Source organism: Salvelinus sp. IW2-2015, linkage group LG4p (genome assembly GCF_002910315.2).
Source record: "Salvelinus sp. IW2-2015 linkage group LG4p, ASM291031v2, whole genome shotgun sequence".
NCBI lineage: Eukaryota > Metazoa > Chordata > Actinopteri > Salmoniformes > Salmonidae > Salvelinus > Salvelinus sp. IW2-2015.
The window spans coordinates 21,034,759-21,106,847 of NC_036841.1; the positions used below are offsets into that span (position 1 = coordinate 21,034,759).

The following is a 72,089-nucleotide window of genomic DNA, read 5'->3' on the forward strand; positions in this document are numbered from 1 at the left end:
CCTCCATGTGCTTCACAGGTTGGGATGGTGTTCTTGGGAGTTGTACTCATCGCTTCTATTCCTCCAAACACGGCGAGTTGGAGTTCTAGAGCAAAAAAGCTCTATTTTTGTCTCATCAGACCACATGACCTTCTCCCATTCCTCCTCTGGATCATCCAGATGGTCATTGGCAAACTTCAGACGGGCCTGGACATGCGCTGGCTTGGAGCAAGGGGACCTTGGGCGTGCGCCTGCAGGATTTTAATCCATGACGGCGTTAGTTAGTGTTACTAATGGTTTTCTTGAGACTGTGGTCCCAGCTCTCTTCAGGTCATTGACCAGGTCCTGCGTGTAGTTCTGGGCTGATCCCTCACATTCCTCATGCATCATTGATGCCCACGAGGTGAGATCTGCATGGAGCCCCAGGACCGAGGTGAATTGACCGTCATCTTGAACTTCTTCCTTTTCTAATAATTGTGCCAACAGTTGTTTGCCTTCTCACCAAGCTGCTGGCTATTGTCCTGTTAGCCCATCCCAGCCTTGTACAGGTCTACAATTTATTCCCTAATGTCCTTACACAGCTCTCTGGTCTTGGCATTGTGGAGAGGTTGGAGTCTGTTTGATTGAGTGTGTGACAGGTTCGTTTTATACAGGTAACGAGCTCAAACAGGTGCAGTTAATACAGGTAATGAGTGGAGGAAACAGGAAGCTTCTTAAAGAAAAACTAACAGGTCTGTGAGAGCCGGAATTCTTACTGGTTGGTAGGTGATCAAAAACTATATGTCATGCAATAAAATGCAAATTAATTACTTAAAAATCATACAATGTGATTTCTGGATTTTTGTTTTAGATTCCGTCTCTCACAGTTGAAGTGTCTATGATAAAAAGACAGACCTCTACATGCTTTGTAAGTAGGAAAACCTGCAAAATCGGCAGTGTATCAAATACTTGTTCTCCCCACTGTACTACATTTCTAATCAATGTTCTACAGTGAAAGTAATCTGCTGAGAGGGGTAACAAGTACACTGTAACACCAATGCAATGTAGAAACAGAAAATATTTATTAGGCCAAACATTACTGTTGTATACAGTAGCATACAACAAAACCATAAACATATGTAAACCAAAAGTATATTCTTTAGAATACAGAAGAACACAATTGTGTGTGTGGGGTCCCGGGGGGGGGCGAGTCCAGGAATTGGTAGGGGGGGCAGTCACCAGTGCTAAGCTATGCTTCATCTCTCTCCGGCCTGGGTCTGGCCACAATACTTCGTCCACATCACAGATGCCGTTTTCTCTTGCCAAAACATCGAGGAAGTATCTCCTAGCATGGCATATCCAACTTTGGACAGAGGCAACCTTCTATGTCCCCAAATGCGTCCTCCATTGCCTGGAGAAGCGGCATGCGGGCATAGGGTTGGCAATCATACACTTTCCAGCGCCAGGCTGAGAAGAATTCCTCTATGGGATTTAGAAAAGGTGAATATGGGGGTAGGTACAAAACTACAAATTGTGGATGGGTGGCAAACCAGTTTTGGACCAGAACAGCCCAGTGAAACTAACATTGTCCCATAAAACCACAAATCTAGCAGGCTCCTGATCTGAATCAGGGACAAGCATTGTGTAATTGCATCCAGAAAAGTGAGCATATGGCCGGTGTTGTACGGACCCAGTGTGGCATTGTGATGGAGGACCCCGTTTTGAGTGATGGCAGCACACATAGTTATATTACCCCCACGCTGTCCAGGGACATTGGTAATTGCCCTCTGTCCTATTACATTTCTGGCTTACAAATGTTTATGCAATACTATGCAGTCATACGTATTTTACAGTACATTACTGTAATGCTAAAATAGTCATTAGATAGTTGCATACCTGTTCTCATTTCTGAAGGTTCGAATTATGGACGCCACTGTAAATCGACTCAAGTTGGGCTGGACTCTCAGTCCAGCCTCTCTCATGGTCAAACCGTGGTTGATCACATGTGATCAACAAGTGTTGCCCTAATCTCATCAGAGATGGCTCCCCTTCCTTCTCTTCTTTGTCCTCTTCTTCCTCTTCCTCCTACTCCTTGGATTAGCTAACACAACGTGCCATTTGAACACAGGAGTGATGGTTGCTGATAATGGGCCTCTGTATGTCTATGTAGATATTCCATTAAAAATCAGCCGTTTCCAGCTACAACAGTCATTTACAACATTAACAATGTCTACACTGTATTTCTGATCAATTTGATGTTATTTTAATGGACAAAAAATGTGCTTTTCTTTCAAAAACAAGGACATTTCTAAGTGACCCCAAACTTTTGAATGGTAGTGTAGATTGTAGAGGCTGTTAACTCATGTAACAAATGTATGGGTCTTGTATGGGTCTCTGTATGGGATCCATTCAGAACAATGTATGTTCATGTCTGATGATTTTTACTTAAGCGTCTCTGCATACTTCTAAATAGTGTCAGCATACACACATGGTCTGATAATGACAATGGCTGTCAAGATTTGACATTGGCATCTCAGCCCATAGCCTAGTGGGAGTAGCTACGTGAGGAAACGTACAAGACTAAGCAGTGTTTGACGAGAGCAGAGGGACCAGTGGTTAGACACTCAATCAGAAGGGGACAGAAGGGGAACAAAACCTCTGGGGGTCACACACAGCAGCTGTTGTCTGTCGTTTTGATGTCCCACCAACCACATATACAGTACCAGTCAAAAGTTGTGACACATCTACTCATTCAAGGGTTTTTATATATTTTTACTATTTTCTACATTGTAGAATAATATTGAAGACATCAAAACTATGAAATAACACACATGGAATCATGCAGTAACCAAACAAGTGTAAAACAAATCAAAATATATTTTCAATTTGAGATTCTTCAAAATAGCCACCCTTTACCTTGATGACAGCTTTGCACACGCTTGGCATTCTCTCAACCAGCTTCACCTAGAATGTTTTTTCAACAGTTTAAAAGGAGTTCCAACATATGCTGAGCATTTGTTGGTTGCTTTTCCTTCACTCTGCGGTCCAGCTCATCCCGAACCATCTCAATTGGGTTGAGTTCGGGTGATTGTGGAGGCCAAGTCACCTGATGCAGCACTCCATCACTCTCTTTCTTGGTCGAATAGCCCTTACACAGCCTGGAGGTGTGTTGGGTCATTGTGCTGTTGAAAAACAAATGATAGTCCCACTAAGTGCAAACCAGAATGGATGGCGTATTAGTGCAGAATGCTGTGGTAGCCATGCTGGTTAAGTGTGCCTTGAATTCGAAATAAATCACTGACAGTGTCACCAGCTAAACACACCCACACCATCACACCTCCTCCTCCCCCATGATTCACGGGGGGAACCACACATGCGGAGATCATCCGTTCACCTACTCTGTGTCCCCCGGCGGTTGGAACCAAAAATCTGAAATTTGGACTCATCAGACCAAAGGACAGCTTTTCACTGGTCACATGTCCATTGCTCGTGTTTCTTGGCCAAAGCAAGTCTGTTCTTATTATTGGTGTCCTTTAGTAGTGGTTTCTTTGCAGCAATTCAACCATGAAGGCCCGATTCACACAGTCTCCTCTGAAAAGTTGATGTTGAGATGTGGCTGTTTCTTGAACTCTGTGAAGCATTAATTTGGGCTGGTAAACGTATAAACGTATCCTCTGCAGCAGAGGTAACTCTGGGTCTTCCTTTCCTGTGGCGGTCTTCATGAGAGTCAGTTTCATCATAGCTCTTTATGTTTTTTGCGACTGCACTTGAAGAAACTTTAAAAGTTCCGTATTTACTCACCTTCATGTCTTAAAGTAATGATGCACTGTCGTTTCTCTTTGCTTATTTGAGCTGTTCTTGCCATAATATGGACTTTTACCAAATAGGGCTATCTTCTGTATACCACCCCTACCTTTCAACACAACTGATTGGCTCAAAAGCAATAAGAAGGAAAGAAAATTTCACAAATTAACATTCAACAAGGACACCTGTTAATTGAAATGCATTCCAGGTGACTACCTTGAAGTTGTTTGAGAGAATGCCAAGAGTTGCTTAGCTGTCATCAAGGCAAAGGGTGGCTACTTTCAAGAATCTCAAATATAAAATTATTTTGATTTGTTTAACACTTTTTTGGTTACTACATGATTCCATATGTGTTATTCATAGTCTTGATGTCTCACTATTATTCTTCAATTTAGAAAATAGTAAAAATAAAAATCACTCACTCACTCACTCACTCACTCACTCACTCACTCACTCACTCACTCACTCACTCACTCACTCACACACACACACAAACACACACAGAGAGAAGAGAGTAGCTGGTAATGAGAAATGTTCAACCATTGACTAGGATTTTGGCCAGTGAATTAGTAGACACAATCAAATGAGAGAAGAAATTAGCAGCTTGCCCCAAGTGGTTGTCAAGTTGAGGATGGGGTTAGCTGAGGGGTAGTTATTGTCTGTCTGTGCTGCTCTACAAACCCATTGGATTTCTTCAAAACAAAATCAAACCTTCATTTGATACCCAAATGACCAAACCTCTCTTTGTTGTAGTACAAATACATCTGAAACAGACAGCTGCACATCCAAACACATTGAGCTACTCCTCTCTTCCCATCTTTTCCTATCTCTCTCATTGTAAACATAAATTTACCCGTCAGGAGAGAACGCTCTTTGATGTGGTGAAGTCTTTTGATGAGGTTAAATATATTTCCCAATCCAATCATAGACAAATGGAGCGAAGTATTTTCTTCCCTCGGAAAGTAAAGTGTACATAATTTACTACGCTACAACTAAGCAAACTTATGAAATAATGATATGGCTTCTGTTTAATGCAAGGCTGGGTTTTATTATTCTACCACAAATAAGAGAGACGAGAGCAGCGCGTGTCTTTAAGTGGTACATTTAAACAATTTTGTTTGCTTGTCTCTTGTCACTCAAATGGGGTCTTTAACACTCAAGGCTTTCAGGAAATTCCCCTGTGCCAAGCAAGCGACTACTCATGAGGAATATGATCAACCCTCACACTGTACTGTTTACTCTGGACTGAGAGAAAGTATATTAGCATGGATTTGCATACGTTGAATGTGTTTTTTTCTCTCCATTAATATTTATCTAAGACAAATTTGGCATCCATCCATATCTGGACATAAGAGACAGTTTCCATATTGTCCCTGTATTCTCAACTTAATGACTTTTACCAGGTCAGTAGTGAAGTGTGGGAAGTATGTGTGTGAGGGTGAGGTGGTAGATTCAATCCCTCATGCTGAGCATTGTCAAGTAAATGTAGGGTTTGTGAGTGTCCATGTGTGATAGCTGTGTAGGTGGTGGTTGCGTTTTTTGTCAAAGCCAAAATGTGTATATATGATATGTGTTTAAATGAGTGAATGGGTGGGTTTCCGACCAGTGCAGTCTAGTCTACGTAGCTACCATGAGGCCTCAGAATGACAGTAAAAGGGGGGAGCTGAGCCTGGCTGTGCTGCCACAGAGCCGCGGCGGGGCTAATCTCTTTGTGAAAATGCTGATATGCCTTGAGACTCCACATTAGGAGGCCATCCTCCCCTGTCATCAGGGCTTTAATTGCCACAGCCAGGTGCAAACAGCATGTAATCTTGTTTGTCAGCTCTGGCATTTTATTTCTAATTCCGTCCTTTTGACAAGCAATTTGGGAATAGAGACGGATTTGGAAGAGCAGGCTGCTGTACACTGGAGGGGTGGAGTCTGATTTGGGGGAGAGAGAGAGAGAGCGAGAGAGGGGGGAGACATAGAGAGAGAGAGAGTGTGTGTATGTGTGTGTGAGCATGCATGTGTGTGTGCATGTACGCTCCCTTCATCACTCCTGCTCTGCCTTGTGATCTATGTATCTGCCCAGCCCCAGTCTTGCCCTGAGGAATCCCTGGCTCAGTGAGTGCAGAAAATGACCCTCTTGTTCCTAGGCCTCATGAATAGAAAGCCCTTGCTTTGGCTCATCTGACTAGAACACTATAGGATGTGAAATTGGATCATTCCTTCGCCTGCTTTTCATGGACGTTCCCTCCAGGCTTCGTCTAAAGCTCACACAGACAACAACAAAAAACATCACAACAGCCAGCCAATAATAATACACAATACATATGCAGCGACAACAACATTGCATTGACGGAGGATTGACAGGCAGTGGTGTCACATCTCCAGCATCGAGATGTGAAGCAGATGACCGTAGCTGAGAGTTTAAATGAGGTCCCAGGTTGGAGAAGAATACCTTTGCTCCCACAATCCAACAGAGCTGGCCCACAGAGTCATGGGAGCTTGGTCCTGGTCGGGCTTGAGCTGCCCTCAATCCCCCTCCTATTGTCCCATTGTTGTAGCTGATAGAGTGTTTGGATACTCAGGTGCGCCTCCTCTTGTGGCTCACCACGCTCCTATGCCCTTCGGGTGCCCCCGACTCCCCGTCTCCATTTTTGCTATTGTCACATTGTTTAGCATAGGGAAAAGGTCCTTTGTGCAGAGGACCAGGAGGTATCTTTTGCTGTGCCTGTACAGAATGATGAGGGTGTTTTAGTAGCTGGAGTGCTTCCTCTGCCTTAGTATTCAAATGGAGGACACAGCCTTGGAGAGAGCAGCCTCAGAGATAGAGGGCACGTTTAACAAATGGATCTTTCAGAGGAAACCTGAGCTGATGTAGTTTACTCCATATGAGATGAGGAACATCCATGGAGACGAGAGTGGGAGCATGTGACAAAGAGAAGAAGAAAAGAACACCAAGCCACTGTGGCACACTGCTCCTGCATGTCTTATGACAACAGCACGGCTTTCTCCATACAACCAGCGACTGCACTGGAGGTGAACGGAAATTCATTTCTCAGTCTACGAAAACAAGAGGGGGGATTCAAATTGAATTGTGACAAAGAGCGCAAAAGCTCATGCTCCTGCTCACTTCACATACAGAACATTAGCTGTGACAATGGTGTGTGTGTGTGTGTGTGTGTGTGTGGTTGTGTGTGTGTGTGTGTGTGTGTGTGTGTGTGTGTGTGTGTGTGTGTGTGTGTGTGTGTGTGTGTGTGATCTCTCAGGGTGAAGGCAGGGTGCTTCATTTAATTTGAAAATACATTCTTCCATCTCAAAACTGTGGAGTATAATAAGATTTTTAATTAAGTCCCCTGCTTTATCATGTTTTACAAAGGAGACTGGGGGTGCCATCATGAATGCCCCACATTAATTAATTGTTTTGGAAACTTTTCAGTGCGCTTGATGATAGTGCTTTAATCTGCAATATGGGAAGAAATAGGGTATTTTTAATTCTAATGAGTTTTTCATTGGCTCACATGCACCACATCCCTGACCATACCCACAATTCCTCAATTATTGATGTTGTGGTGTTGGTTAATGTTGATTGTAGCCGTGTGGCTTTTTTCTCTGGGAGTGCAGAGTAGCAGTCTGCTGTCCCATGTGCAGTGAAGCAGTCAGCACAGCTCCTTATGGAGCAGAAGCAGCATAGAGCAGAGTGCTGTTTCCCCTCAGGGTAGGTAGAACTTATCACATGACTGACTGGAGCACCAGGGACATTCTGTACCAGAGGAGGAAGAGAGATAAGGAGAAACCGGCTGAGAAGGAAGACACTCTTCCCATGAGACTGACTGGTTTGGCTTGCCTGGACTACTGGGAATACGGTGAGTACTGGGGGCATGATGCTGTGACACATGTCTAAGGTGAACTTCTACTTCTTGGCTCTGCTACCCAGAGAGGTGATGCAATCAATGTCATCTTCCATTCAACATATTGTTTGTCATCTGAAAGTGTCAATCAGGCCTAATGTTATGTTCTTGAAGACTTGGATATTGGTTCACATATGGAAGGAGGGGGAGAACTAGGGAGTAAGTATTCTGAAACAGTGTCTGGGAGGAGGGGATATATGTACTTTTAAACCTCTGCTTGCCAATCTCTCAGCTAAGTGTATTTACTAATTCTGGTCCAACATTCAACTCCCACGCTCTCATAGATTGCCCAGCTATTACTTTCTACTATCTGGACCCCTCTTCTTCTCTGTCGACCACCACCTACAACTTCAGAGCAATGGACGTCCTTTCCTATTCCAGCTGTCCAACTTCACCCTTTATAGCCTCCATCTTGGGTCAATTCAAAATGCATGTCTTCCCACTGAGGTCCTCCACCCAGGAATCAAAACTTCTGAAGCTGGTTATTGATTGGTTTCTATTGAAGTCTATCGCATCTGGCTAGAGGCAGGTATTCTATGGTGTTTTGGTTATTGTAATAATTCTTCTTCACATTTGATCAAGGTTTTCTTTTGGATTCTGTCTGTCTTGCAAATGCCTTACATTTTTCAACAATGTTGTGTGTTATACGGTACATGGCTGGCAGTCAGTCAGTTTGATTAATGAGTACTATACATGGTCATTAAGTTACTGTCATTATTAATGTCACCTACTTTTATCATCTGGCCCTCAGTGAGCTATGTTCCCCTTTATATTTTGATCAGTGTCTCAGCTCTAGTGTCCTGGGGTCCCGGCATATTAGAAAACTCAACCAGACCAATGCTTTGGTTGGCTCGCCCTTTCATTTCTGAAGCGTACTAAGCGCATGCAGAGCAACTTTTCCTCCTTCTCCAGACGAGTCTCGAGGATGGTCTGAGCCCCCCTGCTACGCCACACTTATTCGTGCCAGAAAAAGGCAAACGCGATGGGTGCATTGTCCCTGTGACATCGAAGGCCAACACATAAAACGCTTTGGTGTCCGAGTCTGGTCTGCCTTCTCCTTCAGCCTGATTCTTGATCAGGCCCTTCCTTCCTTCAGCCAGAGGATGTGGGAGGCTGGCTGCAGTCCCACGGTGGCCAGCCTTGTCTTCATCCTGTATCCCCTTTAAGCCTGGCGTGCCGCTGAGACTACTGTTTTACTTTGTGCTGCCTATTTTAGCCATCCATCCATCCATGGATCCGTCCCTCCACCCGTCTGCCTGTGTGCCTGGCAGCTATGATACCCACAACTTCTGTTTGGTCTGGTTCAAAGCTCCAGCCTGGAAGTCCCATAGAGGGAGGGATAGGGTCGGAGGCTTGATGTCTGTGGAGACAAACTGATGGAGGGATTCTAATGAGACCAGTGGGGATGAAGGGGGATGCTAGCATGGCCTGCTATAGAGGAGAGGACAAGGTGTAGAAGAGAATGAGAAGTCGTCACGTCATAGAAAATGAAAGTGGAGGGAAGGAAGGACCGGGAAGATAGCTAGGTAGATGTATGGAGGGATCCATGCAGAGCCTCAGGAGGATTCAGGCAAGAACAGACAGGATTTGGGAAAACAAAACCCCACTGTGATTGAGATGAGTGGTGAAAAAACAATCAATCAAAGACTGAGGCTGTAAGTACATGGCATCATAGGCATCAGCACTCCTTTGTTCTCCCCCTACCTGGGCCCAAACAGGATGCATCCCTGGAAGAAGAAGGGCTAACGTCTACTACCTCATGGCAAGCAGCAGGTGATATCTGCACTCACAAAAACATGGGTGCATCCTGGTTCCATTAGAACACATGATTCAGTTATCTGAGGTTTCTGGACATGCAAACTTCTCTAAGGTAAGCTCTATTTCCCAATCAGAAATACTAAATGTAATTTTTGAACCCCTACTGATGTGATCATTACAAAGACAAAGATAATGTGTTGTAGTGTTGTAGGTGAGAATATAGCAGTTGATTACTAGGTGACATGACAGTACTGTACACTGAGTATACCAAACATTAGGAACACCTTCCTAATATTGCGTTGCACCCCCCACCCTTTTTTATTTGGCCTTAGCATTGAAAACGTTCCACAGGGATGCTTCCCACAGTTGTGTCAAGTTGGCTGGATGTCGTTTGGGCGGTGGACCACTCTTGAAACACAGGAAACTCTGGAGCGTGAAAAAACTATTAGCGTTGCAGTTGTTGACACAAACCGGTGCTCCTGGCACCTACTCCTATACCCCCTTCAAAGGCACTTAAATATTTTGTCTTGCTCATTCTTGCACACATACACAATCCATGTCTCAATTGTCTCAAGGTTTAAAAATCCTTCCTTAACCTGTCTCCTCCCCTACATCTACACTGGTTGAAGTGGATTTAACAAGTGACATCAATAAGAGATCATAGCTTTCACCTCGATTCGCCTGGTCAGGCTATGTCATGGAAATATACTCAGTGTATGTACAGTTGAAGTCGGAAGTTTACATACACTTAGGTTGGAGTCATTAAAACTCTTTTTTCAACCACTCCACAAATGTCTTGTTAACAAACTATAGTTTTGGCAAGTCGGTTAGGAAATCTACCTTGTGAATGATACAAGTAATTTCTCCAACAATTGTTTACAGACAGATTATTTCACTTATAATTCAATGTATCACAATTCCAGTGGGTCATAAGTTTACATACACTAAGTTGACTGTGCCTTTAAACAGCTTGGAAAATTATGTCATGGCTTTAGAAGCTTCTGATAGGCTAATTGACATAATTTGAGTCAAATGGATGTGTATCTGTGGATGTATTTCAAGGCCTACCTTCAAAGTCAGTGCCTCTTTGCTTGACATCATGGGAAAATCAAAATAAATCAGCTAAGACCTCAGAAGAAAATTGTAGACATCCACAAGTCTGGTTCATCATTGGGAGCAATTTCCAAACGCCTGAAGGTACCGCGTTTATCTGTACAAACAATAGTATGCAAGTATAAACACCATGGGACCACGCAGCCGTCCTACCGCTCAGGAAGGAGACGCGTTCTGTCTCCTAGAGATGAACATACTTTGGTGCGAAAAGTGCAAATCAATCCCAGAACAACAGCAAACGACCTTGTGATGTTGCAAGTGGAAACAGGTACAAAAGTAACCTGAAAGGCCGCTCAGCAAGGAAGAGGCCACTGCTCCAAAACCGCCATAAAAAAAGCCAGACTACGATTTGCAACTGCACATGGGGACAAAGATCGTACTTTTTGGAGAAATGTCCTCTTGTCTGATGAAACAAAAATAGAACTGTTTGGCCGTAATGACCATCGTTATGTTTGGAGGAAAAAGGGGGATGCTTGCAAGCCGAAGAACACCATACCAACTGTGAAGCGCGGGGGTGGCAGCATCATGTTGTGGGGGTGCTTTGCTGCAGGAGGGACTGGTGCACTTCACAAAATAGATGGCCATCATGAGGCAGGATAATTATGTGGATATATTGAAGCAACATCTCAAGACATCAGTCAGAAAGTTAAAGCTTGGTCGCAAATTAGTCTTCCAAATGGACAATGACCCCAAGCATACTTCCAAAGTTGTGACAAAATGTCTTAAGGACAACAAAGTCAAGGTATTGGAGTGGCCATCACAAAGCCCTGACCTCAACCCTATAGAAATGTGTGGGCAGAACTGAAAAAGCATGTGCGAGCAAGGAGGCCTACAAACCTGACTCAGTTACACCAGCTCTGTCAGGAGGAATGGGCCAAAATTCACCCAACTTATTGTGGGAAGCTTGTGGAAGGCTACCCAAAACATTTGACCAATGTTAAACAATTAAAAGCAATGCTACCAAATACTAATTGAGTGTATGTAAACCTCTGACCCACTGGGAATGTGATGAAAGAAATAAAAGCTGAAATAAATCATTCTCTCTACTATTATTCTGACATTTCACATTCTTAAAATAAAGTGGTGATTCTAACTGACCTAAAACATTTTTTTTTTACTGGGATTTAAAGTCAGGGATTGTGAAAAACTGAGACTAAAAGTATTTGGCCAAGGTGTATGTGTAGTATGTATGTATGTATGTATACTCATTACACAGTATGTGTGGGTTTATTTGTTAATACTTTGACTGAATTATGTTGTTTTGTTGTGCTGTGTCTTCCACTATTTCTGTGCATTTTACCTGCAGAGTGCATCCTACTCCCAAGGCCAAGAGATTATGGTGTTGATTTGAGAGTGTGAATTAATTAAGCTCCTACTGTCACGCCCTGGCCTTAGTATTCTTTGTTTTCTTTATTATTTTAGTTAGGTCAGGGTGTGACTTGGGGAATGTTTGTGTTTTGTCGTTTTGGGTGGTTATATGGTAAAGGGGGTGTTTGGGTTTAAGTGTATGAGTTTGTGTTGAGTGAATGTTTCTAGGTATGTCTATGGTTGAGTGAATGTTTCTAGGTTGTCTATGGTTGCCTGAGTGGTTCTCAATCAGAGAGATGTCTTTCATTTGTCTCTGATTGGGAGCCATATTTAAGGCAGCCATGGGCATCATGCATTTGTGGGTAATTTGTCTATGTTCTATGTTGCATGTGTGCACTAGTTCTTGCATAGCTTCACGTTCGTCTGTTTGTTGTTTTTGTTTCGTTTGTTCATCTTCAAAATAAAGAGAAGATGTATTTTTCACACACTGCGCCTTGGTCCTCTCTCTCTTATCAAGACGATCGTGACAGAATTACCCACCAGAATCGGACCAAGCGGCGTGTCAAGCGGCAACAGGACCCACCTACACAGGATTTCTGGACATGGGAGGACGAATTGGATGGTAAGGGACCTTGGGCTCAACCAGGAGAATATCGCCGCCCCAAAGCTGAGCTGGAGGCAGCGAAAGCAGAGAGGCGGCGATATGAAGAGGCAGCACGGAAGCAAGGCTGGAAGCCCGCGAGTACAACCCAAAATTTTCTTGGGGGGAGGCTAAGAGGTAGTGGGCCGAGGGCAGGTAGGAGACCTGCGCCCACTTCCCAGGCTAACCGTAGAGAGCGGGAGTACGGGCAGACACCTTGTTACGCAGTAGAGCGCACGGTGTCTCCTGTACGTGTTCATAGCCCGGTGCGGGTTATTCCACCTCCCCGCACTGGTAGGGCTAGATTGGGCATTGAGCCAGGTGYCATGAAGCCGGCTCAACGCRTCTGGYCWCCAGTGTGTCTCCTCGGGCCGGCWTACATGGCACCAGCCTTACGCATGGTGTCCCCGGTTCGCCTACATAGCCCGGTGCGGGTTATTCCACCTCCCCGCACTGGTCGGGCGACGGGGAGCATTCAACCAGGTAAGGTTGGGCAGGCTCGGTGCTCAAGGGAGCCAGTACGCCTGCACGGTCCGGTATTTCCGGCGCCACCTCCCCGCCCCAGTCCAGTTCCGCCAGTGCCTACACCACGCACCAGGCTTCCAGTGTGTCTCCAGAGCCCTGTTCCTCCTCCACGCACTCGCCCTATGGTGCGTGTCTCCAGCCCGGTACCACCAATTCCGGCACCACGCACCAATCCTCCTGTGCGTCTCCAGAGTCCTGTGCATCCTGTTGCTGCTCCCCGCACTAGCCCTGAGATGTGTGTCCCCAGCCCGGTACCACCAGTGCCGGCACCACGCACTAGGCCTAATGTGCGCCTCCAGGGTCCAGTATGCCCTGTTCCTTCTCCCCGCACTAGCCTGAAGGTGCGTGTCCTTAGCCCGGTACCTCCAGTTCCGGCACCACGCACCAGGCAAACAGTGCGCCTCAGCCGGCCAGAGTCTGCCGTCTGCCCAACGCCATCTGAGCTATCCATCTGCCTAGCGCCATCTGAGCCATCCGTCTGCATAGCGCCATCTGAGCCATCCGTCTGCCCAGCGCCATCTGATTCATCCGTCTGCCCAGCGCCATCTGAGCCATCCGTCTGCCCAGCGCCATCTGAGCCATCCGTCTGTCCCGAGCCGCCCGTCTGTCCCGAGCCGTCAGAGCCGTTCGTCAGTCAGAAGCCGCCAGCCAGCCAGGATCTTCCAGAGCCGCCAGTCAGCCAGGATCTACCAGAGACACCGAAGCGGATATTGACAATGGTGGAGTGGGGGCCACGTCCCGCACCCGAGCCGCCGCCATATTAAGGCCCACCCCGGACCCTCCCTTTATGTGTCAGGTTTTGCGGCCGGAGTCCGCACCTTTTGGGGGGGGGTACTGTCACGCCCTGGCCTTAGTATTCTTTGTTTTCTTTATTATTTTAGTTAGGTCAGGGTGTGACATGGGGAATGTTTGTGTTTTGTCGTTTTGGGTGGTTATATGGTAAAGGGGGTGTTGGGTTTAGTGTATGAGTTTTGTGTTGAGTGAATGTTTCTACGTATGTCTATGGTTGAGTGAATGTTTCTAGGTATGTCTATGGTTGCCTGAGTGGTTCTCAATCAGAGACAGATGTCTTTCATTTGTCTCTGATTGGGAGCCATATTTAAGGCAGCCATGGGCATCATGCATTTGTGGGTAATTGTCTATGTTCTATGTTGCATGTGTGCACTAGTTCTTGCATAGCTTCACGTTCGTCTGTTTGTTTTTGTTTCGTTTGTTCATCTTCAAAATAAAGAGAAGATGTATTTTTCACACGCTGAGCCTTGGTCCTCTCTCTCACCACAAGACGATCGTGACACCTACCACATTTGCAATCAATAAACAGCAAAGCCATCGACAGGATTTTACATCCATCCACCTCCTACTATCAAAACGTCCTCCCAAGCTCTGAGCTCAAGCTAACTTTTGGCAGTCAGAAGAAAATGACAATTTTTGGCATGTTTATCTCAACTTATTCTAAGCAGGACTGGAGGGACCAGGAGCAGGGTTCTTCAGAATCAGAGATGGATTTATGTCATGATTGTCAATGATCTGTTCCCCTTCTCCCTCAGTCTGCAGTTAGTGAAGCTCAATTTGAAATCCTGGTTTTGGAACTGTCCGATAGACAGAGGTGTGTCCATATCTGCTGCAGGCCAGTCAATGAGGCATTGATTTAGAGAACCGGGCCTTTGTCTGAGATGCCCAAGTGATGTATGGGCCTCATCTTAAACAGGAACAGAATATTAAATAAAATACAAAGCAATTAAAATATGAAGGTATGGTTGCATGATCTGAAACTTTGGTTTTAGCACCATCTACCATATGGAATGAACTCTTGATAAGTGTGTGTATTTCCTGTTTACTTTTGATGTGTTTCATAATTTAGTACCATGATTGATTACGTTTATTCTCTAATAAGCAGAAACGAAAAAGTCCATATGCAGTTCGCATTTTTGATGCAAATAATTATCCTCAAAGACCTTAGTTGGTTATTAATGAATGCAACGTGACATAGACACTGGCTGTGTGTAGCAGAGACACACACCACGAACGATCCACCATTATTCTATTTTATTATCAGCCAGGTATTGAAATGCTGCCAATTAACTACAGATTTAATTTTCACTAATTCATGGCCAATACTTTATAGGATTTACCTGGACTGAGATGTGAACTGAATGTCAAATTAAATTCATAAAATACAAATATGATGAACAGCGCTCAAAATTGCCTTCCAAAGGCCGTCCCTGGCTGTCAAAGTGAGACGGTTTACTAAGCCATGTTTATTCAGGTTTGTTTAGGATGTATTTTTGTGTGTACGCTTAGATGTGGAGTTTATCAAGTCACAGCGAAATCAAAATTAAGCCAATTGGTGCGGCACCAGCTCAAAGCATTGGCTTGTTATTTCAACACTGGGTTAGCAGGAAACACTCCAACTCTCATTATTTCGGTCCTTTGTTTATTCTGGGTCAAAAATAGACACTGTTACGTGTTTCTGAAAAATGGGTAAATAATCTGTTGGGGATCTGCTATCTCCAGCACTATTGTATCAGTTGTGTTTGTGTTCCCGGTAGTGTTGGCTGGACTCGTAGAGATTAATCAGGCCAACACACAGTCCTCAGTGTGGCCTCAGGTTCTCTACTGGGACTTACTGCATTTTACAGATATCCTGCTTTCTCCTGACAAACCGTTACAGACAGGCTTCATTTAGTCCTTAGATTGATGAACAGGAGTGATGCTCATTGTCTAGTATTGTGTCATTATCATAGATCAATATTATTAGTTGTTGGCCACAGTCTGTGTTGTGCTCATTTGTTGACTCATTAGAAACAGAGATGCAATTTGTTGATCTTATTTCAATGGACCAGCAATAGTAACTCAGCCTTGTGTCTTCCATTATTTTCTCCCATGGGCATAGTGGTAAATGTGTCACCCCCATCCCCTCCTTTCTGTTCGCAGTGAGGGGCTGAATGTAGATTAAAGCTACTGTACAATGAGCAGCAGTTGATTGGGAAGAACCCTGGCTTCCATGTGATGGAATGGGCTTTAAATGATATAACCTGATGGATTAAGTCCCTCTATTCCTCTTATCGCCCTCAGCCGTGCACATTAGAGTAAGTGCCTTGATCATCCATGTGCGAACCCACAGGGGAAGGTGCAATACGCCGAGCATATTCCTAGCATCACATGAAACTCCATTTCACGGCCGGCTAACCTGATTGAAAGTAATAGGGGGGCCAGGACGTGATGAAGTGACATACCCAATAACTTTCATTACGTGTCTGTAACCTTGTCCCATCCAGCTAATTCATTTTCCTGTGGCAGTCATATGCCGTCAGTGTGGTGTGCTGCCTTGGCCAGAGAGAGAAACCTCCATTTCACCTCCCACTGTGGTGCCTGGGAATGAAAATATAACATTGGTCATAGCTGTCTTGGTGGAGTTTTCTTCGTGTGGACGATTTAGAACCAATATCGGTTTGCTTTGGAGACAGGGATTTGTCTATGGTCGCTGCCTCCTCACCCTTACATAAAACCTCTCCCTCTTCCTGATGAGTAGGGTTGCTCTGTCCCATTTCACTGTGATAGTCTAGCCATAAAACCAGCTCCTCTTCAAGGTCTTGATTTAGTTTCCCCCAAGGATGTAAACACTATACATTAGAACTTGTTCATCAATGGGCTTGTTTTCTTTAAGATTTTGTGGGTTTGAAAGAATTGGATGAATGAATAATACATCACAAGACCAGGTCCTAAGATGCCTTAAAAGAAAGTAACATGTTTTCTACCAGCACTAGACTTTATGGCCATGTTAACATTTCCACTGGTATCTCCAGTACCACAGAGTGGGAAGGTTGTGTGCCTGTCCTCTGTTGAGTCTTACCTCGAATGCTTGGAATATATTATAGCTTTATTGTATTTCTCATGTTATTGCAGCTATATTTTACTTTATTTTTCTTCCAAACCACAATTAAATCGGAGACTGTTACTTTTTCCACAGCATAACTCTCTCCAGTCTGGTGATCCATGCAGCCACAGACATGGAGGACAGCATATGAGCACCACCTAGTGTTGGCTTCCCAGAGAGGACAAACTCACTGCTCAAACAGGATTAGTGTTGGTAAATACAATTCTGGCAAACAAATTTCTTCACGATAGACGATAAAAAAACAGCAATTCCCCTGGCAGCTCACCAGAAACCACACAGAGGTCAGAGAGCTGTATGTGTCTGACGCAGTGACAGTATTTCAAAGGTCACCGGGGGGGTCTGTGATGAAAATCCGACAGACAACCTTGATTGCAGCAGAAAGACAAATGTGTGTCTGCATGTTAGTTGGCTCTTTCATAGCCATTTACATAGCTTGGGTTGCTTCATCCATTTTGGACTTGCCTCATGAGCTACGTTCAACTGTCGTACCCCATCAGAACCCAAAATATAAGCTTGTTTTACTGCAATGTTTGTAAACAAAGTAAATGTAACAAAGACTATAATTTTGATATCATGAATGGTCAGTTCTTGCATCTCTGTTTATGAATTTGTTAGTGGTTACATTTCTTCAGCCCCATGCCTCAGCATTTTGATAAAACGGGCAGGGATTACACTTTGTTATTGTTTAACCTCTTGACGCTAGGGGTCAGACTTTTATTTATTTTTATAAATAACGTTCCCAAGGTAAACTGACTATTTCTCAGGTGCAGATTGTAGAATATGCATATAATTTACAGATTAGGATAGAAAACCCTCCAAAGTTTCCAAAACTGTCAAAATATTGTCTGTGAGTATAACAAAACTGATTCTGCAGGCGAAAACCTGAGAAAATCTAACCCGGAGGTGATTTTTTTTTTGTTGGTGTGTTTCGTGTGTTGGTGTGTTTTTTTTGTTGGTGTGTTTTTTGTTGGTGTATTTTGAAAAATCTCGCTAATTTTTCAAAATAAAAGCCTGAAACTATGTCTAAAGCCTGGTCACAGCCTGAGGAAGCCATTGGAAAAGGAATCTGGTTGATACCCCTCTAAATGGAAGAAAGACGGGTGTCCTCTGATTAGTTCCTGCGTGCGAGAGGGTAGCTCTCCATTTTCTTTTTCTCTCTTATTGAATAGGTTATGGTCCGGTTGAAATATTATCGATTATGTTTGTTAAAAACAACCTGAGGATTGATTATAAAAAACATTTGACATGTTTCTACGACCATTACGGATACTTTTGGGAATTTTCGTCGAACAGAACGAGGCTTTGGTTTTCTGAACATAACGCTCAACCCAAATGGCGTTTTTTTGTTATAAAGGTCATATTTATCGAACAAAAATAAAATTTGTTGTGTAACTGGGAGTCTCGTGAGTGCAAACATCCGAAGATTATCAAAGGTAAGCGATTAATTTTATTGCTTTTCTGACTTTCGTGACCATGCTAATTTGGGGCTAGCTGTTCTAGTATTGATTGATACACTCATAAAAGCTTGGATTTCTTTCGCTGTAAAGCATATTTTCAAAATCTGACACGATAGGTGGATTAACAACAAGCTAAGCTGTGTTTTGGTATATTTCACTTGTGATTGCATGATTATAAATATTTTTAGTAATATTTTGCGCCCTGCAATTCAGCGGTTGTTTAGGAAAATGATCCCGTAAAAGGGATCCGTAGCGCAGAGAAGATAAACTGCTGATTGCCTCTTTAAAACAAGTGGTATTAGCACAAAACCTTTACCTGAGATGGCAATGAAAGTAGTATTCCATTAAATGCCATCGTTGTTGATTTTGGTTCTTTTATAACATTACCCCAGGGAATATTACCAGATCAGAAATGGTGCATTATAATGTTGTCATTATACTTATTACAGGTCTAATGTATTGTTTTGTCCTTATTGCAAAGAAAACTGCATCATTAACAAAGGTTTATGTTTCCTATAATGTACTGTATGTCTGTCATCGTTGACAAAAGCCAGAGTGAGGAAGGACTGTTTTCTCCACCTTCCTAGCTCACACTTCATTCCTCTTCCTTTTATCTATTGTGTTTTCATGTTAACGCTCAAAAATGTCTACATTTGTCACGTACAGAGTATTTCCTTAATGACAGCATTGCCTTTATGGAGCTGTTGCTCCTCTGTTTCCTCTCCTCCACTGATATCAGATTATATTGTGAATGAGTTCATTGCATCTCTCTGCCAGTGCCCTCGCTACCTCTTCCCGAACAGTGTCTAAACTACAGACAGCAGAGGAAAGTACAGACACCTCCACTATGGGGCTTTGTTTGGTTTCTGTGTACCTCTGAGACAGTAGCTAAAACCCACTGGTAATGAAAAAGAAATGTCCTAGATTTGGAGGGAAGGGGGCCGGGAAAGACTTAGACAGAATAAAGGGTATGTTTGACAATGGCATTCTGCTTCAGTTGGAGTAGCTCCACTTCTTTCTCCCCATCTCTTCTCTCCACATCTCCCAGCAGATGGAGATCCAGCCATGACATAGACTCATAAATCCCCTCTCTCCTCTACCCTGGTCCCAGACTAAGCGCCCAGCCTCCCCAATGGTAGTGGGCCTCTGTCTGTCACTGAGCTATGCCCCCCTCTCCCTTTAATAATAAGGCTTTAATAAGGTAGGGAAGTCATCGTGCCTCTTCATCACGCTCAGCCCCATGGTCCCGGCCAGATCACTGGGCTGTCTGCTAAGCGGCCCCTTGCAATGAGGGAGCGATGGAAGGGGGGCAGAGGGGCTGGGCTGGGAACGAGGCCTCAGCTATTTCAAGGCTTCCATGCGTCATGCTGTCCGGGGCCCGTCAACACATGGTCGTCTTTGCATTTGCCTGTCCTGAATAGGAATGGCTATTGTAACGCTCGTCTGATGAAGAATGAGGAGTGGACCAAAGCGCAGCGTGGTACGTGTTCATGATTTATATTTAACTCAGAACACTACGAACAAAAATAACAAGGAGACAAACGAACAGTTCTGTAAGGTAACCAAACTAAACAGAAAACAACTACCCACAAAACACAGGTGGGAAAAGGCTACCTAAGTATGGTTCTCAATCAGAGACAACAATAGACAGCTGCCTCTGATTGAGAACCACACCTGGCCAAACACACAGAAATAGAAAACATAGAAAGCCGGGATCCATGATAGCTGTCACGACAATAGGTAATTTTAGAAATTACTGATATCTATTGGTTACACTCAAACATGATGTCATTGGCAGTAGCAGATGATTGAAATGGGGTTTTATAGTCTTTACTTTACTTAAGAGTTCAGTGTGGTAGGCAAGAGCAACATGGATATGCTACTTATGCAGCTATTGTCTACTTTGGTGGTTGATTAGTGATCATAAATTCAGGCCAGATTCTTTCTCTCTCTTTCTTATTATTTCTATCCTTCCTCCTCTCCATCCCCCTGGCTGGTGTTTTGTCTCAGAGGAGGAAGGAATGTAAACACGCTCCAGGCCAGAGAGAAGGCCAACAGTTGCATGTCCAGAACATTGTGAATGGGGTGGCCAAAGTGGGACACAGACCGGGTTTAGGGGGAATATAACATTTTGATGATTTTTGTTACAAAGTTGATTTTTTTCAAAGTAATTATGATGGTTCAACGCATTAAATGCCTCAGCTTAGGTTTGGTACATTTCCCTGTTCAAATAAATCATACATACATTCCAAAAGTCTTCTTACAGTTTACATTCAATATTAGAATTGAGCATACATCAGTAAATTCACTTGAAAGTGAATTGTACTGTGACATTTTAGGGGGGAGTCTTTATTTTTTACGGAACCTTTTATGTTCCGCGCATGACTGGGAATGTTTTATGGGCTTCATAGTAAAGACATGTATTATTACATTTCAATGTGTCAGGAACACAACCAGTCATGATGTTTTAATCTGACTGTCAAACAAATCACTTCAAAAAGTACGTTAAGTCTATTCCAAAATAAGTCCAGCATCCGAACACAATTTTGGTGCACTGAAAAGGGAAATCTATTACAAACACCATAGGTGTAATGACCTTCAGCCTACAAAGTGGCGTGTATTCATGGATGCCAAGGAAAGCCAGGCTTCCCCAAATGTTTTGATAACTTTTCATTCGTGTATTTCTGTGTTTGTTCGCTCTGAGGCTTTCTTGGTGAGATTGATGAGTCTTGCTGCTGGTGCGCGTTTTGGTCAAAATTTCCATGGGGGAGCGAAGGTCAGAGAGAGCAAGCAGCGGATCATGTACCATTGTACTGCTGCTTTGTTCACATTTCCCATTCAGCTTTCATTTCTACGACTCAAAGGTCAAATCCTTTCAGAGGGAAAGCCGCATAATGACACATAAGAATCCATAATTGCCTCACATTCGAAGAAAAGAACACGGATCCTATTGGAGTTTTATTATAACTGGGAAGGAGAATAGTCTATTAAACAACGGAGGGGAAACTGATGAGATGAGATCATGTGACGAACGGTTAGTGGTAAGATGCTAGCGATACAAAGACACCCCATGTCAATAGCAAGCTCATTATTCTGCCTTGTCTGTGAACATTGTAGGAAAGGCAGAGGACTGGAGACTGAAGTCAAAAGCTCCCAGAGTAAATGACTGTAAATCAACTGCTTATTCCACTCATCTACTGGGGAGAGGAGAGTGGTGGGGGAGTGTGGGTGGTAGATGTTTGTCGCTTCAAAGGGTACGCGAAGGTTTTACATTTCACATCCCAAGTGACCTTTGGATGGTTGGTGTCAGAGGCTTTTGTCTCCTCTTTATTAATGTGGTGTGGGTTGGCTGAGTCTTGGTGGTAGGCTGGGGGTGGACTGGGTGTCAGCGGGCTGCCTGCTGGATGCCTGCCTCTCTGAACACTGTGCTAATTGAATTCACTAGACCTACTATCAGCGTGCCTAATGAGACAAAGTGGAAGTGAGGTCTGGGGCCTATCGACAACCCCCACCCCTACCAGCTCCCCTCCCCCATCCCTCACACACCAGGCAGTGCCTGGGGCAAACGCTTCACTCAGATCTGTCAGCATGGGGCTTGTGAAGAGGGCCACAGTCAAAGGCCTGGCACACAACAGCCACCCTGGAGCTCACCTGGGAGATCACAGCCGACGTGGTCTCTGGACAGGCCACTGCATGCTGCTGGAGAGGCTGAGGTGTGGAATCACTGTAGAATCAGAACAGAGCAGTCTTGTTATTAGTATTAATATCAAGCATTCGTTTTAATATTGTAACGGTCCTGACCTGTTTTATGGTGTTTTTGTATGTGTTTAGGTCAGGGCATGTGTTTTGGGTGGGCAGTCTATGTTATCTGTTTCTGTGTTGGTTTTTGGGTTGCCTGGTATGGCTCTTAATTAGAGGCAGGTGTTTGGCGTTCCTCTAATTAAGAGTCATATTTAGGTAGGCGTTGTCACAGTGTTCGTTGTGGGTGATTGTCTTCCGTGTTTGTGTTATGTTTGCACCATACGGAACTGTATACGGTTTGTTTCGGTTTATGTAGTCTGTTTCCTATTCGTGCGTTCTTCGTGTCTATGTAAGTTCTCATGTTTAGGTCAGTCTACGTCGTTTGTTATTTTGTATCATTTCAAGTGTAGTTCGTGTTCGTTTTTCGTCTTGTTAATAAATATGTATTCAAACTTCGCTGCGCCTTGGTTCCCTCAATACTCCTCCTTTTCCGAAGATTGGAGAGGAGGAGGATCGCCGTTACAGAATCACCCACCATTCCAGAGCCAAGCAGCGGAGTAAACGGAGTAAGGACAGGAAAGAAGGACAAGGACATGGGACGATATATTGGACGGAAAGGGTTGCTACACATGGGAGGAATCCTGGCTGGTAGGATCGCCTCCCATGGAACAGCGGAGGCACTGAGAGAAGCAGAGGCTACCGGAATTATGAGGGGACGCGTCTTGCACGGAAGCCCGAAAAGCCCGTGAGTAACACCCAAAAATTTCTTGGGGGCTAAGAGTAGTGGGCCAAGGGCAGGTAGGAACCTGCGCCCACTTCCCAGGCTTACCGTGGAGAGCGGAGTACGGGCAGGCGCCGTGTTACGCAGTAGAGCGCACGTGTCGCCTGTACGAGTGCATAGCCCAGTGCGGGTTATTCCACCTCCCCGCACTGTAGGGCTAGATTGGGTATTGAGCCAGTGTCATGAGGCCGGCTCAACGCGTCTGGTCTCCAGTGCGTCTCCTCGGGCCGCTTACATGCACCTGCCCTACGCATGGTTTCCCCGGTCCCTACATAGCCCGGTGCGGTTATTCCACCTCCCCGCACTGGTCGGGCAACCGGAGCATTCAACCAGGTAAGTTGGGCAGGCTCAATGCTCAAGAGAGCCAGTACGCCTGCACGGTCCGGTATTTCCGCGCCACCTCCCCGCCCCAGCCAGTACGAGTACCTACAGTGCCTACATTACGCACTAGGCTACCAGTGCGTCTCCTGAGCCCTGTTCCTCCTCCACGCACTCTCCCTTAGTGCGTGTATCTAGCCCGGTGCCTCCAGTTCCGGCACCACCACTAACCACCTGTGCGTCTCCAGAGCCCTGAACACACTGTATCTTCTCCCCTACTAATCCTGATGTGCTTGTCCTCAGGCCGGTGTCACCAGTGCCGGTACTCGCATCAGGTATAGAGTGGGCTTTGAGAATGCAGTGTGCCCTGTCCCTGCTCCCCGCACTAGTAGAAGGTGCTTATCCTTAGCCAGGTGCCTCCAGTTCCGGCACCACGCACCAGGTCTACAGTGCGCAGTATCGGCCAGAGCCATCCGTCTCACCAGCCCATCTTGAGCCATCCGTCTCCCCCCCATCTGAGCCATCCGTCTCCCCAGCGCCGTCTGAGCATCCGTCTGCAATGAGCCTGCAAAGCCGCCCGTCTGCCGTGAGCCTGCAAACCCCCCTCTGCCATGAGCCTACAGAGCCGTCCGCCAGACAGGAGCCGCTAGAGCCGCCCGCCAGACAGAGCCGCTAGAGCCGTCCGTCAGACAGGATCTGCCAGAGCCGCCAACCAGAACAGGACTCCAGAGCCGCCAACCAGACAGATCTGCCAGACCCCAACCAACAGATCTGCCAGACCCCAACCAGACAGATCTGCCAGAGCCGCCAACCAGACAGGATCTGCCAGAGCCCCAGCCAGACAGGATCTGCCAGAGCGTCAGCACCATGAGCTCCAGACCGTCACACCATGAGCGACAGAGCCGTCAGAGAGCCATGAGCGTCGAGAGCCGTCAGCCTGCCATGAGCGTCGAGAGCCGTCAGCCACCATGAGCGTCGAGAGCGCAGCCACCAGTCGAGACGTCGCCAGCCATGAGCGCAGAGCGTCAGCCACCATGAGCGCGAGAGCCGTCAGCCTGCCATGAGCTGCAGAGCCGTCAGCCAGCCATGAGCCAGAAGCCGTCAGTCAGCCATGAGCTGCCCTTCAGCCAGAAACGGCTATTTACCCAGAACTGCCCCTCAGTCCAGAGCTGTCTCTCTGTCCGGAGCTGCCTTTCAGTCCGGAGTTGCCCCTCTATCATTATCTCCCTCTCTATCTTGATCTACCTCTATATTCTTATCTATCCCTCTGTCTTGATCTATCTCTCTGTCTCGCTGTGTCTCTATTAGTGATGATACTAAGAAGATTTTGTGGGGGTAAAAGGAGGTGGACATTCTTAGAGGGAGATGGAAGCTAGGATGGACTATTGTGGTGTGGGGACAGCGTCCAGAGCCGGACCACCACCGTGGTCAACTGCCCACCCAGACCCTCCCCTGGACTTTGTGCTGGGCGCCCGGCGTTCGCACCTTGAGGGGGGTTCTGTAACGGTCCTGACCTGTTTTATGTGTTTTTGTTGTGTTTAGGTCAGGGCATGTTTTTGGGTGGCAGTCTATGTTATCTGTTTCTGTGTTGGTTTTGGGTTGCCTGGTATGGCTCTTAATAGAGCAGTGTTTGGCGTTCCTCTAATTAAGAGTCATATTTAGGTAGCGTTGTCACATGTTCTTGTGGGTGATTGTCTTCCGTGTTTGTGTTATGTTTGCACCATACGGAACTGTATACGTTTGTTTCGGTTTATGTAGTCTGTTTCCTATTCGTGCGTTCTTCGTGTCTATGTAATTCTCATGTTTAGTCAGTCTACGTCGTTTATTTTGTATCATTTCAAGTGTAGTTCTGTTCGTTTTCTCTTGTTAATAAATATGTATTCAAACTTCGCTGCGCCTTGGTTCCCTCAATACTCCTCCTTTTCCGAAGATGGAGAGGAGGAGGATCGCCGTTACAAATATAAGCATCTACAGCAGAAGCAGCCACAACAGTCATCCCCATAATCAACATCAGAATCATTGTCAGTATCACTAGCAGCAACTACTGAAGGGGTGGAACATTTACATTTTTCACAACAAAAGTCAAAACTGATTATAAGAAAAATCTATGTCAGTTGATATATAGTATTTGCATGTATGTAAGTAGCACAAACATAATTTTTGGAGCTTTGTGTGATTGCCTAGTGAGCCCACACAGCATGAAAAGCAGCAGACCAAGCCTGATGAAAGCGATCCAGCAGCCCACACAAAGGAAGTGTCACGTAAAGTGTTCCTAAAATAAGAGAAACTGAACTAATTACGCTCTGTTGTTGTTTATATGTCATTTGTGCCTCCATGTTTTATTCATCAGGACGCCAGGCGGCTATGCCATTTCTTTTTTTCCTCTGTTAAATCTTATTTCAAACGGGACCGTTGAGCCATGGAAACTCGTTCCGAATCCCAATGAATGTGTTTCTCCATGGTGAAGGAATAAAATATATATCTTTGTGAGAGTGAAGCTTCGGCATGGCAAATAGATCGAGAGGGCTTTCTAAGTGTTACCTGACAATCACTGCCACACAGCAAGCCAGGCCATCTGAAGCCGCGGGTTAAAAAACTGGAAAGAGATGACTTGTTTTGGTACTAAGACACCTGGTTCAGAGTGCCTCCAGAGCACTAATTGCTCAAAACACTTTGATGTTTGATGTTATTCTGAGCAGGATGCTCCACCATCTTGACAGGCCAAACTTTAAAACATGTTGAGTCCCCAATTACAGAGAAATACAGGAAAGACAGAGTATTAATTGGCTAAGTCAATCTTCTATAGACACTATGGCTCTGGATGGCTTCCCTTGGTCCTCACATTATCTGGTAAGCTGTGCTTATTTATCAAGTGAGGCAAACAATGCTCAATAACTACCTGTAGGATCTCTCCCAGTTAATATGCCTGTCATATTCCCTGCAGACTGTGATATGTGTATGGTATGCACCAGCTTCCCTCCGGGAGTGATCAGAGTCGCTAGGGAATGTCTACCTGTTCGAGCAGCACCACATCAACACCCACCATAAGCTATAGTAAAGGTTACACGTGAATACTGGTAGTGTACATTTTGAAAATAAAAAGTAAGGAAAATTGCAATGTAAGGCATCTCTCCTACAGGTCTACAGAGGATAAGGTCAAACACATGGTATACATGCTCACAATAAACCAAACACACACTCTCCAGGTCTCAGAGCTCATATGAAACCTTTCTACTTTCCTCCACTGGGCTTTCATTAAGCATTTCTGAGCAGCCATCTGGCTGACTCTCAGTTGAAGGCTCTGCTCTGAGCCCAACACCTGATACTGGGATCACAAGGCCTGTCTCAGAGCATGTCTCAGTCCAAGAGAGAGAAGCATAAGAGAAAGATAGAGAGAACGAGACAGAGAACATGAGAGAGAGAGAGAGAGGATGAAAGAGAGAACTAGACAGAGAACAAGAGAGAGAATTAGAGAGAGAGAGAAAGGGATGTGGAGACTGGAGAGGGAAAGAGAGAGAGAGAACGAGAGAGAGAGAGAATGCATTAGAGAGAAAGAGAGAGCGAGAGAGCGCGAGAGCGAGATGTGAGACTGGAGAGGGAAAGAAATAGTGAGAGGACGAGAACGAGAAAGAGAATGAGAGAGCGAATGAGAGAGAGAGAGAACGAAAGAGAGAATGAGAGAGAGAACGAAAGAGAGATTGAGAGGGAACGAGAGAGAAAGAGAGAGAAAGAGAGATGGAGAAAGAGTGAGAAGTGAGGAACGAGAGAGAAAATGAGAGAGAGAGAAAGAGAGAGACTGAGAGCTACAGACCGAGAGAATGAGAGAGCGAATGAGAGAGAGCGACACAGAGCAAGAGAAAGAGAGACGAATGAGAGAGAGAAAGATGTACTCAGTAGGAGAGGATGTACTTAGAATAAGAAGTAAAGGAGAGAGGAGTGGGGCTTTAGAGTACATGTGCCCCAGGGAGGATAGTGTAAATTGCCCATTGTCTTCTTTCCATCAGGACATTCTTCTGGGGTAAACCTAGCCAAGCATTTTCTACCTGCAAAACCCACTTTGAAGGTGGGCAAAGCAAAGCCTCTATTGTGGGCGTTGAGTGGAGCTGCACCTCAGCACAATAAATCCCCTACTCAATGCTGTGGGTGTGTACCAGGCTTTAGTCTACGCATTATCCATTTTCTCTTTCCACTTGGCGTGACAAACTGACGGGCTAAATGCGGAAAGACAGTTTCACCTTGGATACACCTGCATACCTAGTCTGAGGTGATTGGCAAGGCTCTGTGACCAATATAACTTAAGGCTTGACTTAGCATTCCTTTATTCCCAGCAGAAGTGCGTGCACAGGGGAACAGGGTAAACAACAGTGCAGCTTTCTCGCCACAGGATCCACAGGGAAAATAACAAGCTTTATTCATCCCAAATGATCATCATAATGATAACCTCTAATTGTTTACCTGCAGAAGTACTCTTCTGGAGAGTGGAGGGGAAGAGGAGTTAATCGTGGGAAGCGATGGAGCTGGAGAAGGGAGGATTAGAGAAGGGGTCCTGAGCTCCTGACTGCTGAAACATAAGAAGGATTTTGTCTGATCAGAGAGAGCACTTAATTAAGCCTGGGGCAAGGTGGTAATCGATCTGTACCACAGAACAGTCATCTGGCGGTCTACTCTCCTTGCTCATCGCACTCTGATCACTTAGAGGAGCACAATCAGGTTCACGGACAAGACACACTAACACACACAAGATACACTAACACTCACCATCTGAACCCATCTCTTGGGAGATTCTGAACAAGAAAATGTTGCACTATGAGCAACAAGCCTTGAGAAAAGAGTAGGGTGATGCAAATTACAGCCACACAATGTAGGTGTAGGCCTATTTCTTGTACGCATTAATATGTGGAAGAAAATGTTCTACCTTTATCCACACACCTGCTTATGAAATGGCTTTTGTTATTTAATGGCTTGTCATTGTATAACAAATGAGAACACCGTTATTGAACTTGTACTTAGTTTTGTCTGCTTTCATTAATTAGGAGGAATTAACAAAAACCATTAAAAGTGTGGTTTAGTATTACCAGGATCCATTAATTAGTCTATCCTGGTGTTTTCTAAAGCACACTCAGCAATGCTAATTGGAACATAAAAGGTTTAATCAAAATAGCCCCTTTCTTTCTTGGAACACATTAAATATTTATTTTTCTCAATGTTTACTTGTGTTCCACTCCATGATGATAAAAAACATGGTGACCTAAATGCAACAGTCGTAAAGAAGCGTAATTATATGAATGTGTAATTCTCCTCGCTGCCTAAGGACTATGAATATTGCACTGCAAAATTGACTGTCTCTTTGTATTTCAAAGTTCTCATTAAAGAACTTCACATTGCCTATTTTCTCTATTTCTCATCTCTTGAACAAATAAGATGGTCGCAGAACAAACCCCAGGCTGATCCCCCACCCGTTGGCTTCATGATTTTGCTCATATGAAATCATAATGATGATAATTTATCAAGCAAGCCAAATCAGAGGAACACAGATGGTATCTACTACAGTAGTTATTTAAGGAACACGTTGAATGAGTGACAACAGAAAGTTTCCCCCCAGCTCTGTGGTAACTTCTGGTCCCTGTAGTAAAATTCAGTTTTACTCAGACCTCATCAACATTTTTAGTTAACTAGGCAAATCAGTTAAGAACAAATTCTTATTTTACAAACCCGGACGACGCTGGGCCAATTGTGCACCGCCCTATGGGACTCCCGATTACGGCCGCTTGTGATACAGCCCTTTGTCAATTTGTCTGTTTTTACACTGTGTATTTTTTTTAGCAACTGCAATCATCATTACCCCTAAAGTCCCCCTTTGGTGAGCCACTCCAAGCAGTGTCCCAACTCCCACTCCCCTCTGCCCTACCGCTCTCCCCTCTCCCTCGCTATCCCACCCACACAGTCTAATTTCAGAGCTGATGACTCTCAAATTGATTACGGTCGGTGCTGATCAACCATTGAGAGGAAGGAGGGGAACCCATCTCATAATTGCCCTGAAATTTTACGCATAATAAATATTAATGTGTGTACTCTTCCCAGAGCTCTCTGTTCGGGGTAAAGTGGCTGTGCACACGTAGGCAAACAGGCACACTCCACATGTCAAGAGGACGCAAGGCCCGCTTCTAGACACGAGTTAGCAGCACAAGCCGAAACCTGTTCTGTTCTGCTGGCGTCAAGGGCATCCATATTGAGTCTGGTTGTCTTCTCCCCCACAACCCTTGGAGATCAAACAATCTCCTTCTGTCTGTTGAGAGGCCAGCATGGCTTGTTAACATCTGATTCTCACACCAACACCAGACAGAGACACAAGGCTACAAGTTTTCATACAAACAGTATGCTGGTAGAAATGAGCAGTGACTGGGTGAAGATGGACAAAAGCCATATCAATGGTATGGTTTTGAATGTGTCCTTGGACTCCAGGATGCTATTGGAAGGTCTTACACACATTATTGTACTGGGACTTGCTTTACAAAGAAACAGACATGCATTGTAAATGGCTGTTATACAATATTGGTTGAATACAAATTGCATGGCTTGTGGATGGAAAATATATATCTGTGAGATGAAACTCAATATTAGGTATGTGTTCCTAATGTTTTGTACACTCACTGTATGCTCTGCTTTTCTTCTGTTATTTTATTCCACGGAGGAAGCCCTATGATTTCTAGATACTGTACTTGGTGTCCAAGGTGAAATTTGTATTTACATAATCTCTCACAGATAGATATTTTCCATCCACAAGCCATGCAATTTGTATTCAACCAATATTGTATTACAGCCATTTTCAATGCATGTCTGTTTCTTTGTAAAGCAAGTCCCTGTACAATAATGTGTCTAACACCTTCAAATAGACTGTACTGAAGAACAGCCTCAATTTGTTGGGGTATGGACTCTACATGGTGTCGAAAGCATTCGACAGGGATGCTGTCCCATGTTGACTCCAATGCTCCAACATACAGTTGGCTGGATGTCCTTTGGGGGGTAGACTATTCTTGATACACACAGGAAACTGTTGATTGTGAAAAACCCAGCAGTGGTGCAGTTCTTGACACACTCAAAACGGTGTGAGTACTACCATACCCCGTTGAAAGGCACTTAAATATTGTGTCTTACACATTCACCCTCTGAAAAACGCACATACAAGGCTCAAATCCATGACTCAACTGTCTCAAAGCTTAAAAATACATTTTAACCTGTCTCCTCCCTTTCATCCACACTGACTGAAGTGGATTTAACAAGTGACATCAACAAGGGATCATAGCTTTCACCTGGTCGGTCCATATTTTTTACATTTATTTAACTAGTCAAGTCAGTTAAATGATGGCCTAGGAACAGTGGGTTAACTGCCTTGTTCAGGGGCAGAACGACAGATTTGTACCTTGTCAGCTCAGGGATTCGATCTTGCAACCTTTCGGTTACTAGTCCAGCGCTCTAACTACTAGGCTACCCTGTCGCCCCATATCATGGAAAGAGCAGGTGTTGTTAATGTTTTTTACACTTAGTGTATATCAAGTATGAAATTCATAATGCACACAAAAAACATGCAGTTGCTGTTTAATCATGTGGGCTCCACATGATTTCTTTATTTTCAAGTCACTGGATTCATTGTTCAGCGTTAGAGAGCTATACAGTTTGAGAAATAGAGTTGCAACTGGGAGGTTATTGAATAATTGCCCAGAGAATTTGTCAACCTGTGTACCTTATACTTATCAAGGTTGAGTAATATTTTCTGACAGTACAACCAATGTATAAAGAATACCAAATACAAACAATCGTCAAGCAACAGAAAATAGAGAAAATCCTCAGCATCTTCATTTGTCACTGTTGTGATGAAAGCAAGGAGTAATTCATGCAATTCTGGAAAAGGCAATTAAATGTGGGGAAAAGCTTCGAGCAACACTAAAGCATTAAAATGTTGTTTGTTTTTTTACCAAAATAAATAACTCCCTAAATATGTTTGGTTTAGTTTTTTTACTTACAAGACCTTGTTGTATTTTTCATTTGATTTCCAAAGTACTAACTTTTTTGGTATGCCAGTCAAAAGTTTGGACACACCCACTCATTCAAGTTAATATTTTTTTTTTACTATTTTCTACATTGTAGAATAATAGTGAAGACATCAAAACTATGAAATAACACATCTGGAATCATGTAGTAACCCAAAAAGTTTTAAACAAAACAACATATATTTTATATTTATATTTGAGATTCTTCAAAGTACAGTAGCCACCCTTTGCCTTGATGACAGCTTTAAATAATCTTGGCATTCTCTCAACCAGCTTCACCTCGAATGCATTTCCAACAGTCTTGAAGGAGTTCCCACATACACTACTGTTCAAAAGTTTGGGGTCACTTAGAAATGTCCTTGTTTTCCATGATAACATACATGAAATGAGTTGCAAAATGAATAGGACATATAGTCAAGACGTTGACAAGGTTATAAATAATGATTTTTCATTTAAATAATTATTGTGTCCTTCAAACTTTGCTTTCGTCAATTACAGCCTTGCAGACTTTTGGGATTCTAGTTGTCAATTTGTTGAGGTAATCTGAACAGATTTCACCCCATGCTTCCTGAAGCACCTCCCACAAGTTGGATTGGCTTGATGGGCACTTCTTACGTACCATATGGTCAAGCTGCTCCCACAACAGCTCAATAAGGTTGAGATCCGGTGAATGTGCTGGCCACTCCATTATATGAACCAGCTGACTGCTTCTTCACTAAATAGTTCTTGCATATTTTGGAGCTGTGATTTGGGTCATTGTCCTGTTGTAGGAGGAAATTGACTCCAAATAAGCGCAGTACACAGGGTATGACATGTCATTGCAAAATGGAGTGATAGTCTTCCTCCTTCAAGAACCCTTTTACCCTGTACAAATCTCCCACTTTATCACCACCAAAGCACTACCAAACCATCGCATTGCCTCCACCATGCTTGACAGGTGGCACTCCTCCAGCATATTTTCCTTTTTTCTGCGTCTCACGAATGTTCTTCTTTGTGATCGTGACACCTCAACCTTAGATTCGTCTGTCATAACACTTTTTTTCCAATCTTCCTCTGTCCAGTTTCTGTTCTTTTGCCCATCTTAATCTTTTATTTTTATTGGCCAGTCTGAGATATGGCTTTTTCTTTGCAACTCTGCCTAGAAGGCCAGCATCCTGGAGTCCCCACTTCACAGTTTATGTTGAGACTGGTGTGTTGCGGGTACTATTTAATGAAGCTGCCAGTTGAGGACTTGTGAGGTGTCTGTTTCTTAAACTAGACACTAATGTACTTGTCCTGTTGATCAGTTGTACACCGGGGCCTCCCACTCCTCTTTTTATTCTGGTTAGAGCCAGTTTGCTCTGTTCTGTTTAGGGAGTAGTACACAGCCTTGTACGAGATCTTCAGTTTCTTGGCAATTTCTCACATGGAATAGCCTTCATTTCTCAGAACAGGTATAGACTGACGAGTTTCAGAAGAAAGTTATTTGTTTCTGGCCATTCTGAGCATGTAATCAAACCAACAAATGCTGATGCTCCAGATATTCAACTAGTCTAAAGAGGCCAGTTTTTAAATCAGGACAACAGTTTTTAGCTGTGCTAACATAATTGCAAAAGGGTTATCTAATGATCAATTAGCCTTTTAAAATTATCAACTTGGATTAGCTAACACAACGTGCCATTTGAACACAGGAGTGATGGTTGCTGATAATGGGCCTCTGTATGTCTATGTAGATATTCCATTAAAAATCTGCCATTTCCAGTTATAATAGTCATTTACAACATTAACAATGTCTACACTGTATTTCTGATCAATTTGATGTTATTTTAATGGACAAAATTTTTGCTTTTCTTTCAAAAACAAGGACATTTCTAAGTGACCCCAAACTTTTTAACAGTAGTGTATATCTAGCACCATCTCAATGGGGTTGAGGTCAGGTGATTGTGGAGACTAGGTCATCGGATGCAGCACTCCATCACTCTCCTTCTTGGTCAAATAGCCCTTACACAGCCTGGAGGTGTGTTGTGTCATTGTCCTGTTGTTAAACAAATGACAGTCCCACTAAGCGCAAACCAGATGGGATGGCGTATCGCTGCAGAATGCTGTGGTAGCCAATCTGGTTAAGTGTGCCTTGAATTCTAAATAAATCACAGACAGTGTCAACAGGAAAGCACCCCCACACCATCAAACCTCCTGCTCCATGCTTCACGGTGGGAACCACACATGCAGAGATAATCCGTTCACCTACTCTGCATCACAGAGACGGTTGGAACCAAAAAACAGACCAAAGGACAGATTTCCACCGGTCTAATGTCCATTGCTCGTGTTTATGGCCCAAGCAAGTCTCCTCTTATTATTGGTGTACTTTAGTAGGGGTTTCTTCGCTGCAATTTGACCATGAAGGCCTGATTCACACAGTCTCCTCTGAACAGTTGATGTTGAGATGTGTTTTTTACTTGAACTCTGTCAAGCATTTATCTGGGCTGCAATTTCTGAGGCTGCTAACTCTAATGAACGTGTCCTCTGCAGCAGAAGTAACTCTGGGTCTTCCTCTCCTGTGGCTGTCCTCATGAGAGCCATTTTCATCATAACGCTTGATGGTTTTTGCGACTGCACTTTAAGAAACTTTCAAAGTTCTTGAAATGTTCCAGATTGACTAACCTTCAGGTCTTAAAGTAATAAGTCATTTCTCTTATCTTATTTGAGCTGTTCTTGACATAATACGGACTTGGTCTTTTACCAAATAGGGCTATCTTCTGTATATCAACCCTACCATGTTACAACACAACTGATTAACTCAAACGCATTAAGGCCAGGCACCACAGGCAAAAATTGTGATTTTGCTTCCATCTGTCAATTTTCAGATTTTGGGATATTTTGCAACTATAACTTCCATACTTACATAAAATGCACAAATGAATTGGCAATAATGTATATTAATACTTTATTTGTATAATTTTATCCAAACTCCAGCAACTACACCTACCATAAATCCCTTTCTTGAAAGCATGTTTCATGTAGTACTTAAACCGCTAACCCTAACCCTAGCCCTAGCTTATTAACTCTCCATGTTGAATCATATATCATTCAACAGCTTGTTTTCCGGAGCATATCGTTAGCTATTCCATACATGGCTACATCCTTTGTAGACGTAGTGCTTCGTGCTGAAAGATTAGTAATTTCCTGACATCCGATTGGTTACTGGCATTTAAAGGCCCTTTCCGGCAACCTGATTGGTTAAAATGCCTCACGTGCCGCGCAGCATTTCTTTGTCTCTCAGCGTAAAGAGAGACAAAATGAGAAAATCTCGAAGAATATACCTACAGTATGTGAATAAAATTAGGCGATCTGTCAGCCAATGTGAGAAAAGCAGTGAATGAAACAAAAAAATTGCCTGATCTGCCGATTGAGGCAGTGGCAGTACAGGTAGAGGAGGAAAAGGAGGTAGCCCACAGAAACGCGTTGAGATGCAAATTAGTTGAGATGAAGACGACAACTAGCAGCGATCAACCAGACAGCAGCCAGCCAACAGTGGCTTTTATTCCACGTCTTAAATAAACCAACTTGTACATGATTTGAGTTGCCCCAAGTGTCTAAACACTGGACTGAAAATCACCAACCAGTGATTCTGTAATTCTCTCATGATAGAATGTGCAGACTGTGAAGGTGATCGTGATGCATTTAGGAGGGGTGTCTACACTTCCTCCAGGCTGCAGGAATGCTCCAGTGGAGATGTGTCATTTTATATAAATGTGAGGATGGTTCTTCTAGCCCACGAACATGTACTTGGTTATGCAGCTCTAAAGCAAATAAGCAAAGTCCTAGGGATTCCTTCCTTGCTTATCCAGCTCATATTAGAGACACAACAGGAGAGTGACAGGTCAATTAAAAAGTTAGAGTAGCACATTATTGTCAAGTGACTTGCTGTGTATAAATAATATTCATTTCCTTGCTCCACCGAATGTATTCAAAGTTAACAAAACAGAGTGACAGGAAAACATAACTCTACAATGAGACTGGCACATAGGCCTACAGTGTCATAGGGCTGTAGCCTAATGTGATTAGTAAGAAATTAGCCTTACATAAAGTAAATACATGCTGATATGCTAATATTTACATAGGGTAACATGCTGATATTTAGTCCTGCAGTTATCTCTGTAATGTCAACAGACATAATAAGTATTTTTCCCCCCCACTTTAGTTGCAGAGATTCAGAGAGGGCTACAGTCAATGGAGAACGCTGAAAAGCTAATTAGAAGAGTATACGCAGATATAGACCCAGACATAGCGGAGATGCTTAAGGAGGATGAGGATGCCATCATAGACATTCATGTATCCTTCAATGACACATGGCACAAGAGAGGATTCACTTCCAACTACGGGATAGGTGTGTGCATTGGTGCTGGTACCAGTGAGCCATAGAAAATGATGAAGATCCACACAGTCACAAACACCTTGGAGGCCATATATTTTTTTAATAGAGAGGTTGCGCAGAAAATGGAACCAGTATATGATAGTATGTCAAATGATAACATCCTCAAAAGAATGTAGCACGGAAGAACTCAGAATGCAAATGAATGTCTGAACTCTGTAATATGGTCGCGATGCCCAAAAACTGTCTTTGTGGGAAAAAGCCACATTGACGGAGAAGCCAGTATGGTAGTAGCAATGAGGGAGCCACTGCTATAACAAATGTGAGGAGCAAATTATGGTTTGACGGCACTTTGGTGACACTGGAGCGATTGGAGAGGAAATGTGAGAGCTGATTCTGCTTCAATGGAGTGTGCCAAGCGTAGGTGCAGGTCCCATGACACGGTCAAGAAAGTAAAGTGTCACCAGCAACAACTCAAAGAGGGTCTTACATATGGGGCAGGGATAACTGATTAATGTTCTGCACATTTCAACAGCCATACAAAATCCTTGTACAGTATGTGACAAATTGAGCAAAGTGATATGAGAATTTGACCAGTATTCAAAGCATACGCTCTATTACTTGAAACAAATGTATTTAACATGCTAATGTATTTGTAAAAAGTACACTACCATTCAACAGTTTGGGGTCACTTAGAAATGTTCTTGTTTTTGAAAGAAAAGCACATTAAACACATTTCTGTCCATTAAAATAACATAAAATGTATCAGAAATACAGTGTAGACATTGTTAACGTTGTAAATGACTATTGTAGCTGGAAACGGTTGATTTTTAATAGAAAATCTACATAGGCGTACAGAGGCCCATTATCAGCAACCACCATTGAATCACTCCTGTGTTCCAATGGCACGTTGTGTTAGCTAATCTAAGTTTATAATTTTAAAAGGATAATTGATCATTAGAAAACCTTTTTGCAATTATGTTAGCACACCTGAAAACTGCTGTCCTGATTAAATAAGCAATAAAACTGGCCTTCTTTAGACTAGTTGAGTATCTGGATCAGCATTTGTGGGTTCGATTACAGGCTCAAAATGGCTAGAAACAAAGCACTTCTGAAACTCATCAGTCTGTTCTTGTTCTGAGAAATGAAGGCTACTCCATGCGAGAAATTGTCAAGAAACTGAAGATCTCGTACAACGCTGTGAACTACTCCCTTCACAGAACAGCCTTTTGGAATTATGCTAGCACAGCTGAAAACTGTTATCCTGATTAAAGAAGAAATAAAACACGGCAAACTGGCTCTAACCAGAATAGGAAAAGGAGTGGGAGGCCCCGGTGCACAACTGAGCAAGAGGAAAAGTACAATAGAGTATCTAGTTTGAGAAACAGATGCCTCACAAGTCCTCAACTGGCAGCTTCATTAAATAGTACCCGCAAAACACAAGTCTCAACATCAACAGTGAAGAGGTGACTCCGGGATGCTGGCCTTCTAGGCAGAGTTGTAAGGATAAAGCCATATCTCAGACTGGCCAATAAAAAGAAAAGATTAAGATGGGCAAAAGAACACACACACTGGACAGAGGAAAGAAAGGAGGAAAGAAATTCCACAAATGAACTTTTAACAAGGCACACCTGTTAATTGAAATGCATTCCAGGTGACTACTTTGTGAAGCTGGTTGAGAAAATTCCAAAAGTGTGCAAATCTGTCATCAAGGCAAAGGATGGCTACTTTGAAGAATCTCAAATTTAAAACATTTGTCACTGGCCTACACACAATACCCCATAAAGTCAAAGTAGAATTATGTTTTTCAAAATGTTTACAAATTACAAAAAAATGAAAAGCTGAATTGTCTTGAGTCAATAAGTATTTAACCCCTTTGTTATGGCAAGCCTAAATACGTTCAGGAGTAAATGTGCTTAACAAGTCACATAATAGGTTCCATGGACTCACTCTGTGTGCAATAATAGTGTTTAACATGATTTTTGAATGACTACCTCATCTATGTACCCCACACATGCAATTCTCTGTAAAAAATATTCCAAAACAGTGATCCTGTTTGCAACAATGCACTAAAGTAAAACTGCAAAAGCATTACCTTTTTGTCCTAAATACAAAGTGTTATGTTTGGGTTAAATCCAATGCAACACATTACTGAGTACTGCTCTCCATATTTTCAAGCATAGTGGAGGCTGCATCATGTTATGGCTATGCTCGTAATCGTTAAGGACTGGGAGTGTTTTAGGATAAAAAAATATATGGAATGGAGCTAAGCACAGGCAAAATCCTATAGGAAAACCTGGTTCAGTCTGATTTCCACTAGACACTGGGAGATGAATTCACCCATCAGCAGGACAATAGCCTAAAACACAAGGCCAAATCCACTCTGGAGTTGCTTACCGGGAAGACAGAAAATGTTCCTGAGTGGCGCAGTTACAGTTATGACTTTAATCTGCTTGAAAATCTATGGCAAGATCTGAAAATTGTTGTCTAGAGCTTGAAGAATTTTGAAAAGAATAATGGGCAAATGTTACACAATCCAGGTGTGGAAAGCTCTTAGAGACTTACACAGAAAGACTCACAGCTGTCATCGCTGACAAAGGTGATTCTAACATGTATTGACTCAGGGGGTTGAATGCTTATCTAATCAAGATATATTAGTGTTTTATTAAACCAAAACAAACAAAATCGATTTGATTTTTTGATTTTGACATTAAAGTATTTTGTGTAGATTGTTGACCAAAAATCTAAATTAAATATATTTGAATACCACAAAATTTGGAAAAAGTCAAGGGGTGTGAATACATTCTGAAGGCACTGTACATGCAGGGGATTAACGTAGTACTGTAAATGGAATGCTACAAGCTGATCTTGAGCATTGAAGTAGATTTTTTTTTCTGTAGATATTAATCCTAGAAAAAACAAAGAAAATGACAAATGTAATTCATAGGGCTGTCAGAGTTAATCAGTTAACTTATTGTAATTCTAGTGCACAATTATTATTTTTAAAGCTAACACATTCTCAATACACTGCAAACATCCCAAATACATAATCAACACAGCTAAAAACAACAATGCAATGTAAAAACAAGTTTACACTGAGACATCAGAAAGTTTGCTTTCTCAAATAATATTTTTTTTCTCATCATTAATTCAGAGAAAATCAATACATCTATGTTCTTGTAATGTTTTCGTAACACAAATCTTAAATTACAGTTTAATTTCATAGTCTAAAAACGCTTTCGCTTTTTTTTTAAGTCTAAAAATGCCACTCTTTCGAAGATCAGAAAAATTGGATCCACTAAAATGTGCATGACGCCAACTAAGGGGGTTTAATTTTCCAATCGACAGACAGGACAGATCACTTATTTTGATTCTCAGAATGGATTAACACATTTAATGGTGTGGGTTTTGGGGACCGTAATACTGTATGTAGGACACTCAGTAATCAGAGACAAAAATTGTATATGCCGGATTTAATGATGTCCTACGCCCACCTACGCTGGCTTTATTTCAACGGTATTAGTTTTATAAAGAAATATCCCCACTCTAAATGTGTGCTGCCAATGACAACCAAACAGAGTCATTACTGTAAGATGGGCAGCTCTGGCTGCTGGGGGAGACTGACTGGTTCTTCACCATAATAGAGTTTTCAGACATCTCCTTTACCATAGTATCTAGTAAATTGGTGTATTATGTGGTATCATTAGGGATATGGGAGAAATTTGAAGGAATCTCTCAACAACGAACAAATACACCAGACAAAGTCTCTGAAACAGATAAGGTCCTCTCTCATCTGAATTGAATCCGAAGTGACCAGCAGTGGTGTAAAGTACTTAAGTAAAAATACTTTAAATGTATACTTAAGTAGTTTTTGGGGGAATCTGTACTTTACTTTTTATATTTTTCACAACTTTAACTTTTACTACGCTGCAATCCTAAAGCAAATAATGTACTTTTTACTACTTACTACTTTACTACAAAAAATCCCTATCTTAGGTCAGTTAGATCACCACTTTATTTTAAGAATGTGAAATGTCAGAATAATAGTAGAGAGAAGGATTTATTTCAGCTTTAATTTCTTTCATCACATTCCCAGTGGGTCAGAAGTTTACATACACTCAATTAGTATTTGGTAGAATTGCCTTAAAATTGTTTAACTTGGGTCAAACGTTTTGGGTAGCCTTCCACAAGCTTCCCACAATAAGTTGGGTGAATTTTGGCCCATTCCTCCTGACAGAGCTGGTGTAACTGAGTCAGGTTTGTAGGCCTCCTTGCTCGCACATGCTTCTTCAGTTTGCCAACAATATTTCTATAGGATTGAGGTCAGGCTTTGTGATGGCCACTCCAATAGCTTGACTTTGTTATCCTTAAGCCATTTTGCCACAAATTTTGAAGTATGCTTAGGCATTGTCCATTTGGAAGCCCATTTGCGACCAAGCTTTAAACTTCCTGACTGATGTCTTGAGATGTTGCTTCAAATAATCCACATAATTGTCCTCCTCATGATGCCATTATTTTGTGAAGTGCACCAGTCCCTCCTGCAGCAAAGCACCCCCAGAACATAATGCTTCACGGTTGGGATGGTGTTCTTCGGCTTGCAAGGCTCCCAACATATCGATGGTCATTATGGCCAAACAGTTCTATTTTTGTTTCATCAGACCAGAGGACATTTCTCCGAAAAGGACGATCTTTGTTCCCATGTGCAGTTACAAACCGTAGTCTGGCTTTTATGGCAGTTTTGGAAAAGTGGCTTCTTCCTTGCTGAAAGGCCTTTATGTCGATATAGGACTCATTTTACTGTGGATATGGATACTTTTGTACCCGTTTCCTCCAGCATCTTCACAAGGTCCTTTGCTGTTGTTCTGGGATTGATTTGCACTTTTCGCACCGGAGTACATTCATCTCTAGGAGACAGGACGCGTCTCCATCCTGAGCGGTGTGACGGCTGCATGGTGCCATGGTGTTTATACTTGCGTACTATTGTTTGTACAGACGTGGTACCCTCAGGCATTTGGAAATTGCTCTCAGGGATGAGCCAGACTTGTGGAGGTCTACAATTTTTTTGAGGTCTGGCTGATTTATTTTGATTTCCCCATGATGTCAAGCAAAGAGGCACTGAATTTGAAGGTAGGCCTTGAAATACATCCACAGGTACACCTCCAATTGACTCAGCTTCTGATAGGCTAATTGACATCATTTTTCTGTAATTTTCCAAGTTGTTTAAAGGCACAGTCAACTTAGTGTATGTAAACGTCTGACCTACTTGAATTGTGATACAGTGAATTTTAGTGAAATAATCTGTCTAAACAATTCTTGAAAAGATTACTTGTGTCATGCACAATGTAGATGTCCTAACTGACTTTCCAAAACTATAGTTTGTTAACAAGAAATTTGTGGTGTGGTTGAAAAATGAGTTTTAATGACTCCAACCTAAGTGTATGTAAACTTCTGACTTCAACTGTATCTTTACTTTTACTCAATTATGATAATTGGGTACTTTTTCCATCAGAGTATGTTGGATGGTTAGGAACATATCCTCTTACCAAAAACCTATGCAAGACACTATCCGTTTGTCTCACTCATGGCCTGTTGAATCCTTGGTATCCTCAAAGATGGTAGTAGGAAGACCACTGTCCTGACATAATGAACATGATACAAGGTACTTTATACCCCTTCAGAGAGAATGTAGGATATGATCAATAATATTATGATGCATTTAATAAAACTCCTAGAAAGATATTGGATACATCCTTTTGCTAGCAGTAGGTATATTGCTAGTAGTGTTATTAGATTCAATAACTACAGATAGATTGGTTCTGTGTATTTTTAAATCTGTGTGTGTGTGTCTACAGTACTCAGTCTTGTAGGGTGGTGTGTGGGCAGTGCTGCTCTGGCCCGTCTGCTCTGGCCCGTCTGCTCTGGCCCTGTCTGCTCTCCCTGGGTGTCCCTCTGGAGTGTAAGGACCAGCAGGGCAGCATCACACACTGTGCCTCCATCTCCCAGGAGAAACTACTGGAATGGGTCATCCAACATGCCGAGCTCATCTACAGGCTCTGAGGAGTCCTGTACTCTGTGAGTACCACACAACTCCTACGTACTTCCTGCATTTCCAACATACCTCCTCTAACAGCACTCACAGAAGAAATGTGTTCATTCATATCTGTGTGCAGACTGTAAGCTTAGTGTTTCACATTATATGTGCCCTGTGTTTTGGGGAAGTACTACAGAAATAATTACCCTGCCAATCCCTTTGCTATATCCTCAACCAATACAACCAACACATTCTGGCTTCAAAGTAGTTCCCCAACTCTCCTCAGACAAAGAAGGATTAGAATCAAGACCATGCTGATAATTATATACTGTGCTGTGCATTCATATTGTGGTTTTCTGTAGCAGTAAAGCCCATACGGTTCCCTTCCATACTGAGAGTAGGGAACCAGCATCGGCTTTGAAATGGAAACATCATGTATCTCCTCATTATTGGAAAGACACTGCATTTTATTTTACCTTTTTTTAACTAGGCAAGTCAGTAAGGAAAACAGTATTATTTCCAATGACGGCCTTCCAAAAGGCCTCCTGCGGGGACAGGGGCTGGGATTAAAAATTATAATATAGAACAAAACACACATCACGACAAGAGAGACACCACAACACTACATAAAGAGAGACCTAAGACAACATAGCATGGTAGCAACACCACATGACAACAACACAACATGGCAGCAGCACAAAATAGTAGCAGCTCTAAACATGGTACAATCATTATTGGGCACAGACAACAGCACAAAGGCAAGAAGGTAGAGACAACAATACATCACGTGAAGCATCCACAACTGTCAGTAAGAGTTTCCATGATTGAGTCTTTGAATAAGAGATGAGATAGCTATACAGTTCTATCTCAGGTAGGGGGGAGTGAGCCCTAAGAGGGTTTTATAAATAAGCATCAACCAGTTGGTCTTGCGACGGATATACAGAGATGACCAGTTTACAGAGGAGTATAGAGTGCAGTGATGTGTCCTATAAGGAGCTTTGGTGGCAAATCTGATGGCCAAAGGGTCAAAATCATCTTGCCGCTCGATAGCACCCTTACCTGACGATCTATAAATTACGTCTCCGTAATCTAGCATGGGTAGGATGGTCATCTGAATCTGGGTTAGTTTGGCAGCTGGGGTGAAAGAGGAGTGATTACGAGAGGAAACCTAATCTAGATTTAACCTTAGCCTGCAGCTTTGATATGTGATGAGAGTAGGGCAGTGTACCATCTAGCCATACTTCCAAGTACTTCCATGAGGTGACTACCTCCAGCTCTAAACCCCCAGAGGTAGTAATCACACCGGTGGGGAGAGGGGCATTCTTCTTACCAAACCACATGACCTTTGTTTTGGAGGTGTTCCGAACAAGGTTAAGGACAAAGAAAGCTTGTTGCACACTAAGAAAGCTTTGTTGTAAAGTGATTAACACAAAATCCGGGGAGGGGCAAGCTGAGTATAAGACTGTATCATCTGCATATAAATGGTTGAGAGAGCTTCCTACTGCCTGAGCAATGTTGTTGATGTAAATTGAGAAGAGTGTGGGGCCTAGGATCGAGCCTTGGTGTATTCCCTTTGTGACAGGCCATGGCTGAGACAGCAGATGTTCAAATTGTATATACTGTACTCTTTGAGAGATAGTTAGCAAACCAGGCCAAAGACACTTCAGAGACACCAATACTCCTTAGCCGGCTCACAAGAATGGAATGATCTACCATATCAAATCAAGTCAATAAAAATAGCAGCACAACATTGCTTAGAATCAAGGGCAATGGTGACATAATTTAGGGCCTTTAAGGTTGCAGTAACATATCAATAACCTGAGCCAAAACCAGACTGCATACCATAGGGAATACTATAGACATCAAGAAAGCCAGTCAGTTGATTATTGACAAGTTTGTACAACACTTTTGATAAACAGGGCAAAATAGAAATTGGCCTATAACAGTTAGGATCAGCTTGATCTGCCCTTTTAAATAAAGGACATTTGGGTTGCACGTTATGTTCAGAAAACCAAAGCCTCGTTCCGTTCGACGAAAATTCCAAAAAGTATCCGTAATGGTCGTAGAAACATGTCAAATGTTTTTTATAATCAATCCTCAGGTTGTTTTTAACAAACATAATCGATAATATTTCAACCGGACCGTAACCTATTCAATAAGAGAGAAAAGGAAAATGGAGAGCTACCCCACTCGCGCGCAGGAACTATTCAGAGGACACCTGACTACTTTTGAAAAATCTCGCCCATTTTTCAAAATAAAAGCCTGACACTATGTCTAAAGCCTGGTCACAACCTGAGGAAGCCATTGGAAAAGGAATCTGGTGATACCCCTTTAAATGGAAGAAAGACGGGCCAGGAAACACAGATTTAAAAAAATAAAAATAAATTAGATTTCCTCAGGTTTTCGCCTGCAGAATCAGTTTTGTTATACTCACAGACAATATTTTGAGTGTTTTCTATCCTAATCTGTAAATGATATGCATATTCTACGATCTGGACCTGAGAAATAGTTTGTTTACCTTGGGAACGTTATTTAAATAAAATAAAAAATCTGACCCCTAGCGTCAAGAGGTTATTAAAAGGGTTAGAGATAGGCTTGGCAATGATGGGGGCTGCTAGGGGGCGCTGTTTTCACTTTGTAAAAAATCGTGCTCAAATTAAACTGCCTCGTACTCAATTCTTGCTCGTACAATATGCATATTATTATTACTATTGGATAGAAAACACTCTCTAGTTTCTAAAACCGTTTGAAYTATATMTGTGAGTAAAACAGAACTCATTTTGCAGCAAACTTCCTGTCAGGAAGTGAAAAATCTGAAATCGGGGGCTCTGTTCCAGGGCCATCCTATTAATTTGCCTGAAATCTATGGATCTACATGCACTGCATATGCCTTCCACTAGATGTCAATAGGCAGTGAGAGGTGGAATGGGGTGTATAGCTTGATCTGAGGCCGAAAAAGACCTCTTGGAATGACGTGACCACTTTTTCCTTTGTTCAGCAAGGCGCGAGAAGGAACCCTGGATTGCGTTCTGAAAAGCTTTCGTTATAGACGTTAGATATCTCCGGCTCTGATTTTATTTGATATATGTGTTAAAAACATCATAAAGTAGTTATTTTAAACCGAGTTATATCAGTTTATTGCGATTTTCGGAATTTTCTTTTCTTTGCRTTATGGTGAAGTTGGACACTCCTGCGCCACATGGCTAGCTTTGGTTGCTAATTCGACAGATGAAGAGGACATTCTACAACCAAACAACGATTATTCTGGACAAAGGACCCCTTGTACAAGATTCTGATGGAAGCTCATTAAAAGTAGGAACCATTTATGATGTTATTTCGTATTTCTGTCGAAAATGTGTAGTCGTATTTTTCGCCCTGATTTGGGCGCTGTCTCGCTATAACGTAAGCTGTACGTCGTACTAAAGTTATTTTAAAAAATCTAACACAGCGGTTGCATTAAGAACTAGTGTGTCTTTCATTTGCTGTCCAACATGTTTTTTTTAGTAAAGTTTATGATTAGTTATTTGATTAGATTAGGTGCCTCTCCAAGATTTCTCCGGACAGTTTTTTTGCATTTTGACTACGTATTCACATTGTAAAACCACGATTTGTGCCCGCTAAATATGCACATTTTCGAACAAACCATATATGTATTGTGTAATATGATGTTATAGGACTGTCATCTGATGAAGATTGTGAAGGTTAGCGAATAAATGTATATCTTTTGCTGTTTTTTTTGCTATCGCTACCGTTGCGTTGAATGAATGCTGTTGTATGGTTGGCTATTGTAGTAAGCTAATATAATGCTATATTGTGTTTTCGCTGTAAAACACTTAAAAAATCTGAAATATTGGCTGGATTCACAAGATGTTTGTCTTTCATTTGCTGTACACCATGTATTTTTCATAAATGTTTTATGATGAGTATTTAGGTATTTCATGTTGGTCTCTGTAGTTATTCTAGCTGCTTTGGTGAGATTTGTGATGGTGGCTGCAATGTAAAACTATGATTTATACCTGAAATATGCACATTTTTCGAACAAAACATATGCTATACAATAAATCTGTTATACGACTGTCATCTGATGAAGTTGTTTCTTGGTTAGTGACTATTTATATCTTTATTTGGTCGAATTTGTGATAGCTACCTATGCGGTAAAAAAATTGTGAAAATATGCGGTTGAGTCTTTTGCTATCGTGGTTAGCTAATAGAAATACATATTGTGTTTTCGCTGTAAAACATTTTAAAAATCGGAAATGATGGCTGGATTCACAAGATGTGCATCTTTCATCTGGTGTCTTGGACTTGTGATTTCATGATATTTAGATGCTAGTATTTACTTGTGGCGCTATGCTAGGCTATGCTAGTCAGCTTTTTTACTGATGAGGATGCTCCCGGACCCGGGATGGTGACTCGTGAGAAGTTAAAGAAGAAAGGATCTAAACCATCTGACCCAGATGTTTTTTGGGGTTCAAGTTTCAGGAGCTCCTTTAGCACCTCAGACTCAGTGACTACCTGCAGGTACACATCATCAAAATTAAGGGACATGGGCAGCTGTGAGGAGGAGGGTTTATTCTCCAGGTCTTTAACCGTTTCCCAGAACTTCTTTGGGTTCGACACAGAGAGAGAACTGCTCCTTAAAGTAACTAACGTTGGCCTTCCGGATAGCCTGAGTGCACTTATTTCTAATTTACCTGAACAAGAGTGAGTCAGCCTGAGTATGTGTGTGACGAGCTTTATTCCAAATGGAATTCTTGAGGTGGAGTAACTCTGCCAGATCAGTCGAACCAGGGGCTGAACCTGTTTTTAAATCTAATTTTCTTATTTAAAAAAATTAAAATAAAAATAAGGTCCAAGCGTCTTCGACAGAGGGGATCAAGCTGATTCTTTACCAATTTACAGAGGTCAGGTCATGAAGGAAAGGTTGCTCATTAGATTTTTAGCAAACGTCTATGACAAATCGTTTCACTGAGCAACCATTACGAGTACAGGCTGTAAAACAGTGATCACTAAGGTCATTACAGAAAACACCAGACTGATTCCTATCAATATTATTTTTGAGGATAACATCAAGGAGAATAGCCCTTTCTGGGTGTTTGGAGTGTTCCCTTGTGGGATTGGTAATAATCTAAGAAAGATTTAGGGAGTCCCATTGCTTTTGGTCAGGTGATTTTAGCATGTCCCACTGTAGGTCACCTAGCAGGACAAATTCAGACCTAGTGTAAGGGGCCAGGAGAGAGTTTAGGGCAGGTAGGGTACAGGCCAGTGCTGATGGTGGACAATAACACCCAGCATCAGTCAAAATAGCTATTTGAAAGTGTAATGCTTAAAACCAGCAAATCAAATTTTGGGGGGACAGATTTGGTGGACACAACTGAGCACTGAAGTTGCTCCTTGGTAAAGATTGCCACTCCACCCGCTTTGGAAGGTATGTCTTGGCGAGAAAGGTTATAACCAGAAAGGTTAAAATCAGTGTTCAAAAAACTCTTTATTTACCACGTTACAGTAATGAACAACACATCTGGATTGGAGCTGTGAACACACACTTTCAATTCATACATTTTAGGTAATAAGCTTCTAGAGTTAACGTGCAGAAAACAGGCTTTTACAACAGATGAAATCAGTGAACAGATATCAGAGCACATGTCAGAATTGTAGATGGGCCAGGTTGTACATGCACATTTCCAGATATCATCAGCGGTAATACAATCAGGGCACGGCAGAGGACAGGGAGAGGTCTGCAATGTTGTTTTTTTATGACATTTAAATGTGCATCAGATGGCAACAAGTTCATATGTGTGGAAGGACCACCAGAGGGCAGGCTGGGCTCACGGATGGTAGCCCAACAAGGCATGGGAGACAAGGTAACCAGAGGCAATTAAGCACAGCTGACACTACTAATGAGATATTCTCCTTCCCCTATAAGAGAGAGTATGGAACCAGCAGAGAGGGAGGAAGAACTATCTCTGGAAGATGGCCACTGTGACAGAGGAGCTATCTATGAAGAACCATTAAGACAGTGACAATCCCATGACTTTTGTTGTAGTTTAAAGACAATCGTATTGTGTTCCTGGTTGATCTGGAGAAGAAGATGAATGTTATTTTTCCCTTGGGAGATTTTCATTGATTATGTTGGAGTGTTTGTGTTGACCAAATGCCCTCAATATAGAACTGTGTTCAATCAAGAAAACCTACTCCTGACTCGTTTGTTCCACCTTCCCGCTTTAGAGTGACGCCCAATTACTTGGTCCGCTCACATATGGTACAGCAAATCATGCAGGAGAGACATGCATGAGGCCAACAGATGAGAACATGTTGAAGAACAAAACACCAGCCGCTCTGATTGTAATTCAGCTGACAGATGACGTGTCTCTATTGGCTAGGGTTTGGCGAGCATGAGTCAGTGTTTCTGACATGTTGTTCACTGTCTGTTTGATACATAGGAGGAGATGTTTGTCCCTTTCCCCGTGCACTTTCCCGTGAGGAACCAGGCAAGACGAGTGAAATCCAGCAGATCTCGGTGAGCAGATGGGAGCTGGACGCTCCACTGTTCTCTCTCTCTCTCTCTCAATCTCACTCTCTCAATTAAATTTAAATTTAAGGAGTTTCATTGGCATGGGAAACATATGTGTACAGTACATTGCCAAAGCAAGTGAAATAGATAATAAACAAAAGACAAATAAGTCACATTAGTCACATTACTCACAAAAGTTCCAAAAGAATAAAGACATTTCAAATGCACGGGACAGAGCATCAGCAATGATATTATCCTTACCACTAATGTGTCTAATATCAAGGTTGAATGGTTGCAAGAACAAAGCCCAACGCATCAGGCGCTGGTTGGGATTTTGCAGGGACCTCAGAAAAATAAGTGGGTTGTGGTCAGTGAACACAGTTAAAAGGGTCAAACCAGAACCAACATAGACTTCGAAGTGCTGTGAAGCCCAAATAAGACCTAAAGCCTCCTTTTCAATTACAGAATAGTTTTGCTGATACTTATTAAAATTCTGGGAGAAGAAACTGACTGGACACTCAACAAGCACAGCCCCAGCACCGATTTGACTGGCGTCTACCTGCAGTTTGAAAGGTTTCCCAAAATTTGGTGCTACCAACACAGGTGCCAAACACAAAAGAGCCTTAAAGAGTTTAAATATAGTAAATTGGAATTTGTGGTCTGTATATTTTATCATTTCATTTAGGATACCATCAAAACCACAGGCCTTTTTGGGTTGAAGGGTTTGTATTTTGTCCTGTATTTCATTCAATGTAATTGGAGAATCCAGTGTGTTCTGGTAGTCTTCAATAGTTGATTCTAAGATTTGTATTTGATCATGTATGTTTCAGCTGATTGTGGTTTGTTATAGGGCCAAAAAGAGTGGAGAAGTGGTTTACCCATACATCTCCATTTTGGATAGATAATTCTTCATGTTGTTGTTTAGTGTTTTCCAATTTTCCCATAAGTGGTTAGTCTATGGATTCTTCAATTACATTGAGCTTATTTCTGACGTGCTGTTCCTTATTTTTCCGTAGTGTATTTCTGTATTGTTTTAGTGATTCACCATAGAGAAGGCGTATGCTCAGGTTTTCTGGGTCTCTATGGGTCTCTCTATTTTTGGTTGGATAGGTTTCTCAATTCTTTCTTAGGTTTTTGCATTCATCATCAAACCATTTGTCATTGTTGTTAATTTTCTTAGGTGGTCCGCTTGACATTTTATATTTGATAGGGAAGCTGAGAGGTCAAATATTCTGTTCAGGTTTTCTACTGCCAAGTTTACACCTTCACTATTACAGTGAAATATTTTGTTCAGGAAATGTTCCAGAAAGAATTCAATTTGTTGTTGCCTAATTGTTTTTTTAGTAGATTTCCACTCTACTTTCCATCCATCTATAGCATTTCTTAATATTATTCAGTTCCTTTGGCTTTGATGCCTCTGTTTAAGTAGACTGTGATTTTGCTGTGATCTGATAGGGGTGTCAATGGGCTGACTGTGAACGCTCTAAGAGACTCTGGGTTGAGGTCGATTATAAAGCCAGACTGTGCTCACTGAGTCTGTACCTAGTCAATGTTTTCCTCAGTTTTCTATCAGTCACAGTGGTCAGATAGTCTGCCACCATGTACTGTCTGTTTAGAGCCAAATAGCATTGAAGTTTACTTTGATTTTTTGTGGTGTCTTTCCAATAGGTGATATATTTTTCTTTTTGTTTTGTGATGATTTGGTTGGGCCAGATTTTCTGAGGGCTGTTCTGAGGCTCTATGGGGTTGGTTTGGGTTGGTGAACTGAGCCTCAGAACCAGCTGGCTGAGGGGACTCTTCTCTGGTTTCATCTCTTGACATTGTAGAGCTGTGTGATGGAATGTTTTGGGGTCACTTGTTTTTAGATGGTTGTAAAATTTGATGGCTCTTTTTTCTATTCGAATGAGGAGGGGGTATTGGCCCAATTCTGCCCTACATGCGTTATTTGGAGTTTTTCTTTGTACTTGCAATATGGTCTTGCAAAACTCTGCATGCAATATTTCAATTGGATGTTTGTCCCATTTAGTAAATTCATTATTAGCGAGTGGACCCCATACTTCACTGCCATATAGAGCAATTGGTTCTATAACTGATTGAAAMATKTTGAGCCAGATTCTAATTRGAATTTCGATTTTGATGTTCCTTTTAATGGCATAGAATGCTCTTCTTGCTTTGTCTCTCAGCTCATTCACAGCCATGTGAAAGCTACCTGTGTTGCTGACTACCAGATCTCTGTAACCTAGAGGGCAACCGGTGGGTCCGTCTCCTTTATACCATGTTTCTTGTAGGATGACAATGTCTGTATTTCCAATTTATTTGATGAACTCTTTAGGCCAAAGACAGATGACCTCAGACCTTGTATATTCCAGGATGAGATAGTAAAAGCTCTGTGTTCCATAGTGTCTAGTGTTGTTTTTGTGTGGTTTTGTGTCGCATGATGGGGCTTGGGCGGGTGAAATAGTGGGGGTTGGGCCTGTTGCTCTGCTAACGACCTGGGTATTTGTCCTGCTGTCATGTCGAGGTCCTTGCTGGGGGGCATGGGGTGGGCAGAAGGGGCGTAGGTCTAACATGGGGGGGCCTATATTGGGTGTGGCCAGGGTTTTCTTGGGGGGGTCGTAGCTGGTTGGGATGTGGCTGGTGATGCTGTGGTCTGGGTGTAGGTCCTTTTGGCGTGGGTTCTCTCGGGGCAGGTACTTCGGGAGAGGGTCTTGCAGGTCTGGGAGGGTGTCTCGCTGGTCTGGCTGGGGTGTCCGTTGCTCTGTTGCTCCTGTGTTGGTGCTGGGGCTATGGTTGAGGTTGACGTCCTTCAGGGTCCTGGCAAAAGTTGGGATTGCTGCCTTGTAGAGGTGGACCTGGTCATAAATGCTGTTCAAGTCCTGGGTGGAGTGGTGGGCCAAGTAGACATTAGGTTCTGAGGCACAGTCTCGCGAAATGCTTGCATTCACCCACTGTATGGTGGTAGCAGGGTGGAGATAACCATTTGTGCGTTGGGGAAAGTGGAAGAAGCTTTTTCAATCACTCCCTTGAGTGCTGTGGCCACCCTTTCCAGCTAGCCCCTCAGGTCATTTGTGCCTGTGTGAATTATGATGTTTCTGGGGGGACCCTAGTCTTTTCTCCGACAACAGATCCAGGGAATGCCTAGTTTTTGGGCACCAGTGTTTAGCCACTTTGTGTTTGGGAAAAAGTTTATTTTCTTGAATGTATTTGCCATTTGAGTCAAAGAGGAGCACACTTTCTGGCTTTTGTGTGTCCTCAGTGGATGGGGGTTGTCAGAAGGGCTATCTGGGGATGTGTGTCTCTCTCTCTCTCTCTCTGTGTGTGTGTGTTTGTTTGGACTTTTGTCTTAATTTCTGGTGATTGAGATGTCTTCCTTCTATGATTGTGTGTATGATTGTGGGACTCCACACACACACCCACGCGCACAAACACACACACACACACACACACACGTGCCTGTGTGTGTAGCCCCAAAGCACAAAACAGCCTTGGCGGGACATAGAAACAGCGCGTAGCTTTGAAGTTATGGTCACTTAACGTATGAGTGAGTCTTCTGTCCCTGTAGTACCATCTTCTGTGGTGGATTGTTTTCGCCGATTGAATAGTAGTTGGGCCTAATTATTCTTGTATCTTGTTCCCACCATTGTTATAATTGTTTGTTTTATTTACCTTTATTTTGACAGGGAAGAAATACTGACACTAGAGTCTCTTTACAGATGAGCTCTGCTTAAATAATTCAAACACATATAGTATGCAATATACAAAATCACAAAACATATTAAGAAAAACAGACACATTTATCAACAGAGGTCCAACTCTGAACTGACCAAGGGGGGTCGGAACATCTAATTTCAGAGAGCTCTGGATGTTGTTCCACATACAGGGCTAAAAAAACAAAAATCAGCTTCACCCAACTCTGTGGAGACCGAAGGGGCCTCCAGTGTTATCCAAGCCTGAGACCGGATTTGGTCATTTGTAAGTCTAAATTGAATTAATGATGACAGATACATAGGATGTTTCTGCATGAGTGCTTTGTACATAAACACAAGAAAATGCTGCTCTCTCTTTACATACAGAGGCCCAAACTACTTTTTGATACAGAACACAAAGGGGAGTTCTATAACCGTCATCAATTAATCCTCTACATCGTACAAATGGCAAGTGCAACGCTGTGAGTTTGGAGCAGGGAGACGATAATTGTTCACTCCTATAACTGCTAGCTGAAGACCAGATCCCCCTCGGCTAATTTCTGACCTTGCATTCTACACTGAATGCCAAAAGGTTTAATTGAGTGCAGAAAAACCCTTTCCTTGTACTTTTAGCACTGTAATGTTTCTGTCAGATATATTGATGACTTTACTGTTGAAGGTATTGCCTCTGTGCCTCTGTGATTTGCAAGTAATTATTTTTAGGTTAGTATATAATTGCTTTAGCTGAATCCAGTTACATGACTATACTAAAACTGCACAATAGCACAAATGCAAATCAATTATTTCTAATATACAGTACTGTTCAGTATACAATAGTCACAAAACTCAAACTGTGCTCCCTAAACTGTGTTGTGCAGGACAAGTGGCTCCTCCACTCAGTCCTAATGCTGGTCCAGTCCTGGTCTGAGCCTTCGGTGTACCTGCAAACCACCTTGGATAATTACGGCGACGATCCTGACACTACTCAACAAGACCAAATGGGTGTCGGAAAAACTCCTTAGTTTGGAGAAAGGAGTGGTGGTCCTCATCAGGAAGGTACTTCAGTGTCATTGCGCATTGTCCTCTTAAGCCCAATGCATGTTCACATAATGTAAATCCATTAGCACTCATTTGCTCACATCTCGTAGTCCTCTATCAACGGCTCATTTCCTTGACTTCACCTCTCTCCCTCTCCCTCCCTCTCTCCTCCCCCATCCCCCATCCCTCTGTCTACTCTGTCCTGTCCTTCCTGTGTTCTATAGATGCTGGACGAGGGCATGCTGACCACCTCCTACTATGAGCAGGGCGTGACTCCATACAACCTGCAGCCTGAGGTGCTGGAGTCAGTTCTGAGGGACTACACTCTGCTCAGCTGCTTCAAGAAGGACCCGCACAAGATGGAAACCTTCCTCAAGCTCCTCAAGGTTCACCAGACTGACAAATACAGCTGTTTCCTTTACGAGAGAACAACTATTTACACCCCATTCAAACCCCTACTATTATATGGACTAAACAAGACACTACCCACCCACAATGAGGCTAGCATTAAACATTTTTCCTCCCTGCTTCTGGTGCCCCCGCATTTGCCTTGAACACATAGCGAGGTCGACTGATATGACCTCTGCCTTAGGGTGTCTAACATCATCAAATAAATGTATTTATAAAGCCCTTTTTACATCAGCCGATGTCACAAAGTGCTATACAGAAACACAGCCTAAAACCCCAAACAGAAAGCAATGCAGATTTAGAAGCACGGTGGCTAGGAAAAACTCCCTAGAAAGGCCGGAACCTAGGAAGAAACCTAGAGAGGAACCAGGCTCTGAGGGGTGGCCAGTCCTCTTCTGGCTGTGCCGGGTGGAGATTATAAAAGAACATTGCCAAGATGTTCAAAAGTTCATAGATGACCAGCAGGGTCAGATAATAATAATCACAGTGGTTGTAGAGGGTGCAACAGGTCAGCACTTACTCAGGAGTAAATGCAGTTGGATTTTCATAGCCAATCACCGAGTGTGTGCCTGGTGCATTACAGTATGTTAGCAACTGACTGACTGTTTCCAAACATTTTCGTACATGCAACACTAAGTAGGTGTAATGGTTTGCCACTTTATTTGAAAAGCTGCATTTCATATTTTCCTTTATATTTTTATAACCTGGCAAAGCGTTGCAGGGTGAAGTCCCAAAGGGGGATTTGCATCTTGCTCTTTCAAAAAAAGAAGAAAAATCTGCATATTTTACGATTGATTTCCATTTCCTTTGTTCTTAACTGGAGTTTGTATTCCTATCTGGTTCTGCAGTGTTTCGATTATTTCTGTGGCCCCTTGTGTATTTGGAGAGATCCTGTTCTTCTAGTCGAGCTGGCTTCACCTCTGCATTAGTGAAATGGAACACACTCGGTAGGAGACGGGAGTCAAAGGAAGCTACAGACAAAGAGAAGAGCTAAAGATATTCTGACAGGGAGAGAAGAGATAAAAATCCGAGAGTATTGCAGGAGGAATGGAGAGGAGAGTAAAATAAATATGGTTTGTTGGACAGGATATGAATTAGCATTATTTTTAGTTATGCCCATACCAGATTGTGTTTATCTCAAATTTACACAGAGGTCAGAATGAGGACTAAGTAAGGACTATTTTTAGAGTGTAAAATACCTTGATGATTAGTGTAACTGGCAAGACAAAAATAGGATACAATTTTTGTCATGATAATCACTAAACATTTCCCAGAATTTATGGAAGTTTTGGAATCCTACTTTTTGTCAATTTGATGGAAAATCTATTTGTCTTTATTATTCGAAATGGAACATTGCTTGAGGGTTAGCATGAAACTGTACCATTGGTCCAATGGTGATGCATAGCAAATAGTAGAGGTATTCATGTGCCATAAACAAATGAAAGGACATAACAATCAGTCACTGAAGAGTTGCAAGAAGGGAATTCTCTCTGACCTGAAATGTTGTCTTTGTGAGAATGCTTTTGGTCAAAGATATGGTTCAAAGATATGGTTCAATGAATCTTCTTAGCTATGGCAGAGAAGCTATAGGAAGTATCTCGGAAGGACGACGAAATGGAAGAGAGAAAAAAAACTGCCTGAGAGACAGACTAATTACAAACTTGGATTAAAAGCTCCTGTCTGCAACCCCAAACTCGTCTAGAGTTTTTTATATCCTATGGCAACACTGATGGTCTGTTATTACGGAAACAATTGTGAGGGTGGAAAGGGGTACAGCGCCGACACCCCTGCCCTATAACCCATCATCGTTTCTCCTAATATATAAGTACATCTGGTTCCATAAAAATTACTCACCTTTTTTGCTGTAAGAGCTCAAAGCTTCCCTTCCAGTAACTAGGCAATATGTCAAAAGGTTCCCTTTTCTAATGACAAATGTGTTCCTCGAAAATGTCTCAGTTGTAAAATGATCTGTAGATAAAAATAACATGCATTTCAGTCCACATTACCAAATTACGGATTTACTAGAAAAAGGCAAAGTATGTTTGTGTTTATCAATAAGGACAATAGTTTATGTAGCAAATTTGATATTATGTAAATGTGTTTTATTTTATTGGTGCGTTGATATCTCTTCTGGACGACATCAGTGGTTCCCAAACCAAGGGGTTTTGTTGTAATGTTTGAGTCACTCAGATATCACATTCGACTGGGTGGGTGGGAGGGGTGGGGGGGGGTTCCCCAATGATGGTAGGGGGGCCGAGTGAAAAGGTTTGGGAACCGTTGGGTTACATGATTGTCCTCTCCTTCCCAACCCATTGCACCAGGTGGCAGCAGTGCTCTGTCTTCAAGGTCTTTTGATCTGAGAAGATTGCAGTTTGGTCAGTCCATTTAGAATACACTCTTTGATCTAGGCCTACATGTACACTACCATTCAAAAGTTTGGGGTCTCTTTTTTTATCCCCTTTTTTCTCCCCAATTTCATGGTATCCAATTGTTAGTAGTTACTGTCTTGTCTCATCGCAACAACTCCCATACGGGCTCGGGAGAGTCGAAGGTCGAGAGCCATGCGTCCTCCGAAACACAACCCAATCAAGCCGCACTGCTTCTTAACACAGCACGCATCCAACCCGGAAGCCAGCCGCACCAATGTGTTGGAGGAAACACCGTACACCTAGCAACCTGGTCCGCATGCACTACGCCCGGCCCGCCACAGGAGTCTCTAGTGCGCAATGAGACAAGGAAATCCCTACCGGCCAAACCCTCCCTAACCCGGACGACGCTAGGCCAATTGTGCGTCGCCCCATGGACATCCCGGTCGCGGCCAGCTGCGACAGAGCCTGGGCTCCAACCCACAGTACTGGTGGCACAGCTAGTACTGCGATGCAGTGCCTTAGACCACTGCGCCACCCGGGAGGCCTAAATGTCCTTATTTTTTAAAGAAGAGCACATTTTTTGTCCATTAAAATAACATGAAATGTATCAGAAAAACTGTGTCTGTTAGTTGTTAATTGTTAATGTTGTAAATGGCAGATTTTTTATGGAATATCTGCATAGGTGTAAAGAGGCCCATTATACGCAAATCATGACTCCTGTGTTCCAATGGCACGTGTGTTAGCTAATGCAAGTGTATCATTTTAAAAGACTAATTGATCATTAGACAACCCTTTTGCAATTATGTTAGCCCAGCTGAAAACTGTTGTACTGATTAAAGAAGCAATAAAACTGGCCTTCTTTAGACTAGTTGAGTATCTGGAGCATCATCATTTGTGGGTTCGATTGGCCAGAAACAAAGTACTTTCTTCTGAAACTCATCAGTCTATTCTTGTTCTGAGAAATGAAGGTTATTCCATGCGAGAAATTGCTAAGAAACTGAGGATGTAGTACAACGCTGTGTCCTACTCCCTTCACAAAACAGGACAAACTGGCTCTAACCAGAATAGAAAGAGGAGTGGGTGGCCCCGGTGCACAAGTGAGCAAGAGGACAAGTACATTAGAGTGTCTAGTTTGAGAAACAGATGTCTCACAAGTCCTCAATTGGCATCTTCATTAAATAGTAACCGCAAAACACCAGTCTCAACGTCAACAGTGAAGAGGTGACTCTGGGATGCTGGCCTTGGCAAAATGGCTTAAGAACAACAAAGTCAAGGTATAGGAGTGGCCATCACAAACCCTGACCTCAATTCTACAGAAAACTTGTGGGCAGAACTGAAAAAACTCTGTGTGCAAGCAAGGAGGCATACAAACCTGACTCAGTTACACCAGCTCTGTCAGGAGGAATGGGCCAACATTCACCCAACTTATTGTGGGAAGCTTGTGGAAGGCTACCCGAAACGTTTGACCCAAGTTAAACAATTTAAAGGCAATGCTACCAAATACTAATTGAGTATAAAGATGCCTCCTATTGAGAGCAAAATGTAAATGTTGCAGTGGAATGCTGACGTGTAATAGAACTGGACACGTGCTTTTGAACATTTGACACATATTTAACGCAAACATTTATAATTTAACCTACTGCTTCAGGAAGGAAGGAAAGTGAGACACATTGCAACATAAAATCATATTCAGAGGAACTAGTATGGTTCCTCTCTCTGCGTATTCGTACAATATATATACTGTATATTTTAGAGTCAGAGAGAATTTGTCTCACAGCTTCACGTTCTCAGAGAGGCTCATGTACATGAGACGACCAGGGTTTGAGCATGCTTATGAGGAAATAATTGTATCCCTCACAGGAAAACTCCGGACTGCATCAGTGACTCTGGTTGTGAGTGATGGATTGACAAAATAAAGAAGTAGAAGTACTGTTCGTCCTGCTCTCTTGAGAATGGGCCTAAATTGGCGGTCCTTATTGTTTGTTCCTGTTTACACCCAACATCACACTAGCAAGGAGCAACACAATAAAGGAAGCGGCCAACAAAGACGGTTGTTCCTTGTCTGGGTTTCCAGCCAGTAATGCAATCCTCTACAATTGTCTTCTCATCTATAGCTCCTCCACGTCAATACCACCCCAGCTCCCTTCATCACAAGATGTAAATCAGCCAGCAGTAGCCACGGCGAATCAAGTGTCAACGTGGCAAAGGTTTTGCCAGCAACGTCAGGTTCATCTTCCTGTGCCCTAATCACTTCAGCATGGGGGCCTAGGCCTCAGGTTGCCTGCCCTAAGCACCACCACTCAGCCCCCCCGTCCACTGACAACACCAAGGGACCAGCAGACCAGCCCCTCGCCCCCACCCCCTCCCCAGGCTTTGCAGCCATAAATATTACAAATCTGCTATAAGTGAATGGGGGAGGATGGGGGCCTGGATGATTTCACAGTCTAACTATTATAACCCGAGGTAAGGAAATCCAGACTGCTGGGATGCAGGAGCGGTAGCAGAGAGAAGAGAAGAGGACAGAGCGACAAAGGAAAGGAAAAGTGAGAGGGGGCACGAGGAGAGGATCTGTGTGAGAGAGGCAAAGATAGGGATAAAGGGAGAACGTGGATTGCTGGAAGGCAGGTAGTTGGAAGAAGTTTGGAACTAGAGCTGGAGCTGGCTTGATTTGGAATGAAGCCTCTGTATTCAATTGCACCTCATGTTCTGACAGCCGGGCTGCAGCTCTTCACTACAAAGCCATTTCTATCACGCCACCTCAGACTAGAGGGAATGTGATTCAGGCCATGAAAGAATGTCAGAGGCGCTTCTTATCCTCCCTCAAAAAACACAGGACCACTGGGTCTGCAGCGCGCGAGCTGTCAGACAACAGTGTGTGTTGTGTGTGTGTGTGTGTGTGTGTGTGTGGTGTGTGTGTGTGTGTGTGTGTGTGTGTGGTGTGTGTGTGTGGTTGTGTGTGTGTGTGTGTGTGTGGTGTTGTGTGTGGTGTGTGTGTGTGGTGAAAAGGTCCAAACCAGGAGTAAGGGGCCCATTCAGCTCTGACCCCCCAAACCCCTCTCCCATGTCTTCCCTGGGGGCATCTCAGGGAGGCTGCATGTACGTGTTAGTGGAGGTGAGGTCAGGAGGTCAGGGGGTCAAGCCCCTTCTAACCATTCCAGTATGTTGGGAGATGTCAACCCGAGTCCGTCAGATTGTATAGGCAGGCTAGAGTTTCACCCAGGAAAGCTGCTAGTAAGAAAGAGGAGATATGGGGACGGCTTAGAACAGAGTGAAGTCCGTGAAACATTTTGAAGTCCTATAATGATCCTCTGTTAAGGCAGTGACAGGTTTGGTGTGACACATTGGTCAAGGAAATGATTTGAATGTACATGACAAATCATGCATTACTGGAATGACATAATGCAAAAGATGGTCAAATATCCTCTTGCTTCCATTGTTTCTTTGTTTAATCTCCAAGGACACCTGTATGTACTGTTTACTTAGAGAGAGAAATTCCATCAGTCAACCATTCTTTTACATTACCATTGTGTACTGTTCTGTGTCATTTACAAGAAGCAGTGGGGACAACAATGGTGCAAAACAGTTTGTTGTTGTTTTTAATCGCAGGCAAACAGATGGGCATACTGAAACGGCCCTGTGGGTGTCCCCCATTTGTGGAACTGCAGGATTTACGCCACAAGGAAATGAAGCGATTACCCAGGAGGTTGCAGGGAATGGCCGATGGGCTGTGAACTCAGCGGGGTAGGGACCATCAAATCGTCCCTATGTGAAGCCCTGGCCTCCCTCCACTGTTCTGCTGGTCAACTATCTTACCCTGCACTACATTCCCATGACACAAATAGAAGAAGGGAAGAAAGAAACCTACAAAAGTATAGATGGACTCTGAGTTACTGTCATGAAGTCTCACAAACCTCTAGCAAAGGCTAACTCGAGCAAGTGTCACTAACTCGAGAAAGTTTGTCATTTTAGGAAGCATATACAGTGGTAACACAAACTGGTGTCAAAGGTTACTGGAGAGTAGTGGTCCCTTATCTACTCAGTGCCACTGAATGGACAGATTAACCTTTTTCATCATCATAAAATTATTATTTATTTAAATCCCCTTTTGCAGAAGCAGCAGCTACTCTTCCTTTGGTCCACACAAAATGTGATGAGTATCAAAACACATACACTGATAGACAAGGACAGTCACCAAAATGAAATTTACAATGATATGCAAATAATAAAACAAAAAAAATATGCCATTACAACTTAAGCCTTTGTATAAACCTTTTTGCATTTAGAGTCTTACATCCTGAAACCCTCTCATGAATGAACAAACTAGTATGTTTGTGTATTTCTGTAAGACTGTTCAGCTTTTTCTATATGGTACCAGTTCAGGTTAAACAACGCTAGCTGGTTTAAACCAGGCAGCCTCTGTCACATCCTCTTACCATTGCCATGGATATATAAAAAAACACTAAAAAAACATGTTACACTACTGTGTCTAAACCAAACGGCCTGGAACAAACGTTCTCACTTAGGGAAAGAAAACAAAAAGGACAGATGCCAAAAGAAGCTGAGCTTAAATCAATGCAATTTCCTCCCCTCACTTCTCTGGCCAGAGGAACCTTTGGAGTTTTCCAGCCTTTTTTTCCTCCTGACATAAATTGCAATGCACATAGTGGGACTGAGGTAGTGGGTGGGGGCTGAAAGGGTGGCAGGGGGGCGGAGGGGGATATATTTGTCTGTCTGCCAGGATGCTCTGTGTTTTTCTTAGATCAGGACACAGCATAAAAATCTAGTGCATTTCCCCCACTTCAGGAAGCTCTGCTGCCATAACTTCAAATACAATAATTTCCTTTTTTGGAAAGAGGGAGGATTATCCCACTTCATTTATTTATGTATTTATTTATTTCTGCCTTGAAAGAAAAGCATTGGAGAAAAGGGGGGATAGATGGTTGGACGTGTAAATGGTTGGACCTCTAGCCTGTGATCCTAAAAGAGTTTTGATAGGTGTGTTGCTGAATTTAGATACGGTTCAGGGATTAAACCGGGCTGACTCTGTCCCTGGTGAGGCTCCATGGAGGTGTGTTGCTGAATTTAGATACGGTTCAGGGATTAAAACCGGGCTGACTCTGTCCCTGGTGAGGCTCCATGGAGGTGGGTTGGGATGGGACAGCCGAGCCTCTGAAGAAAACAATATACTGGGAGCTGTCATAACAGTGAACAACAAACACACTGAACATCTAAGGTATGCAAAGAACCGCGACCCTTTATTTCAAATGGGTGTGTTTCCACTTGACAATGTATTGCTTTTTTCGAATAAAAATGTAATTGATAGGGACATCAAATAGGGAATGTGATTTAAAAACATATACTATGAATGTGAATATGTGCTCTCATAATACTGAAAATGTTAAGAAAAGGAAAAAGGAACCACAAAAAAGGTTGTGTAGGTTGTTTTATAATCAGTGAATAGAATAGTAATCATTGGGTCTCCAATGGTCTCCTGTATAGCATCTCAGTCTGTTGACTGGTTTTCAGGGTAAGACAACACTTTGAACACATTGCAATGGTTTCAGCAAGAACGAGTGTCAGAAAATGTAATGATATGATGTCCTCAATTTGACTGGATCTCCACTGGGAAGGCCTATCTGTGTAGCCACTCTCATTCATTTAAGCTCATGAACGTTTTGAATATATCTTGTATACTTGTTGTGGTTTCCCTGCTCTAACCCCAAATGGTGGCTTCCTCACATCTCCCCCACAGCTGACCAGCCTTGTCTCTGCGGTCTCAACCCCTCCGAGTAGACCATGGTGCTCCCTCCCACATGTGTTGGTTTGCAGCACATACAATAGACACACTGCCTTAGCAAACCTGAAGGGTCTGTGGGACGAGGCTTTGTCGGCAAAACCAGAAACTCCATACATCCCAGTGTTGGTCTAGTCTAGCCCAGTGTAGAAGTGGAGGTTGGGGTGGTGCAGGGCAGTTAGCATCCATCCCCATGGGATGCTCCAGACGTGTTTCCATCAACAGTGGGAAAGTGAAGGCAGGGTGGGAATCTGCTCCCCTCAGACTCAGATTATAAATACAGACATTACGTCAGTGGCTGGTGTGTTGCGGAGGTGGCGGAGAGGTGAACCGGGGAGAGGCCTTGTCTGGGCAGGGTTTTAATTTGAATTATTAGGATACCCATTTGCTGATACCAAAGAACGACAGCTAGTCTTACTGGGGTCCGACATAGACTTTACAATGGACATACTATACATTTAAAAACATTAACATGTAGTTTGTGTGTGCATCTATCAGTTACACATACATGTCAGTACATACACACAATATTGGGAGAGGCATTGTGCTGTGAGGTGTTGCTGTACGTGTTTTTTGAAACCAGGTCTGCTGTTCACTTGCACTATATGAGATGGAAGGGAGTTCCATGCACTCATGACTCTGTATAGTACTGTGCATTTCCTTGAATTTGTTCTGGACCTGGGGACTGTGAAAAGACCCCTGGTGGCATGTCTGTTGGGGTAAGTGTGTGTGTCAGTGCTGTGTGTAAGTAGACTATGCAAACAGTTTGGCATTTCCAACACATTCATATTTCTTATAAAAACAAAGAGTGACGCAGTCAGTCATTTCTCAACTCTTAGCCAAGAGAGACTGACATGCATATTATTAATATTAGCCCTCCGATTACAATGAAGAGCAAGACATGTCGCTCTTTTCTGGGTCAGCTGCAGCTTAACTCAGCCTTTCTTTGCAGCACTTGACCAATGACTGGACAATAATCAAAATAAGCTAAAACTAGAGCCTGCATGACTTGCTTTGTGAAGTGTGGTGTCAAAAAAGCAGAGCATCTCTTTATTATGGACACACCTCTCCCCATCTTTACAACCATTGAATCTATATGTTTTGACCATGGCAGTTTACAATCTTAGGTAACACCAAGTCATTTAGTCTCCTCAACTTGTTCAACAGCAAACACCATTCATTACCAGATTCAGCTGAGGTCTAGAACTTAGGGAATGATTTGTACCTAATACAATATCTTTAGTTTAGAGATGTTCAGGAACAGTTTATTACTGGCCACCCACTCCAAAACAGACTGCAACTCAATGTTAAACAATTTAAAGGCATTGCTACCAAATACTAATTGAGTGTATGTAAACTTCTGACCCACTGGGAATGTGATAAATAAATAAAAGCTGAAAAATCATTCTCTCTACTATTATTCTGACATTTCACATTCTTAAAATAAAGTGGTAATCCTAACTGACCTAAAACAGGGAATTTTGCTCGGATTAAATGTCAGGAATTGTGAAAAACTGAGTTTAAATGTATTTGGCTAAGGTCTATGTAAACTTCCGACTTAACTGTACGTCTAGAACTGAGAAGCAGCACCCACCCTCATAGAGAGCCATCCAGAACAGGCAGTCTTTTTCAATAGCTGTGTATTGATGACTGCATGTTGAAACAGAACCTGTTATCTAGTAAATTAATTACACTTGGCATGTGGAGATAACAGTATACTATGCAGCAAGGACATAGACAATAAAATCAGAAATCAAATAGTTGTTTTTGAGTTGTATTTTGGGAATGATTTGTGTGCCAGTGGATTAGAATAGTGTCTGGGTCCGGGATTCACTAAAGCCTCGCTGCTCTCCTGTCTTCTCATTACTTTTTTATTCCTACTGCTTCCTCTCTGCCTATTGTTCATGCGTGTGGCGTGGACGCAGCTTCCTGGATTCCCGCTCAGCGAGGCGAAGGCCGAGGCTCCGACTCCCTGCCAAGACACGTTATCTAGACCTGGCAGCCTGAAAACAGGATGGGAGAAGACAGAGGGGCTGGCTGCATGGGGAGAATGGGCTGGAGGGGATAAGGCTACAGGAGAGAGGCATGGTGGTTGCCCTTTAACACTGGGGGGGGGGGGGGGGTCTGATGACATTGAGTCTGGAGTCTCTCCTCTCTCTCTCCCCCCCCCCCCCCCCCCCCGCAGCCTTGTGTATGTTGACCTGTTTAAAGGTCTTACTCACGTCGGCTACGGAGAGCGTGATCACACAGTCGTCTGGAACAGCTTATGCTCTCATGCATGCCTCAGTGTTGCTTGCCTCGAAGCGAGCATAGAGGTGATTTAGCCGTCTGGTAGGCTCATGTCACTGAGCAGCTCGCGGCTGTGCTTCCCTTTGTAGTCTGTAATAGCTTGCAAGCCCTGCCACATAAGACGGGCATCGGAGCCCGTGTAGTATGATTCAATCTTAGCCCTGTATTGACGCTTTGCCTGTTTGATGGTTCGTCGCAGGGCATAGCAGGATTTCTTGTAAGCTTCCGGGTTAGAGTCCCGCACCTTGAAAGCGGCGGCTCTACCCTTTAGCTCAGTGTGAATGTTGCCTCCATGGCTTCTGGTTGGGGTATGTACGTACAGTCACTGTGTGGACGGCATCCTCGATGCACTTATTGATAAAGCCAGTGACTGATGTGGTGTACTCCTTAATGCATCTGAAGAATCCCAGAACATGTTCCAGTCTTTGATAGCAAAACAGTCCTGTAGTGTAGCATCTGCTTCATCTGACCACTTTTTATAGACCGAGTCACTGGTGCTTCCTGCTTTAATTTTTTGCTTGTAAGCAGGAATCAGGAGGATAGAGTTGTGGTCGGATTTACCAAAATGGAGGGCGAGGGAGAGTGTTGTAAGCGTCTCTGTGTGTGGAGTACAGGTGATCTAGAATTGTTTTCCCTCTGGTTGCACAATTAACATGTTGATGGAAATTTGGTAGAACTGATTTAAGATACACCTTATGGAACAGCAGAGACTGTGAAGAGACACACATAAACATGATAAGACACGCACTCTACACACACGTAGACATGGATTTTGTATTGTAGATATGTGGTAGTAGAGTAGTGGCCTGAGGAACACACTTAATGTATTGTGTAAAGTGTATGAAATGTAATGTCAAGTAACATTTTAAAATTGTATATAACTGCCTTAATGTTGCTGAAGCCCAGGAAGAGTAGCTGCTGCCTTGGCAGGAACTAATAGGGATCCTTAATTAAGAAATAATAAAGCAAAGCTCCAAGCCAAACACACCAGCTAGCACACCAAGCCAAAACACCAGCTAGCCAAACACACCAGCTAGCAAACACAGCCAGCTACCAGCTAGCCAAACACACCAGCTAGCCAAACACACCAGCTAGCCAAACCAACTACCAGACTACCAGCTAGCCAAACACACCAGCACCAGCTAGCCAAACAACAGCTAGCCAAACACACCAGCTACCAGCTAGCCAAACACACCAGCTAGCCAAACACACCAGCTAGCCAAACACACCAGCTAGCCAAACACAGGTCTTTACAAGGCAGCCGTCTAATTAAAGGGACATAATAAACACTGCTGTTGTTTGTTGGTCTGTGAGATGGCTCACCACCTCTTTTCAAGGCCCAGTCATTGTGGTTTTTATTTTGTTCTCACTTCTCACTTTGATATCAAATCTATTTGATGAGTGAATGAGATGTAGGCCTACTGTTGTTCAAAGTTCACTCTCTCTCTTCAAGATCAAGCTAATTTGATGTTATGTGTGAAGCTATCTTGTCACAATGAACACCCAGAAAGAGAAAGGCAGGGATGGGGGATTTCTAGAGGGTTTGGGGACAAGCAGTCAAAGTGAAAGAGGCTTGGCACATGTTGAATCAGAAGTAGTGAAAACTCACAGCCTCCTGAACTCTTGGGTTTAGACTTCAGGATGAAAATATGTGAGTTGCCTTACACTCTTTGGCATTTTAACCATTACTTGGTTTGTGAATTTTTCAGTCTTATCTGTTTCAGGAGCAATCAGTCATTTACTATTTTCAGGTATTTGATGTATAACTTCAGATGTCATGTGTATTTGGCAGAGACACCTATCCAGAGCGATTTAGTCAGTGCATTCAATTAAAGTAGGTGAAACAGCCACATATCACAATTTTTTCCTAAATACTCAGCTGAGGCAAACACTTAACTCACTTTTCCCATTAGTTTGCCAATTTAAAAAAATATATATATTCACTTTACTTTGAAACACACAATGATCTAGGCTACCCTACATGGTGAACATTCCCCATAATTTTAGTTGTGGATTGAAAGAAGTAGAAGTATGTTTATTAAAATGGCACATCAATTGATCTTGCCTTTTACGTAATCAGGGGGTAATTATGACCTGTGTGTTGCTGACTGACTAAAGCCATAACTATACTTTGAGCCAGAGGGAGCACACAATAAGAAGCCTTGAGAGTGAGACATCAAACCCCTCCACAGGAGGTCCTCATTCTATATCCAAATCTTCTATATCACCTGCCTCTGGACTACATGGAGCAGCTCCCCAGGAAATTGACTAATAGCAAAATACAAAATGAAGTTCATACTTTTGCTGCGGCTGGCAGGCAGGCGTGAGTTGTGGAAGGACGATGCAGCACAGGATAGCCTGGGGAGTTTACTTTACCAGTGAATCGGGGACACTTGGAACCAATTAAAGACGAGAGGCCTGCCAGCATTTCTGTCTTTCCTCTCCTCCATGTACCGTTTTAAATCTTGTTTCCCTCTCTACCTCTCTCTTTTTTGCTGTGCAGGTAGGGTACCTTCCTTCCACCTTTTTCTGTCTGTAGAAGAAGGTGCAGGGTGGGGAGGGTTGGGGTGGTGGTTTGGAGGTTGAGATATACTAACCCCTGGCTGCTCCCTTGTATCCTGCTGTTTCTACACACACGCACACACACAGCTCCACTGTAAGAAGCCTCTCAGATGAACTAGACTTGCACACACGCACACACAGCCTTACACTCTTTGCATTTTAACCATAACTTGGTTAAATTTTTCAGTATTATCTGTTTCACACACACACACACACACACACACACACACACACCACACACACACACACACACACACACACACACACACACACACACACACACACACACACACACACACACACACACACACACTTACACTCTTTGCAGAACCATAGGGCCCAGCCTCTTACAGTAGGAGAACCCCAGCAGGGCAGCAGGCCTGTGTTTAGGCCTGAGTCTCTCTGTGTCCACAAGCACTTGCACTGTATATAATAATAACATCAGGTGATCTTCTGAAAGAACAGGAAAACAAACCAAGTTGCAATTTTTCAATGATATGAGCAAAAAATTAGCGAAACAATACAAAGAAAGAGAGTGTGGAGGGATTTAAACATTGTCAGGTTAACAGGATGAGCTCTTAGCACCTAAGTCCACTGCATTTCACACTAGCAGGTTTGCTAATGGACCACAACCCCTCTGCGAGTGCTGTGTGAAGCCCGGGAAATCGCAATTAGCATCCCCATGTATGTGTACAACCAGTGGGGATGACATGCAAGTACCACCACCTACCACTAGATGGCAGGCAAGCCCTGCACATTTCTACTTGTAGATCGCTAGGGCATAAGCAATAGCTTTCAACCAAGAAGATGTATTAAATGGGGAGGTATGAAATACAAGGAATGCATATGATTAGGGTTAGTATTTGTGAAGCCTTCTTGATTTTTTTATTTGATGGAATATGCAGATGGTTGATGTAGGCAAAGTATGTGCACATGACTTCTCAATGACTTCTCCAGATGTGTGTGTGTGTGTGTGCGTGTGCGTGTGCGTGTGCGTGTGCGCGTGCACGTGCGTGTGCGTGTGTGTGTGTGTCTCCCTCTCTCTCTCTCTCTTTCTGCCAGACTGTTTTTGCAGAGCCATCTTTGAGGGTTATCAAAAGCTGAATTAGATATTTAACAGGCTACCAATTACCATCAAGTCCTTTGTCCTTATTGCTCTGATCCGAAGAGAGGAGGGAAGGAGCCCAACGTGACATTACTCATCTAGAGTTGAGAACATGGAGTCCCTCAGTGCACCTGCCTGTTCCATGATGTCACCAGGGTTATGTGTAACTTGGGGGAGAAGCACTATCCCAGCATATTTGATTGCATTGACTAAGAGCTTCATTGTGCTTTAAAAAATGTGTTGTACTTTGTAAAGGATGACCTCTTAGATAGATAGACAAAGATACCAAAATTACTGCTGGGGCGCCAGGTAGCCTAGTGGTTAGAGTGTTGGGCCAGTAACCGAAAGGTTGCTGGATCGAATCCCTGAGCTGACATGGTAAAGTCTGTTGTTCTGCCCCTGAACAAGGCAGTTAACCTACTGTTCCCTGGTAGGCTGTCATTGTAAGTAAGAATTTGTTCTTAAATAAAGGTTACATTTCATTTAAAAAAGAATGGTCTTATTTGAACATCATTCTCGAGGGTCCTTGTTCGTTTCATTCTTAGAAAGCATTAATGACATTGAGACTCTCTCTCTCTCTCAGCAGGCCTTGTGCAAACACTGGCCTCTTGTTTAGGGCAGGGTGTGTTCTCTCAGACCACTCCCTGGGTCTAATTACCACAGAGTTCTTTCCAAATTGCAATTACAGATAAACAGAGTGGGTGATGGGGACGGCCGATTGTGGAGGCCGAATGGGCATTATCTGGCATCAGCCTAATTGTTACAAACAATCTGCCCAGTTTTCTTTACCCTCCCCTGTGCTGTGATTGTGGAGTGCGTACTACAGGGGCAAACTGTTTATGAGCCAGCTCATTTGGGAGCACTTTGAAGTCAGCGCCCAGCCTTTCAGAAGCATTTTTTCAACAGCCTAGCTGCGTTCTGGGATCCTTTTTTAAACAGTTGTTTTTGTTGGAGTCAGACGATAAACAGTCATTTGGAAGTTGTTTTTGATTCGTCATCGGAGATGGAGGGAATGCTAAGAGCATGACATACACTTAACTTTTGATGCCATGTTCCCAAGACACCGAAAGCACATTTTTATGTTTCAATCTGTTTTCCTTTATCTTGATTTTGTTGTATCTTCAGTGATTGCTGTGGCTGTGTCATTCACAGAGCCAATGTGTTCTCCCTTTCACTCTCACACTGTTCCATTCAAGGCACATGTTTGAAACATGCTACATGTGACGTGTGGTTTTCTCAGGGTGTCACTGGTGAACAGATGCTTGGACTGTCGGAAACCCCAGACAGCAGTTTGGTCTCTACATCATGTTGTAAGGGAAGGAGAGAGAGTGTTAAGGTAGAGGTAGAGAGAAAGAAACAGAGAGAAAGAAACAGAGAGAGAGAGAGAGAGAGTCAGAGATCGGATGAGTAAGATCGATAGAGTAGAGAGCAAGAAAAAGGAAGTAAGAGTCTAAGAGAGGATGCTCAAAGAGACGTAAGTCAAGAGAGAGCGAGTAGAGCGATGAGAGAGAGGGGAGTCCTACTCGCTAGAAGACGAGAGAGAGAGAAGATGGAGTTGATCTCACAAGCGTGAGTGAGTGAACAGGAGCCCTCTCGTGGCCTATCTTAGTATGTACTCTTTACTCTACTATGGTCTCTAGTTTCTCTATTTTTAGTCACTAGTTTGATAGAGTAAATAACTAAAAAGATACCTACCTTATACGCCTCGCAATTGGGGCATGTAACAAGGGATAACTTGATACAACACAATAGGTCCATCTCTTACTCCGAGGTAGCTGAATCGTGCTATGCTGCATCTGATGTGTCGTCTCCTCAGTAACTAGGTAAGTACATGCTTACTATAGGAGGGGGGTGAGGAAGTTGAGACAAAAAATGGGGGTTTTATGCTTACCTTGTACCTTGGCCTATCCAACCCCCGCTGGAGACTGTCAGATAACCGCCACTCAGTTGGTTTGTTAAAGCAGTAATTTGAAAAGTATGGGGAGGAGGATAACTTGACATTTGTAGTATAACTGGGATGTCTAAGTTAGGGAGAGGCTATCTTTACCCCAACAGTCTCAGAACAGTTGGTTGCTAGCAGTTTGAGTGAACATCAATCAAAGCACAAGGTCAGACCAAGACCTCCGCTATATTTAACCACAGCATGTTAGCACATTACGCAAACATACTGTCACCGTCTAAGAACAGAACAGTAGCCTACCCTCGCCAACCTTGAGCGAGCAGGACTCATGGAATTAAAGCTATCAGGTGTTGCTAGACAGGCATAGTTTGCATTGATTGTTTGTTGTAAAGTAAAGGTATGATTAAATTAGAGTTAAAGTTCAAAGTCGTTCATGGAAGCTTGTAACTTTCCTCCGTCAACGAGCCACCTTTTGAGCACGATCCGCAGGCAAATGGCGTGGTGTTGTTTCTCTGTGGCTTTTTAACAGCCAGTATCTACCTTATGCATCTGTATGAAAACACATCAAATGTATTAGATGGAATACAACACTAATGATATAGATAGAAAACGAAATAATAGGTATATTGTGTGTGTGTGTGTGGTGGTGTGTGTGTGTGTTGTGTGTGTGTGTGTGTGTGTGTTGTGTGTGGTGTGTGTGTGTGTGTGGTGTGTGTGTGTGTGGCGTGTTGTGTATGTTTGTGTGATAAGTAGGAGAAAGAAAAAGAGAGAGCAGAATGCTGACCAGACATGTTAGTTGTGTTGAACCCTGACTGTGCTGGTGACTGACTGTGGGTCTAGAGGGGAGGCTGAGCAGGTTAAGAAAGGAAGGTAAGGGAAGGGTTAATTTGGGGTGAACCTGGGTGTGCTGTGACTGACTGTGGTCCAGAGGTGGAGGCTGAGCAGGTAACGAAGAGGGTCGGGGTCAGGGTTATTGGGGGAACCCCTGGGCTGTGCTGTGACTGACTGTGGGTCCAGAGGGGAGGCTGACAGGTAAGAAGAGAAGGCCCTGCAGGGTTTAGGTTATTGGGGGAAATGGCTGTGCTGTGACTGACTGTGTCCAGAGGGGAGCTGAAGGTAAAAGAGAAGGCCTCAGGGTTAGGGTTATTGGGGGAACCCTGGTGTGCTGTGACTGACTGTGGTCCAGAGGGAGCTGAGCAGGTAAGAAGAGAAGGCCTCAGGGTTAGGGTTATTGGGGGACCTGGTGTGCTTGACTGGCTGTGGGTCCAGAGGGGAGGCTGAACAGGTTAAGAAGAGAAGGCCCTCAGGGTTAGGGTTATTGGGGGAACCCTGGCTGTGCTGTGACTGACTGTGGTCCAGAGGGGAGGCTGAGCAGGTAAGAAGAGAAGGCTCTCAGGGATAGGGTTAGGGTTATTGGGGGAACCCTGGGTGCCACAGTGAAAGATGCCGTCAGCTCCACATCCATGACCTCTCCGTATTATTCCTTCTAAATCTCTACATAAACCAGCGCAATAAGACAGACTTCCAAAAGCCTGTCCCGGGGGAGTCCTTGAGGCCCCCTTGTGCTGAGAAAGGTTATTAATAAGCACGGTGTAATCTGTGGCACATTTTAATAATCATCTGATATTAATTAGAAGCAGCTGGTTTGGTATTTATAGGATGATATTACATTTCATTGAATCTGTCACCCAGCTGCAGAGAGCACATCTGGCAACCGGACTGCTTTGCCTTGGATGCAGCCTCTCTCCTCTTCCTCGCTCTCTCTCTTCCGCCCTCTCTCTTCCTCTTGTTGTGCTCTCTGTTTTTCATTTTTAAATGCTACAAAAAGTCCCTTTTTTGATGGATAATAAAATGGCAATGTTGCACTGCTTGGCTTCGAAAGAAACAAAGTGAGGTCTGGAAATAATCGCAGTGCATTTGTTGATGAACCAGACCTTTATCTTCACTTGTAAAGTCACCCTGGATAAGAGTGTCAGACAAATGAAGGTATGCTACTATGTTTAAACAGATCGTAATATTAACTACTGATTAAAAAGTGTTACAACAACTAGGCCTAATATCACAAGTCATGATGAAACAGTGCTACGTCCACAAATGCAGTGACTAACATCTAATATATCTGTACACTTTCACATTGTCAACCAGCCTTTTTGTCTTCAGTCTCAAATCAAGTCATACCTTGATTACAATGAGACATGATCAAATGTCTCTTTTTTTATTTGTGGGAATACTTGGGAAGAGATTTCCCAAAACTAAAATCCCACCAAATATAATTCTAGAATAATAATGAAGACATCAAAACTATGAAATAACACATATGGAATCATGTAGTAACCAAAAAAGTGTTAAACAAATCAAATTATATTTTCTATTTGAGATTCTTCAAAGTAGCCATCCTTTGCCTTGATGACAGCTTTGCACACTCTTGGCATTCTCTCAAGCAGCCATGACCACAACCCCATCGAACATCGTTGGGATGAATTGGAACACAGACTGCGAGCCCGGACTAGTCTCCCAACATCAGTGCCCGACCTCACTAATGCTCTTGTGGCTGAATGAAAGCAAGTCCCCGCAGCAATGTTCCAACATCTAGTGGAAAGCCTTCCCAGAAGAGTGAGGCCTGTTTAGCAGCAAAGGGGGACCAACTCCATGATTTTGGAATGAGATGTTCGACGAGCAGGTGTCCACATATTTTTGGTCTTGTAGTGTATTTATTGTCCCTATAATAAATCACAGTCAGTGCAGAGGTTCAGATCTGGCTACAGACTTGTGGCTCTCCCAATTTGTTGGATTGCATTCT

At 43.1% G+C, this 72,089-nt stretch overlaps 1 pseudogene; it reads left to right on the forward strand.

Moving 5' to 3' along the window:
• Window positions 1-21,942: 21,942 nt before the first annotated feature.
• On the forward strand, window positions 21,943-53,416 carry LOC111957420 (somatolactin-like; annotated as a pseudogene).
• Window positions 53,417-72,089: the final 18,673 nt, after the last annotated feature.